Source organism: Pinus tabuliformis, chromosome 7 (assembly GCF_031772625.1).
Source record: "Pinus tabuliformis cultivar Carrire ecotype Pingquan chromosome 7, CPIR1, whole genome shotgun sequence".
NCBI lineage: Eukaryota > Viridiplantae > Streptophyta > Pinopsida > Pinales > Pinaceae > Pinus > Pinus tabuliformis.
Genome location: NC_142293.1, coordinates 850839746 through 850911834, shown reverse-complemented (window position 1 = coordinate 850911834; position 72089 = coordinate 850839746). Strand labels below are relative to the sequence as shown.

The 72089-nt window shown below is 37.4% G+C and overlaps 1 pseudogene; it reads left to right on the top strand.

Annotated features, from left to right (window-relative positions):
- Positions 1-30433: 30433 nt before the first annotated feature.
- LOC149250298 (soluble inorganic pyrophosphatase 6, chloroplastic pseudogene) lies at positions 30434-39745 on the top strand (annotated as a pseudogene).
- The last annotated feature ends 32344 nt before the right edge of the window (positions 39746-72089 follow it).

The following is a 72089-nucleotide window of genomic DNA, read 5'->3' as shown; positions in this document are numbered from 1 at the left end:
TAATGGGTACTCACTAGAAATGGTGGGGGAAAAGTGAAAGTGATCATCTCTTTTATTTTGTAAAGGCATCATGTTGCTCTTGAACATGACACCCATCTGTTGCTCATGTCAGGCTTGGGGCATCCTCACTTAGTCATTTTCCTTCCTGGGGTTGGGAAATCCATTTTGCTTCTCATCTGATTATAGCACTTCGTCATCATGACCTCTGATCCTATGTTGAGTAAAATGTTGCCAAAATCTGGAATCGTGTCACCTATATGTTCAAGATATGTCCTATCTACAGTTATTTACCACTTATACAATGTCTAACTTTATGCCACAGTCCTGGATCACACTTATCTACTCTACTACATCTTTTTATTTCATGTCGATGACGTGGGATTCATTATGGCCTTCCTTCGATGGATTGCTTCCTGTCGACTTCAGCTCATTATCCAGGAAGATGATCTAGAAACTCCCTTCCAATACCTTAGAGCTTACATGCCTCAATGGCAATTTCTTCGTGTTTGACGACAGTTTTACATCATTTACCTTCGATCAGATGATTCCACGGGTGCTCGACTTCAACTTCATTATTCACATTCGTGGATTGTTCTGACTGTACCTTGAGAGCCATTTTCATTATTGGTAGTTTCTCTCATGCCTATTAATGGTTTACATCATTGATCGATAATCAAGTAATTTTCTAACATGTTTGACTTCAACACATCTATTCACATGTTAGAATTCATACATTTATCAGGTCGAGACAGAGCACAAGTTCCTGGATTGTGTCTGATAAAATCCAGTTTGCATGGAGTTATGAGTTATTAATGATTGTACACATGTTTTCCTCTCTATGGATGGCTATGACCATGGGTCCATATATATGATCCTCTTTATTCATATGGATGCAACCATATCGTGGATCCATACACATGATCCCTTCTATTCAGATGGCTAAATCCATACTGTGGATTCATGTATCATTAGATGCCTATTCATGTATCACTAGGCATGTTTATCAGAGATGTCAGATATGTATATGTATATGTATATGTATATGTATATGCTTGATTTGCAGGTCTCTTGATGGTGTTGTTCTAGTCCTTGCCTTGGCTTGTAAAGCTTCTCAACCATCACTCCATGTTTTCCCTTCATGCTTTAGGGGGCATTTGTTACACAATATTTTGTCACATTCCCAACTCTATACCTAAAGTGTCATCCTTTGTGCCACTATCCTCATAAATGTCGTAAAGAAAAAAAAGTTGTGTAAACTCATTCACCATGAATTACATGCTCAACACATCCCTCAAGAGATGGAGAACTAATGTCTTGAAGTAATTCTGGAAAAAAACTTGTGGAAAACCCTAATTTGCAAGACAAGTATTACTTTTAGTAGGCAAATCCGTGTTGGTAACCTTTTGTCTAACTAGTGACTGGCACTGGCAATGCAACTTTTGATAGGAAAATCCATATTGATCCTCTTCAGGCAGTTTCTCTAAAAATGGAGCAAAAGCTTCTCTTACTAGAATCCTCGGTAACGATGATCTGGTAGTTGTTGGATGAAGATATGGTTGAGTACTCCCATTTAGATCCCTTTATCCTACCATTAGGGATCTTACCTTTGCGATAAGGACCTTCTCCCCCCTTTGGTGGATCTCTAACTCCCTCTCCCTCACTATAAATCTGTTCTTCACTTTCCTCAATGAGTTAGTCATTTCTGGTCGCCATTCTTCTGCTCAATTGTGTTTAGATGCTGCCATTTTGGCGAGAGATGAAAGCAAATCTTGTTAAGTTTGGCTTTGATGTGGAACCATCTTGAAGGAGGCCTTTAACATCAAGGCACCAGCTGTATGCTTGCCTCTTTGATTTAATCATTAATACAAAGCATGTTTTACTTCCCATAAACTTGTCTATAATAGTTTGCTTAGTAAATACTCCTTGATCTATTGTATAACTTATATTGGAATGCATATGCTATGATATTCTCTTCTTGTTGTTTTTTGATCTCTCTTGCAGGTATTCAAATGCAATGAATAGTGAGGAGCGAGCTTGGGAGCTAAGGGATCAAGATCATCATCAAAGGTCGAGCACATAGGAGAGAGGTAGGTCATCTCCCTTTCTAATTTGTCATTCTAATCTAGGTTAGGGAAGTTTGCTTGTTTTGTCACGATTGTTACTAGACCCACACATTGGGCTAGAGGGATCCCTTCCATCCGTAGAATGGATTTCCTAGATAACAATGCTTTCTCATAATAATATTATTTATATTTATATAAATTTCACATCTCTTTGTATATATAAATATTCTTATTTTTAATTTTATTAAAAATTTATACACATAATTACATAAATATGTGCTTTAACTTAACTTTTTAAGGTGATACACATAACATTGATTATATATAAAAAGACGTAGCTTAGAAAAAGATTTTATAGTAAGTATTAAGTGTTTATATACTTATTAATTAAATTTAAGTATAAAGTTTATGATTAAAAATATGGATATTTTCATTTATATGGTAAAACAGATCTTAATTTATATATGGTATTCATAATTTTATATATTTAACACACACACACATACATATTAACCTATTTTTTACGATGCTGGACCTACCAAAATCCAGGGTATCTCCCTGATATGAAGCCCCAATTAGACCTCACATCATTTGGTGTAGGAATCCCATCTGGTATACGGATTGGTTGTCAATGCAATGGGTTTTAATTGTTGGGTGTGTGTTATATTCTTTCCACAACTAGTCGATGCATGGGGGGGTCACAGGGGGGTTTTAGGGAGGCGGTAGACCACCTGTATAGGGTCTGGGGTAATGCCCTGGGATTTTTTTTGGACCCTATATTAGGTGGGAAGATCTACCTATGGTTTTGTGCATGGGTTCTGCCCATGGTATTTTGTAGATCCAATCAAGGGAACTAAGGTTATGTTCTAATCCAGAGTTAATGGATTGGGTTTCATGAATGCTTCAACATGTATATATATATGTATTGTAACATTGAAAGGAATATAATGAAAAATCAATCTAGTAGTCCTGGTTTTAGGATCCAAGGGAAAATCTCTGTGTAATTTTTTATTTTTTGTTTCTCGTCATTGTTTATTTTCTCTTTTTAGAATTCATCTGTAGGTAATTTTTTTATAGGGTTAAAACCTACATTAATGATATGCCTTGGTTGCAAGAACACATAGAGTGATGTATAGTGACTCTTGTGAGAACATGTGTGTGACCTTGCGAAGAGTCAATTGTGATGCATGAAGGTTCCTGCCACGCATAAGGGAAAATAAGTGAGCCTCTTAAAAGTCTGTAATAGTGCACATCTTGAAAGGAACTCATGAGCATAATGACATCACATGATAATATGCGAAATAGTTCACAAGTTAATAGTGATGAGTTAATAAAATAACACGCATTCAACAAGATTCATACCAATTCAAATTAAATAGTTAATAAGAATAAGTGTAAGTTAAATAACATACATTGCAAACATAACAAGAGTAGTCCTACTATATTTACAACATATGCATGAAAACATGTTGGCTCTAAGATTTTATTAAGTGAAATTTCCAATCATACATACACCATTGACGGACCACTAACCCCAATAGTGGAATGTGAAGTCAACACCACCTGCTCCTCCAAAGAAATATACTTCCTCTAAGCTATGGAGAAGTCAAGGTTCTCACAAAATCCCAAGCTCCCGACTCTAAGGCTAAGCCTAGCCAAAATCTTGGCTCCCTAAAGCCCTTTTTATGAGTTATCAAGTTATATCTATAACAAGAGGGGGTGACTCTTCAACTCCCCTTTGTGACTTTTGGACTTCCCTCATGACTCTTCGACTTATTTACAAAATAACTCATTACATTACATCATGACTCTTCACATTCCAATATTGAAACTTGGAATTCCACTTAGAAATTTACAATTTACACTCATACTGTTATATACCTAGGGGGGATAATATGGGGTACCAAGGGAGGTACCCAAGGTAATAATGTAATAATGGGATGGGCCATAGTAATAAATAAGGTGGTTAACCCATGTCATGTAAGGGACCACAAGTAATTAATAATAATGTAATGGGCCCATGGTATTAGTCGATGGTATGAGGGAACCATGGTAATGACCCATGGTATTTTATGTATGAGGCCTATATAAAGGCTAGAGACTCCACATGAAGATGAAGAGAAGTATTCTTGTATGAACAGGCATATGGCTTGTGGAGTGTTCTCCTTCCTTAAGGAGTGAATGTATGGTGTTGCCCTACCATAAGGGTTTTGATAATAAAGAAGAATTTCTATCTATTTCTATCTTGTTATTCTTGGGTATATTTATATTTTGGATTAGATCTACAACAAGTGGTATCAGAGCACTTTCTTGGGCACCAAAGTGGAGAATTTTTTTTTAATTTTTTGCAGGGATTTTTGGGCGGCGAATTTGCAGATCAGATCTGTACGTTTTGGTGCCAGATCTGTAGAATCTAATTGCAGATCTGTATTCCTTGTGAAAAAATACCCAAATTCAGAAAAAAAATCAGTTGAATCGGAGTCCGGATGAAGGAGATATCGCTGATTTAAAAATCAGTGGGGTTGCAGACAATTTTCAGGGCAGCGATTTTGCGGCGCAGATCTAGACGTCCTGGTACAAGATCTGCAAAATCTAATTGCAGATCTGGATTCTTTGGGAAAAAATACCCAACTTAAAAAAAAAAAAAAAAAAAAAATCAGTCGAATCGGAGTCCGGATGAGGGAGATATCGCTGATTTAAAATCAGCTCTTTTTGCAGAAATTTTGGGTGACGCCGGGAGAGTAGCAGCGCAGATCTGAAATTTCAGTGTCTAAATCAGGATTTCTATCACATGGGCAGATGCAGAATGGTTGTTCCATTTCTAAAAACAGGTTATAATAGAGATTCTGAGCAATATTGACGAAACTATGACAATTACAAATTTTCTCCAAGTAAGTGAATTTTTTCTTCATGGCGACTCTACATTTTACAGAAAAAGATGATGGTCCTACTATTGAAGAATGCATACAAAGATACAAGTCCACATATGGGATATTTTGGAAGTTTCGAATGTTGTCTAATATGAGAGTCGAGGCTCAAAAATGGAATTTCTCACTTGATAACAAACAGTTGACCGAATTCTCAGATGCAGAATTTGAAAAAGTCCTTTTAGACAAATGGTCTCGTGCTAGAAAAAAGGAGAATGAGCCACGTAAAAGGTTATTTCCTACTGGTATATCTTTATTGCAGGTTCATGGATTGAGTCAGAAAGAGAAAATCATTGTTTCTATCAATCCTAGTTGTAAACATAATTTTATCAGTGTTAATTTGGCAAAAAAATTGCAAGTCCCAACAAAACAAATTGAACATACACAGGTTGATAATGAGGATGTTCAAGTGTACAAGGATTTGAAGATTTCTATGGATAAATATGTGTTGCATGGTGATTTTTATGCTTCAGAGATAGATAATATGGATGTTGTTTTGGGATATCCTTGGATGGAATCCGTGGGTACTATCAATATTAATGTGCAGAAGAAATTCCTAAAGCTATGGTATAAAAAGAAGAAAATTACATTACAGGATATTTCCATCCATAAACAGGTAGAGCACATGGAGGCTGAAGCAGAAGATGTTCAAGGGACTGACATATCAGATGATGAGCCTTTGATGATCGACAATCAAACACAAACAGAGGCTGCAGAAGAAAAGGTTACAGGTGATGATACATCAGAGGAGGGCTCAATGGTTGAAGTCATATTAAAAAAGAAGGCACCACAGCAGGGTGAAGTCAAGCAAAAGCCATCGTGGGTTAAAACTTCAACATATCATCACCCACATCACCCCGCAAGACAACCATCAAGATGGAAACCAAGTAGTCACATGACGGATAGAAAGGAGAGACGATCCACCTACTACACACAGAAGAGCTGCCACAGTCAACTTCCATTTCAAGCGAGCGAGGCACCAGCGAGATCAAGGGTTCACCTTTCTGTTGGATGGCTAGATGCGCGTGCATGGTATCAGTGGACTACTCTTTTGAGTAGATCTTATCATTTGTGTTCTTCCCATGTTTCGGGGACGAAACATGCTTAGGGGGGTGGAATGTTATATACCTAGGGGGGATAATATGGGGTACCAAGGGAGGTACCCAAGGTAATAATGTAATAATGGGATGGGCCATAGTAATAAATAAGGTGGTTAACCCATGTCATGTAAGGGACCACAAGTAGTTAATAATAATGTAATGGGCCCATGGTATTAGTCGATGGTATGAGGGAACCATGGTAATGACCCATGGTATTGTATGTATGAGGCCTATATAGAGGCTAGAGACTCCACATGAAGATGAAGAGAAGTATTCTTGTATGAACAGGCATATGGCTTGTGGATTGTTCTCCTTCCTTAAGGAGTGAATGTATGGTGTTGCCCTACCATAAGGGTTTTGATAATAAAGAAGAATTTCTATCTATTTCTATCTTGTTGTTCTTGGGTATATTTATATTTTGGATTAGATCTACAACAAGTTAACCACCTTATTTATTACTATGGCCCATCCCATTATTACATTATTACCTTGGGTACCTCCCTTGGTACCCCATATTATCCCCCTAGGTATATAACACATACCCATATAAGACAAAATAAGATAGAGCCAACTAAACATCCTAACAAGACAAAACACTATCATGCTTGAGTTTGGGAAGCCTCAAGCTCAACAACTTCCACTTGATGTATCTCGATCATGTATCAATGCGAAGCTTAGTACTGTGCGAGGACATCTCCAAACTGTGTGATGGTATCTGGATGGAAGCGGAATCTAGCCTCCATGGCATCTAGGTACAATGATTCGGAACCAATTTCAACTTGCTTCTAAAGCGTGAGCAACATTATCCTCACTTGGACAGGGCTACTGATGTAGTTCTACATGTTCTATTTGTTCACCTTAAAATATTCCTTAGTGGTAATCTGTCTTAGTTACTCCAAGTATTCTTCTATCTCCTTCCTAGCCTGGTTCATGGGTTTGGCTTCAGTGAGTGATCCAACTCATGGGATCCTCTAGACTTCACCATCCAAACTATTGTATAAACATGCATACGAGGCCCGAACTTTACAAATAAATGAGACGAGTTTCTTGTTGTTCTGGATCAACATTCACACTCTTACTTTCTCCAGATCTACCTGTTGCTTCATTTTCTTGCCCAAGTCAAGAGGTACCCCTTTGTATCGCATTGACCATTCATGCACGACAATGATTGAAACTTGCACATTTCTGAGATTTTTTGAAAAAATATTTACATTGTTGTTGCAAGCCATGCACGTGGACAACTGCCTTATGCAAGGTAACAAGCTCGTCAATACTTCACTAAGTATCGGTGCCATCATTTCCTCTAGATGGACCTATGTGGAAGTTGTGTTCTGAGCTGCTTCGCGGAGCTGTTCAACCTCTTTCTTTGAAGCCTACAATTTCTTTTCCAATTTCTTGCTGACAACCATAAAATACTCAGTGTTCGACTTTTCTACACCTACGAAGGCAAACTTGGCTGCGACAATGGTATAGGGATTATTCTTAGTGCCAGACACAATCACCCTTTCTCTCATAAAAGTAGGAGATGCGAGATAACCCAAAAAATTCTTCATACACACTTGTACAATATTCTTCCAAAATTCATCAAATGACAAATTATATGTGTCCATAAATGGATCATCTTCAAGAGGAACAAATTCCCCTTCCTTTCTTGAAGCTTACTTTTCTACTGGAGGTGATGGAAACTGAATGGTGACTTGTTGGGTGCTAGGTATCAAGTTGACATATGGATTATGCGGCTCTAGTTCATCCTCCATGTCTATAATCTTTATCAATTATTCAACCCATTGAGAAAGCTCCTAGTCATGCACCTGTCCGCTCTCCTCCTCTGCTGGTTGTCAATTTTGTTCTTACTCTTCAACTTGATTCCATGTTGTTTCCTCTGTTATTACACTTTTCGTTTCTTCTTCTTCTTGCTTCCGCTTCTCTTCTTGTTCTTGCTTATGATTTTCTTCCTCCAATCTCCTATGTTCTTCCCTCTTCCTCTGTTTTGCTCTCTGCATCCTCTGTTTCCTATTTTCCTCTACTGATAAATCTTCTTTCATAATAGCTATATCTGCTTTCATCTTACGACTTCGTTCTCCCCATGGACTATAAGAAACCTTTCTATTTATCTTATCATGTGTGGTGTTTCTCCCTTCTACTGGAATTGCTTCCGAAGTAGCTTCCTTCTGTGGAGTCACCTATTAAGTTCCTGCAAAAATGACCATCTCGTGGGACTTAGAGGCATTATAGAAATTCTTCCATGGATCCTTGATCCATGTGGCTCTAGAAAGGCTTAAAAACTGATGTTGGCTCAAGATAGGCTCAAAAATAAAAGGTTTTTTTTATTGTAATGAAACTATAATCAAATCATAGAGCTCAGCTTCCTGATTCCAATGGTACAAATTACACCTCAATCCGAGTTCGTATCCGAAAGTTATGCCCAGTTAAAGTTTCAGTCAAACTAGAAAAAAGTCAAAGTAAAATTCAACATTATGCCACGTGGTGGGTTGTACAGATGACACGTGAAATCAAAGTTAGTAGGCACATTGGGACCCATAGAGCTAATTAGGCAACCCAGTCAGCAAACTAGGTGGACCCACAAGCAAGTGGTGTGGTAGCACCACAAGTCGACATTTGGCATGTAGGTGGCATATGATGTGGACTAATGAGAGCCTACCACATGGCCCAATCACATGGTGCCACATTGCACCTAAAATTTGTTGAAAATAGCAACAAGAAATGCTAAAAAACATAAATGCTATAAATAGCATTTCAGGTACCAGTGTTGAAAATAGCAACAAAAAATGCTAAAAGTAGAAATGCTAAAAATAACATTTCAGGATATACTCCAACTCTCTTGGAAATACCAAAAAATGGAAATGCTAAAAAATAGCATTGCTATAAATAGCATTTCGGGATATATTCCAATTTTGATTTGTCCTTGAATCAAAATTGAGAATTAAAATTCGAATTTAGTCTCACTAGCTGTTTGAAAAATAATTAATTAATTCATCTTGAGTTAATTAGTTGGAGAAAATCAAACATGAAGTCTTTGTGAAGACATGCAACAGTTATCCCTTTGATTGAGGAAGTTATCCCTTAATTAAGGAGATAATGATGAGTTGCATTTGAGTTGTAATTAGTTAGCTCAGTTAACTGAGTTAAGTTCAGTTAAATTAGTTCCAAACAGTTGGAGGAACTAATTGTGAGTTCAGTTAGTTAATGCATGCATGCATGCAACTAGTGTTCTCCAGATAACTGAATATTCTCTCTTAAATAACTCATGCGTGTCAGTTTAGACAGAGACCCAGTTGAGATTAAAGGAAGGGACAATGTACTATCAATTGGAGGAATTTTTCCTATATAGGAAACTCATCCATCCAAAAGGAATCAACCCATTTAGGATTGCGCAGTTATTTTAGAGGTCAGTGTTGTGTGTAAGGTGAGAATCACACAGGTGGTAGCTGGAGGACCCAAGAGAAATTGCGCAAGGAAATAGGAGGCTTGGAGGATTGAAGGAAGGCATATGTGTTGTCTATTCTATCTATGAACAGCAGTAAGGGATTGTACTAAGAGCTGGATAGCTTGTGAGCTAAAGCTTTGTGTAATCCTGAGATATTTCCACTTGTATGATAATACAGATATCGGGGTTTTTAGCTGAGGCTTTCCCCAGAGCATTCTTCTGTGCTTCATGTGTGATTGAATCTTCTTCTCTGTTATATGTGTTCTGGTTGATCTTGCTCAAAATCATTTAAGCTTCCGCAAGTTTGATTGTAGAAGTAGATTAAGTATATTGCTTTAGTTACATTGCATTATCAGTTTAATATACAGGGGAGTTTCTACATGGTATCATAGAAATGGTGATCAAAGTAGAGAATAGTATACAAAGAAAGGAGAAGTTCGAAGGTTGAAGTTCTTGATTATAGAAATCGAATTCTTATCACATCTCAAATTTCACCAATGGCGTTCAATGGTTTGAGACTCAAGTATGCCCTGGATGGCAGCTCATATTATATAGCATGGAAGGATTGCATGGAAGCGGTATTAGAGGACAACAGTTTGAAGGACTTCATTGATCAAGAAGTCCCCAAGCTAGCAGCAGCTAATGCCCAAGAATTAGCGGAATGGAAGAAATGTGTGGCTAGAGCGAGGAGGATTCTTCTGGAGGGAGTTCAAGACCACATTGTCTTGAGTCTCCATGGGAAGGAGACACCATTTTCAATGTGGAAAACATTGAAGGATCTATATCAGAACATCAGTGATTAGAGGAAGTTGGTACTGAAAGACAAGCTTCGGAAAATCAAGTGTAAAAAGGGTGACACGATCTCTACATATCTGAACAAGCTCACCACCTGCAGGGATGAGCTTGGAAGTGTAGGAATCACGACAGCCGATGATGACATGGTGAGTCTTTCTCTCCTCGGTCTTCCTAAGAGTTGGCATAGCTACCAGGACTCAGTGAATGGAAGAGAGAAACTACCAGATTGGGAATGACTGTGGTCAAATCTAATGTAGGAGGAGATCAGGAGAAGCACCAGAGATGGTTCTTCATCCAAGGAGGATGAATAAAATTGCGCCTTAGCAAGTAAGGCAAAGAAAGGGAAGGAGAAGGATTCTCATCCCAAATCGAGTTCTTCTCATGGAGGGAAGAAGATTGACAAATCTAAAGTGATATGCTTTAATTGTCATGAGGTGGGCCATTATGAAACTAATTGTCCATTGAATAAATCCAAGAAGGGATCCTCGGAAGGATCTGAAGGTGAGGCATTGGCCTCTAAGTTCAAATTGGATTTTACCCTCATCGCATGCATGGTTTCATCAATGATGGGTTGTGGTTGGTTTCTTAACAGTGGAGCCTCATTCCACATGACCGGAAATAAGAGTCTGTTCAGTAGCTTGGAGGAGAAATACCTCAAGATACTCATAGAGATGGGTAATGATGAAAAGTATAGTGTTTCAGGTGTGGGTACGGTTTCTTTTCAGAGGGAGCATGGAGCTCGCATTACCTTGACAGATGTGAAGTATGTGCCAGGACTGAAGAAGAACTTGGTATCGCTTGCGATGCTGGAGGATAAAGGCTATGATGTAGTCTTCAGTAAGGGAAAGGTTTTCCTTAGACACATCACCATGAGATAGGTGAAGAAGATCAGTTCACAAGTCAAGAACCTGTATGCTCTTGAGGTTCAAGATGCATGCAAAGCCTTGAGGAGCAAGGCAACTGTTGGAGACTTGGTGGTTGAGAGGGAGAGTACATTACCTCTCAACAACCAGTGCCAGAAGAAGTCTCAGACAATTGTGGAGGAGCCACAATTGTTGACGCATCTTCAGGAGGTTGTGGAGCAACCACAACTGGAGAAGCCGAGAGGAGACTGAGTGGAGGCATCCACTCATGCAGAGACCTCCAATAGGGGGAAATTTCGAGCCAAATGGGCAGAGGGATCACATGCATCCATACCTCCAAGTGGGATGTGGGGCGATGTGGAGTGATAGTCCCAAGAAGGCTAAAATAGGGGTAGGATCCTTGAGGTACCCAGCCTCTTTGATTAGACCTTGCTACGGGAGCCCCAACAAGGAGTAGCAGGACTAGCTGAGTGGGTAGAGACAGATGCAGATGGAGCGGCAGAGGAAGCTTCAGCATCAGAGGATGTTTCTAGCCCAACAGGGAGGTCAGTTGGGAGATCAGTTACTTACTTCTCAGTAACTAAGTTGTAGTGCAACAATGGGCAACATGATGCAACATGATGAGAGGAGGTGCAATGCAAATGCAGTGCTGGGAGACAAGACCAGCAGCAGCACGGATGTAGTAGGAGGAATCAGTGTGATTGATGTAGTCAAAGATCAAAGTGACAGAGGCTAGAGCAGTCAGATACTGAAGAGCACAAAGGTGTAGAGTTTTTCAGTTGATAGAGGTAATAACAGTCAGAGACTTTGATGACAGAGGCATCATTCTTATTCAGGTTGGATATTTTTTTGTTTCTAGAGTTGTTGGAGAAACAACACTAGGGAGAAGTGTTGCATGCAGAACATTCCAAAGGTTCAAGATCGGGTTCAAGTTGAATGCCTTTCTTGTTGAGAGGGAGTGTTGAAAATAGCAACAAGAAATGCTAAAAAAATAGAAATGTTATAAATAGCATTGCTATAAATAGCATTTCAGGTACCAGTGTTGAAAATTGCAACAAAAAATGCTAAAAATAACATTGCTATAAATAGCATTTCAGGATATACCCCAACTCTGTTGGAAATAGCAAAAAATGGAAATGCTAAAAAATAACATTGCTATAAATAGCATTTCGAGATATATTCCAATTTTGATTTGTCCTTGAATCAAAATTGAGAATTAAAATTCGAATTTAGTCTCACTAGCTGTTTGAAAAATAATTAATTAATTCATCTTGAGTTAATTAGTTGGAGAAAATCAAACATGAAGTCTTTGTGAAGACATGCAACAATTATCCCTTTGATTGGGGAACTTATCCCTTAATTAAGGAGATAAGGATGAGTTGTATTTGAGTTGTAATTAGTTAGCTCAGTTAAATTAGTTCCAAACAGTTGGAGGAACTAATTGTGAGTTCAGTCAGTTAATGCATGCATGCATGCAACTAGTGTTCTCTAGATAACTTAATATTCTCTCATAAATAACTCATGCATGTCAGTTCAGATAGAGACCTAGTTGAGATTAAAGGAAGGGACAATGTACTATCAGTTGGAGGAAATTTTCCTATATAGGAAACTCATCCGTGCAGAAGGGATTAACTCCTTCAGGATTGTGCAGTTATTTCAGAGGTCAGTGTTGTGTGTGAGGTGAGAATCACACAGGTGGCAGCTGGAGGACCTAGGAGAAACTGCACAAGGAAATAGGAGGCCTAGATGACTGAAGGAAGGCATGTGTGTTGTCTATTCTGTCTATGAGCAGCAGTAAGGGATTGTACTAAGAGCTGGATAGCTTGTGAGCTAAAGCTTTGTGTAATCCTGAGATATTTCCACTTGTATGATAATACAAATAGTGGGGTTTTTAGCTAAGGCTTTCCCTAGAGTATTCTTCTATGTTTCATGTGTGATTGAATCTTCTTCTCTGTTATATGTGTTCTGGTTGATCTTGCTCAAAATCGATTAAGCTTCCGCAAGTTTGATTGTAGAAGTAGATTAAGTATATTGCTTTAGTTACATTGCATTATCAGTTTAATCTACAAGAGAATTTCTACAAAATTAGGCCCAAGTGGCATTCGCATGGTGCCACCTCCATTTTTGTCTTATTCTCATGGTTTTGAGAGTCATTACAATACGGACATACCATTTCCATATATTATATAGTTTGAAAGTTATATTAAAACCAAAATTGGGCTTTAAAACCATATTAAAGAAAAAGTAGGAGTCCATGGGTTTTGAACCTAAAACCTCCCCAAAAAAAAATAACTTAATATGACTCTGCCAACCATTATGCCAACCACACACTTTATCTTATACCCTCACACTTTGTTATAAAATGCCATTCAAATAGTTCAAAGGGAACGAAGGAGAATGATGGAGAATACATGAGAGATGAGGGTGCAAGTAGGCCAATGAAGTCATGAATCTCAAGAATATTATAGGAATATTGTTAGAGCATATGTTATGGAATATTTCAAAGAATATTCTCTATGAGGAATCTTTAATATTCCCTAGGGGCAGAATTTTGAAGGTGTCAGAACTATGCCGAGTTTATACTCAAATGAACTGGTTTTTCATTATGAGTCTAATGGCGTAGTATATTTATTCACATGAGCAGCACAATTTTCTCCCATATCCAAGAAGAGAACCTTGTGATGAATCTTTGAGATTCTCAAGGAGCCCAGATTTGACCGAGTCAGAAAGGGGTTGAGTTTATAGTCAGATTTCATGATTTTTCGCTAGGAATTCAACCATGCAGTCCTTTACTTCACCAAAGGTGTGCATTTTCAAGTCATCCCCAAAAGTGGAGGTATAATATGCACTGATGACATGTATTCTTTTGATTTTTTCTAATATGATGATTTGATGTTGAGATATTTGTTTGCCATTTTGTTGGAGAATCCTTGTATGCCACTTTATGTGAGAGATTTCTATATTGTCATGCTAAAGGAAAGACTTTATAAGTGAGAGTTATGATAAAAGAGCGTCTCGTGGAGAGACAATCCACTCTAGTTAAGGGATTTATTCCTTTTATTGACAAAGAACACATCATCTATTCATCATCATCTCGCAGTAATTAATGATGCAACCTCCCCACTATTGACACTGGGCTTAGAGACGTAACCCATACTAGGTGACCTTCATTATCAACTTGGGTGTGTTCTTTGATTTGATGGTTTCCTTCATGTTTCCTCTTCTTTAAAGTATGCGCATTTGGTTTTTAATACCCTTTCACATGCAATTCTTCTAACATCATAGAATTAAAAGAACTTGGTTAATTCCAGTAGCTGAGAAAATCCAGATCAAGTTTGGTATCAGAGCGGTCTTCTTGCTGATGTGAATTGTGAGTGTGAATGATAACCAGAGATTGGATGTGCAACAAGAAGGAAAATGGAGGATCACAAAGACATTTACGAGGACCTCCTCGGCATGGCACGTATGTTAGATATAATGTATGTAGATTATGAGGAGAAAATGGAAAAAGAGGAATAGGAGAAAGAGAGAGCAGAGGAAAATGATCCATCTCCATATTTAAGTGAATATTATTCCTCTTCTTCTCATCATTAAAATGAAGATATCAATGAAATCCTTCAAGTAGAGAATGTTTAATTGAAGATACTTCTACAAGAAGAAAAAGAGGAGAAGCAGAGATTGCAGCTTCAATTACAAGCCACGGAAGAGGCCTTGGAAAAGTTGACGTGCGATGAAGGCTTAACGAAGCCATCATCACTTGCTTCAAAATCAACAACTGAGGTAAACAATGTTGATAGTTATTTAGTTTCATTTTCACATGATGTTATTTATGTTGGAAGCCTTGAGGTACCCATTTCAGGATTTGGGTACATTGAAGAAGAATGCTCAAAGGCAACAGAAGAAATGGGTTCTTTAGGAAAAGAATCGAAATCATTATGATTCTAATGTAAACTTGACCAAAAAGTGTGTTATAAACTCTTGGAAAGTGTGGGGTTTGTTTGGGTCATGATAGGTCATGTAATTGAACATGTATTTTGCAAAGATGTACTACAGGTTCGTAGAGGAAATAAGTGTCAGTTCATCACTTATGGCTCCGAAGAACAAAGGTGAAGGAGAAGGAAGTGTGGCCTGGCAGGGCACTTGATGTGCAGACAAGGGAGTACATCATATTTCATATTGTGTTCATTCTTTTGGAGGACCAAAATCTCCTCAGTGGGGAGGAATGATCTAAGTGGCTCTAGAAAGGCTCAGAAACTGAAGTTGGCTCAGGATAGGCTTAAAAATAAAAGTCCTTGGATTATAATTAAATTAGAATAAAAGTGTAGATCTCATCTTCCTGATTCCAACGATGCAAACGACGCCTCAATCCGAGTTCGTATGTGAAGGTTATGCTTAGTCAAAGTTTTAGTCAAACTGGGAAAAGGTCAAAGTCAAAGTCAACATTCTGCCATGTGGTAGGTTGTACATATGACACAAGGAATAAAATTTATCAGGCTTGTTGGGACCCATAGAGCTAATTAGGTAGGCTAGTCAGCAAACTAGGTGGACCCACAAGTAGGTGATGTGGCAACACCACAAGTCAACACATGGCATGTAGATGGCATATGATGTGGACAAATGACAACCTGCCACATGGCTCAATCACATGGTACCACATGGCACCTAAAATTATGCCTAAGTGGCCTTATCATGGTGCAACCTCCACTTTTTTCTTATTCTTATGGTTTTGGGAGTCGTTACAATATGGACATACGATTTCCATATATTATATAGATTGAAAACTATATTAAAACCAAAATTAGGATTTACAACCATATTAAAGAAAAATTAGGAGTCCATGGGTTTTGAACCCAAAACCACCCCAACAATAAGTAACTTAATAAGACTATGCCAACCATTATGCCACCCTCACACTTTGTCTTATTCACCCTCACACTTTGTTATAAAATGCCATTCAAATAGTTCAAAGGGAACCATGGAGAATGATGGAGAATACATGAGAGACGAGGGTGAAGGTAGGCCAATGAAGTCATGAATTTAGGGGAATATTGTTAAAGCATATGTTAGGGGAATATTTCAAAGAATATTCTCTATGAGGAATCTATAAGATTCCTTGGGGGGAAATTTTGAAGGTGTCAAAACTATGCCGAGTTTATACTCAAATGAACCATTTTTTCACTGATTCTAATGGCGTAGTCCATTTCTTCATCTAAGAAGCATATTTTTTCCCTGTGTCCTTGTGAGGAATTTTTGAGATTCCCAGGGAGCCCAAAGTTGACCAAGTCATAAAGAGGTCAAGTTTATAGTCAGATTTCATGATTTTTCACTAGAAATTCAACTGTGCAATCTGTTACTTCAGAAAAGGTGTGAATTTTGGGGACATTTCCAAAAGTGGAGGTATACGATGCACTGATGCCGCATGTATTCTTTTGATTTTTACTGAGATGATGATTTGATGTTGAGATCCTTGTTTTCCATTTTGTTGGAGCATCCTTGTATGCCACTTTATGTGAGAGATTGTTGTCTTGTCATGTTGAAGGAAAGATTTTATGAGTGAGATTTCTTATAGAAGAGCATCTCGTGGAGAGACATGACACTCTAGTTAAGGGATTTCTTCCTTGTATTGACAAAGAACACATCATGTATTCATCATCATCTTGCAGTAATTAATGAAGCGACCTCCCCACTATTGACACTGGGCCTAGAGACGTAGCCCACATTGGGTGAACTCCATTATCAACTTGTGTGTTTTATTTGATTTTATGGTTTCCTTTATGTTTACTCTTCTTTAAAGTATGCACATGTGGTTTTTCACACTCTTTCACATGCAATTCTTCTAACATCATAGAAGTAAAAGATCTTGGTTAATTCTGGTAGCTGAGATAATATGGATCAATCATCCTTTTTCTAGTGAAATGTCTCGCTGAGCCACTGAAAGTGAATTCTCGCACAATGGTCTTTGCAAATACCACAGGGATCATATGGACTAAAGTCTCGAGTACAAAATGCAAACTTCTCTATAGCCTTTCCTTCAGTATCCGTGACCTTCAAGTTCTTTATCTCATACAATCCAATTTGCATAGGAAGAGTTGGCCAAGGTGTTTTTGTCTTCCTGTGCAAACTTTCTGATAACCCTGTGGAGAGATGATATGAAACTTCGTGCATGACAAGCTTGCTAGTGGCATACCTTGGTAAAATATGCGGCGAATTCTAACCGCCTAACACTCTAAGGAAGGTGTCATCCAGTGAGGCAATCCAATCTAAAATCTATGATACTGCTTCCATCTCCCCATGTGATATGCGAAGTGGTTCTTCCTCAAAGATCATCTTGTATAGTGGAATGAGGAAGTGCTCAGTTATATTTTCCATTACTCCTCAATGGATGCAATCGAGAGTAGTTTGGAGCGGATGTACACGATATGATCTCGAGGTATCCATCAGGGGAATTTTGAAGTTGAAAATGGGCCTCCTAAGAAAAAAGTACTACCAAAATAAAATTTATAAGAACCAATAGGATTCAAGATGATGATGTCAACCATGGGAGATGATTCATCATTTTTGGAGTGAAAAAGTAAAAAAGTAAAAAAATAATAAAATAATAAAACTACTTTTTCAACTCGTATTTTCAACTTATCTCCCTAAGGTATTACTCAAATTTAGAGCAGGAGTACTCATTCGATGAAAAACTTAATTCATCTTCTAATGGCTACCAATGTTGCATACTTTTGATGGACCTTGCTACATGAAAAATGAGAAATACATGAAAAGCGTGATTGCAATCACATTTTTCATGTAGCAAGGTCCACCAAAAGTATGAAACAGGGTACTCCTTGGATGAGGAACCAAATTCTGCATCTAACGAGTGTTTCCACTCGAAATTTTAGTAACCGATAAGGAGATAAGCTGAAAATACGAGTTGAAAAAATAGTCTTTTTTTTCCCTCTAAAATTTGATGATGTAATCTAATATTATTTTATCATTTCCACTATCATTTTATAATTTCCTTAGGAGTCCCATTTTAGACCTAAAAATTCCCCTAATTCAAGCTTAGTTCATGCTAGGGAATGCATTATGTGTGTAGATTGCATCCAATAAATATGCATACATATAAAATCTTTCTTGCCTACCCTTGAGAGGATTTAGGGCGTTACCTACATGGATATTGAACTGTCAAGCCAAAAAGTTTGACTAGTTGAATGACTTCCCCTTGTTCACATCCTAGTTCAATAAGATTTCCCATCCTTTAAGAAAGGTTTGTGTGCTCTACTGATTGTAGATTCTGCAAGCTAAGATGATCAACAACTGATAGGACCTCCTGAGAGACTTTGTCTTATATGTATTTGTGGGTGTCTGTCAAAACTTTGATGGCTCTTTCACCCAAATTTTAACAACATATTTCATCCCCACATAGGTTTTAGTGGCATAGAAGTATGAATCCATGTGTTTTTATGGCTTGGGAAAATGGTACATATGACGGTAATTTGCTACCATAAAAGTAGCAAGCTTTCATTTGCTGGCACTGCTGAAAGTCACAGTGTTGACATCAATATGTGAAAAAATCCAGCTGATAACATCTGCACATGGGAAGGCTGGATATCTACATGCAACCCTCTGTAGCCTTGATTTTTGGACATTAATATATACATGTTGGTCCTCTAGATCTTCTTCGAAGCTCTTTGCTAAAAAAGCTTCGTTCACTTTATGCCATGTAAAATCTAATTCCTTTTCCACATACAATTGGGTTTCTGAATATATTGGAAAGTTTGTTGGCGTACTCTCAACTAATTGCATGGTATAGCTTTCTGTGGTATATTTTGAGGCAGCTCTTTTGGGTTCCATGATAACAGTGACTATTGGACAAAAGTGCTCAACAACTGTGGTATTTGCGGGAGAGAAAAAGCACTCATGGAAAGAATAAATTAGCTTTTGAAAATCCACTTTCAAAGACAGATTAGGAAGAAAACCAGTGCACTGATGAGAGAGATTATGCACTTTTTATGAGCAAGGGAGGGAGACTAGTTGAGGGAATTACGCATTGTGCAGTCTCAGTATCAAGTGATGCAACCTGAGGTTTGAGACTACGCATGCACAGTTCAGCCTGGGAAGTGACAGGGAGAGACTACACATTGTGTAGTCTCAGTGGCCAAGGTAGCTGGAATGAGCCCTGGGACTGTGAAATGTGTAGTTGGGCCAATGTGTACTATCAATTGTTTAGTCTCATAGGTCAAGCTCTTAGCTTGAGCCTTGGACTTGCGCAATGCCCAGCTGGGAGAGGCAATGCATGGCCAAGTGAAGTGTAGATCTACCTGGTGAGGATGTAGGAAAAATGCATATCTAAGTTATAGTGTAAGTTAAAGTAAGGATCTAACTAAGTATGGATAGATCAATGTGAATCAAGTGCTAAAACTCAACAAATGGAAGGAAAAACAAATATGCAAGGAGAGACGTCGAAACAACGATCACTAGTGTGAAAAACAAGAAAATTGTTGAGACACTTAAGAAAGGTGAACGAAAAACTGAATCAACACTTCAACAAGCTAATATAATTTAAAAATCCAAAAACCATGAAGAGAAACAAGAAAAACAACACTCATAGAAGTGAAATGACAAAAAGTGACTAGAAAAAGCAGCAAAAGACGACAAAAGCAAAACTCACCCAGAAAAGCGATGCAAACTCCACTGAAGGCTCCTTAATTTCATTGGTAATGCTAGAACGCTAAGATATAATGTACAAATGAGCTCTAGAGGCATCAATTAAATGGATTTGGGGATATTAGGGTTTATGACGCGCATGCCTAAAATCAAGGAAAAAGCGACACCTGTCAAAAATTTCTAAAAATAGGGACTGTACCACCTTTGGGAAACTAATGATGAATCCCTATTTTATAGGGATTTATTTTTTTCTTTTTTTTATTTTTTGCTTTTTTTTCTTTCCTTTTCAGGAAACTTGCCATGCACATTGCCAAGGAAGATTGTGCAATTATGGAGAATTGGGCAACTTCCCGACTCAATGCATTGTGCAATTTCTGAGCACAAGGGATGGATTGCACATTTTATGAGCTTAGTGTTGGGTTGCCATCCATGACTACACAATTCTCAAGGTCAAGGCTGAGTTACCAAGAAGGATTGCATAGTTTCCATCATTAGGGTTGGCTTGCCTTCCAAGATTGTGCAGTTTTTGGAGGCAATTAGCCCAGGACTTTTGCAAGGTCATGTCGGAAGGTTGGATAGGGACTCAAAAATATCAGATAAGTATGAAAACAAGAAAACACAAGCACATATGAAAAGGATAAGTCTTAATCAAGTCATGGATACTTCATGACAATTAAAGATAATCTCATGTAAACAGAAGGGAGGGCTCCAAAATTGAAGCATAGGAAAGATTTTGGAGGGTGTTTGTAGCAGCTACAACACCAACCTAGATCCATCTTAACTTTGGATCATGTTGAGAGGGATCAAATCTCTCAAGATGAAAACCTATTTTTTGATTGAAAACTTGAGGAAAGGTTTGCACCTCGAGGGATCTCAAAGCTTGATAGATCCATAGTTAAGATGGATCTAGGTTGGTTTGATATATATATATATATATATATATATATATATATATATATATATATATATATATATATATATATATATATATATATATATATATATATATATATATATATATATATATATATATATATATACACACACACTTCACACCTTAAATAGGTTATATTCCATAAGAAGACCATTGACAAAACCATAGCTCGTAAATTTTAATGATTAATAATTATTTTATTTTATTTATTTTTATTTTTATGTAATTTGACCGAGGCAATAAAAAGGACGTTACAAATCTCTTCCATACTTGTTGAGAAGTGTAGAAAGAAAAGCTCAATTTGACTTAACCTTCGCCAAATTGAATAAATTTGAAATTTCCACATCAACAGATAACTTGGAGGCAGTTAATTGAGGTGATATGACTCTTGTCACTCAGTTAGCTCAGTAAATTTGAGTTAGAGGGCTTGGAGTTCAGTTATGCATGTGTGATTGCTAATTTGTAGCAATCCAATTCAGTTATTTCCAATTGTATTAAGTTAAACTAGTTCTAATTGTTGATAGAACTAGTTGGAGGTCAGTTGTGTAGCAGGACAACAGTCTAACTCAATGATCATCCATTTAACTAATCAATCAACAAAAAATAGCTCATGCATGCAAGGAATTCGAATTTCTTAGTCGTGGTGGAGATTCCAAAGCAGTGTAACATCAATTGTAGACTACACTTGAGTGTATAGCTGTTTCATGCAAGCAATGATCAATCCTTGCGAATTGCACAATCATTTTGGAGGAAATTCATAAATAATATGGGCCAATTTCCTTAGGATTTGCACAATCATTTTGGAGGAAATTCATAAATAATATGGGCCAATTTCTTTAGGATTTGTGCAAGGAAATAGGAGCTCAAGTGGAGGCAGAAATTGGCTAAGTCTGGGTCAAAGATTTTCATTGAGAAGAGAGAACAATTATTCACTTACAGGTTAAGCTCAAAGTGAGCAAGGAATTGTAATACATTCTTTACTCATTTGATTAATGCAAGTAGGCTTAAGGGGTTTTTATCAGTTGGTTTCCCCTAGGTAAATCTACGTACTTGTGTATGTGATTGATGCATGTTTGCGAATGCTGTTCTAAATTCTGAATTAATTTCTGCAGAGTAGTAGAGTAGAATTGTCTCTTGATTTAGATTAAATTTATTGAGAAATTGTAATTCTATAACCATATTTATACATGGTATCAGAGTAGGATTCACACTAGAAAAATAATATTGAAGTTGTTCATTAGGAGGTTCAAATTTGCAGCTTCAGTGTAGCAAGATTTCCTTAGAATTGAGAGAATCGCCTTCAATGGACTGAGATTAGAGTATGTCTTGGAAGATAGCTCAAATTTCATTGCTTGGAAGGATCACATGGAGGAAATGCTTCATGACAATGGATTGCTAGAATATGTCAAGACAAACATTCCAAAACCAGGATCAACTGATCCCTAGAACCTAGCCCAATGGAAGAAACCAAGGCGAGGAGAATAATCCTGAAGGGAGTGAGAGACCACATTGTCTCAAATATACATGGGAAAGAAACTCCTTTCACAATGTGGAAGGCACTGATTGAGCTATTCGATAATAATAGTGACCATAGAAAATTAAACCTCAAAGACAAACTTCAAAACATTAATATGTAGAAGAATGATACTATTCTACAGTATCTTACCAGACTTACACAAGTTTGGTATGAGATTGGATGGGTTGGTGTGAATGTTGTAGAAGATAACCTGGTGAGCCGAGCTCTTCTAGGCCTTCCCTAAAGCTAGCATAACTACTAGGACTCAGTGAATAACAAGGATAAATTACCAAATTGGGAACACTTATGGTATGATTTGGCACAAGAAGAAATTAGGCGAAATACTAGAGATGGAGATTCATCTAAGGGACAGGATGGAGAAAATTTTAAATTGGTTGGAAAGGAAAGAAGGGAAAGTTAAGAAATCTCAAACTAAACCAAAATCCAGCTAAGGGTGCAAGAAGAAAGATTTGTCCAAAATAAAATTCTTCAATTGTTTGGGCACTATGCTACAAAGTGTCCATACAAAAATTCTAGAAAGAAGAACTCAGGACGAGCAACAAGTGAAACATTGGCTTCAAATTTCGAGTTAGACTTCACCTTGATCACATGTATGGCCATCATTGTAATGGGGAATATGTGGTACTTAGACTCAGGTGCCTAGTTCCACATGATATGGTATATGGATTTTTTGAGTGATCTAGAGGACAAAGATCTCCAGATGCATATTGAGCTTGGGGATGATGGAAGGTACAGTGCTACTGGGACTAGTACAGTAACCTTTAAGAGGGAGTTGGGATCCCCTCTTGACCTCAAAGATGTCATGTTTGTACTAGGCCTGAAGAAGAACCTTATCTTTGTAGAAGTTTTGGAAGATTGTGGTTATGATGTTATTTTCAGTAAAGGGAAAGCCTTTTTGAGACACATAGCTATTGGGCAGGTGGAGAACATCAGGGTTCGTCTGAAGAATCTATAGAAACTTGATGTGGAATATTATGTTTCATTAAGAATTAGGGCAGAGAAAGTGCAGAGTTGCAATGTTGGTGAACTCTGGCACAGGAGTTTAGCCCATTTTCATCATGACGCCTTAAAAATTATTCAACAAATAACCACTAGCCTCCCTAAAGGATTACTTTAATAGTAGGATGTCAGTAAGGGTTGTACCTTGGGGGAGTATGTAAAATCCACATTCCATGATCAGGACAACAAAGCACATGTAACCTTGGAGAGTGTCCACTCTAATTTTTGTGGATCCTTCTTGACAACCTCCATTGCCAAACATAAGTACTATGTTATTTTTATTGATGATTTCTTAAGAAAGTGTTGGATCTTCTTCATGCGGAAGAAGGATGAGACATTCTCAAAATTTGTAGAATTCAAGGCACTAGTTGAGAAAGAGACCGACAAGAAGGTGAAGGCTCTCAGGAGTGACAATGTAGGTGAGTATGTTTTAAATGACTTTAAGGACTATTTTGGCAAAGAAATAATTCGATGAGAACTGACAGCTCCCCACAACCCACAACAGAATGGGGTAGCTAAGAGGAAGAACTAGATAATTGTGGAAGCTATGAGAGTTATGCTACATGACCAAGGCCTGCCACTATATTTGTGGGAAGAGGCATGTAACAAAACAATTTACTTGCAGAACCAGAGTCCTCATCAGATTCTTGGTATGATTACACTGGAGGAGGCTTTCTCGAGGAGAAAGATGGATGTGTCTCATTTTAGAATATTTGGAGCCTTTATTTACTAATATGTCTCCAAAGATTTGAGGAAGAAACTTGAGCCTGCAACAGAGTTGGAAGTTTTTGTGGGTTACACCGAAACTCCACACAATTACTAGGTGCACATGCCTTCCCTTAGAATGACAGTTGTCCAAAGGGATGTAAATTTTAATGAGGAGAAAGAAATGAGATGATATCTTGAGAGGGAGCTTCAAATCCCACCAGAAGAGGAAATTTTAGCTCCAAAAGAGGATCCTATTAAGGAGGGGCCTTATGAAGTTGTGGAGCAGACACAAATGGAGGAGAAAAGAGGAGGCAAAGTGGAGACATCCACTCAAGCAGAACCATCTAGAGAAGGTAGAAAGAGAACTAGGGAAGCTGATAGATTGGTGCAGGGTGCAAGGAAGAATGTGGGAGCTCCTTCAAATTTGTGTAAGAAAAGGAGGTTTCCTAAGAGGTACACTAGCTACATGGCTCTAATAACTAAGCTTGTAGAGACTGAGCCATCCTATTTTGAGGAAGCAGCTGAGAAACCAGTTTGGGTTGATGCAATGTTGGAAGAAAACAAATCCATCATGAAGAACAATGTTTGGGAAGTGGTCCCAAGACCAATAGATAAATCAATTGTGTGTTCGAGATGGATCTTCAAAGTTAAGAATGCAGCAAACGAAAGCATAGAGAAGTACAAGGCTAGATTTGTGGCCCAAGGATTCAAGTTGAGGGAACCAACTATGAGGAAACATTTTCTCCCATAGCAAGGTATTAATCCATTAGATCAATTCTTACACTAGTTGCGTAGATGGGGTGGAAGATCCACCAAGTGGATGTAAAAATAACATTTCTCAATGGTGTTATTGAGGAGGAAGTGTACATCAAGCAAGCAGAGTAATTTGAGACATTTGATCGGGAGTCTCATGTGTGCAGAGTTAGGCGAGAATTATACAGTCTCAAACATGCACCTTAAGCTTGGTACACTCAAATTAATAGTTATCTCACTAAATTGGGCTTCACCAAAAGTGATGCAGATGTGAATCTTTATCATATTTTGGTAGAAGGTAAATTTCTTATTATTGTTTTATATGTTGATGATTTAATATTGACAGATGATGAGAAACTTATCAACTCTTACAAGGAGGACCTTGCAAGGGGATTTGAGATGAAAGACATAGGTCTCATGCACTACTTCCTCAGGCTGGAAGTATGGAAAGGTGATGGGGAATTGTTTGTCTCAGGGAAAGTATGCCACCGAGATACTGCACAGATTTAGCATGGAGAGTTGTAAGCCCATGGAGACACCTCTAACGACCAACTGGAGAAAGGAAAATGCCACTTCATGTGAAGAGGTTGATGCTACCATTTACTGACAACTAGTGGGTTCACTAATGTATCTTATGAACACACGACCAGATATGTGCTATGCAATCAACCAGTTGAGCCAAGCTATGGTTAGGGAAACCAAATTGTATTGGAAGGAAACATAGCATGTCTTACGATACCTCAGAGGCACTAACCAATATGGATTATGGTATAAATAGACAAAGGGAGTGAAGTTGTGTGGCTTCACAAATGTAGATTGGGCAGGGTGTCCATTCGACTAAAAGAGTACATCAGGTGGAATTTTCAATGTTGGTTTAGCACCAATTTCTTGGTACAACATGAAGTAGAGGTTTGTGGTGCTGAACTTAGTAGAAGTTGAATACATGACTATAATTCAAGCAACTTGTGAGGTAATCTGGTTGAGAAGATACTTATAGGATTGTTTTGTTAGGAGATGGATCCAACTGTGATCTATTGTGATAATCAGAGTTGCATTAAGCTATTTGAGAATCCAATATTTCACGATCAGTCCAAGCATATATATATCAAGTATCACCATTTACGTTATTATGTGCAAAGGAGGATAATGTTACTACAATACATTCCGACAGAGGAATAAGATGCTGACATCTTGACAAAGGCCTTGTCAAGAGGGAAGTTCGAATTCCACAGGTGTGGGATAGGGGTGGTTGATAATCCCTTTCTTGCTAAGAGGGAGTGTTGAGAAGTGTAGCAAGAAAGACTCAATTTGACTTAGCCTTCATCAAATTGAGTAAATTCAAAATTTCCACATCAACAGACAACTTGGAGGCATATAACTTAGGTGACATGGCTCTTGTCACTTAGTTAGCTCAGTAAATTCAATTTATAGGGATTAGAGTTCAATTATGCATGTGTGATTGCTAATTTGTAGCAATCCAATACATTTATTTTCAATTGTATTCAGTTAAACTAGTTCTAATTGTTGATAGAACTAGTTGGAGGTCAGTTCTGCAGTGGGACAATAGTCTAACTCCGTGATCATCCAATTAACTAATCAATCAACAAAAAACAACTCATGCATGCAAAGAATTCGAATTGCTCGACTGTGGTGGAGATTCCAAGGCAGTGTAACATCAATTGTATACTAGTCTTGAGTTTACAGGTGTTTCATGCAATCAATGATCAATCCTTGGGAATTGCACAATCCTTTCGGAGGAAATTCCTAAATAATAGTGGCCAATTTCCCCAGGATTTGCGCAAGGAAATAGGAGATCGGGTGGAGGCAGAAATTGGCTAAGTTTGGGTCAGAGCTTTTCATTGAGCAAAGAGAATAATTATTCACTTGCAGTTTGAGCTTAGAGTAAGCAAACAATTGTAATACATTCTCTATTCCTCTGATTAATGTTTACAGAAACTCATAATCAAGTATTTCTCCAATTTAATCTTGTACAACCACGAATCTAGTTATTAACTTTCTCCGCAAGAAACTAGTCCGACAGAATCAGCATAGGTCGACCAGAAGCTGGCCCGACAAAGTCAGCACATGAGAGCATTGTTTAGGCTGGTGATTAGTTGTTCTTGAAATTTGGTTGTATTAGTGATTGTTTTTTATATTGATGGGAAAATTTATCATAATTCAATTGTCAAATTAGCAGTGAGGATAATCATTTTTGGATGTTATTCTCTGATGCAAGCTAAATCATCACCTTTATTGAAAGAAACCCATGCTATCTGGAATAAGAGGTTGGTGGCCCTGCCAGATGACTATGGGTCTTGGACTGTTAACCTATTTCTTTAAATCTAAGGAAAACCAACTCTTAATCAAGCAAAAACAATTTTAAAACAGACTCCAAACCCATACTAGTAATTTTTTTGTTTTTGTTTTTGTTTTTTTCTTCTTTTTTTTTTCATTTTTAAAATCTTGATTAGAATTCTTGATTAAAAAAATATTAATGGAGCACCTTGAATGCGCAGCTCTAACTCAGATGCGTGTGCAGCAAAAGCAGGGTGAGACATAGGTGAAGATTGAACTGGGGTAGGTTAGTAGTCACACGGAAGAAGGGACACCACAGAGGCATGCATGAATTTTCAGACTGTCCCTAGGTGCAGGCCTTGGCAGAGGTAGCTGAAAAGCAGAGAATTAGAGTGTGCAGGCCGCAAGAGATTTATGTTCTTGTGTTTTTGGCACTGATAGTTGCAAGTAAGCAGAGTAAGATATCTGACTCTATGGGCATCATCTTTTGGCCTTAGTTTAAACGGTCTATTTTTTTGTTTTGAAAATTAGAGAAATTTTGATAAGATTTAATAGAATTTGGTAGGGATTTTTGAAAATCCAGGTTATAGTCTGGCAAGATTTTGATAGAATTTCGCAGGGATTTTTGTAAATCCAGGTTATAGTGGTTAAACTTCAAAATTTTGGGTGCCCCAGAGGTTTTTGATGGCGTTGAATCTATTTCCATCATCAAAAACATGATTCAAACTCTACTTCTGCAAGATTTTTTGAATTTTATTTTTCCTGGATTCAGGCCACTTTTGACCATTCAGAGAATTCCTCCACCCCTGTATCCTTCTTCAATGTTTTGTGTTTGTTTAAATGTTTTGGAAGTTGGTTTTTTTTTTTTTAATTGAAGCTTGAGTAGTTTTTAGGTCCCATAGTTTTCCATAAGACTTGTGGTCATACTGTTTTGTGTTGTTTAAATGTTTTGGAAGTTAGTATTTTTTTCCACTAAAGAAATAGTATTTGGAGCAGATCTCAGGTTTACATAGTCTTGTTCCAGATTGGACCATGAAACTTGTAGAGACTAAACCTCCATACTATTGGACCATAAAATTTGTGAAGACCAAACCTCCACTAACAATTAAACCATAATATATATTCTACTTAAATTTATTTAAAAGTTTTTAAAAATTAATTTAAACGTTAACTTTTTACAAATTTTTTTGAAACAGCCCATTTATATTAAAATAATTTTTCATTAATAAAAAAATACGATCTAACCTAAGGTCATTTCACCAGCCAAAATCTCCAAAAACTTAAATGATTAAACAACGCCATAACAAACAACCAAAGTTACAATCTTTCCTGATCCATTCTGGCCAAATTTGATAGAGGTTAGGATGTTTGTGATAGCTCCATGCCAAAGTTCTCGCTGGCTCAGAAGTTCATATGATATTTTTAATTGTTCAGGAAGCCCCAAAGATCTTAAATAATTGGTTGGTATCTATGATAAATTTTGAAAATATATTAAAAGTTTTGAAAATAAATTTTTAATTTTATTTTTTATTTATTTTATTAAAAATATTAAAATCTAGATTTTTATTTTATTATAATTTTTTGAAAATTTAGTTAAGTAAAGATAATTATTAAGTATTTTATTTAAAGGTCAACATAAATTTATTTTTATTTTAGATTTATTAGGTTTGAAATATTTTAAAATGTAATTTATTTTTAAGTGTAAAATTTAAAAAGAATTATATAGGAAGAGATTTATATTTTTTATCATTTCATAAATCTATGCTGATTTTTTATAATACTATTTATATTTATATAAATTTCACATTTCTATACATAAAATATTTAACATACATATACATGATAATTTTTAGTTTATATATGTATCTATGAGATTTTTTATAATACTATTTATATTTATATAAATTTCACATTTCTATACATATTTCAACATACATACCTATGGCATTTTTTAGTTTATAGGTGTGTGAGAGAAATTTTTTATAATACTATTTATATTCATATTCCCATCTCTATACATAAAATATTCAACATTCATATGCATGACATTGTTTTAAATATTCAACATTCATATTCATGGTATTGTTTTAGTTTATATATTTGAGAGCATTCTTAAAAACCTTTTGTTATAAATATTAAGTTTTTATAGGTTTATTATATAGTTTTGAAATATCATGGTTATGAATATTTTTCTATGTTGTTCATTGTGACTGGCTACATCTACTACGTTGAGGCTAACCACTTGAGTGCCAAAAGAATTGATTATAGTTATTAATATGAACCATTGTTGTTTTAATTTATATCATTATGAATATGAATCATTATTATTTTAATTTATATAATAAGATAATTCACTAATTCCATATCTGTTTCTTTTTGGAATGTAAAATATTATTAACTAGTGCAACCATATAAATTAAATGATTGGTAATATGCATCAAAAAACACACACTAAATTATAACTCGGTTTTCAATTATTATTCTTGATTCCTACTCCCCACTTTACCATGGAGATTCCAATATCATAGCTTATCATTACAAAACCATAACGCACTTCTTATGACATTTTTTAAAATTAGTAAATTTAATTAAAATAGCTAAAAGGACATTACTCCTTTGGAGATAATTTCAACCTTTTATTTTAGTATATCACTAAGAATATTTTGTGGAGGTTAAATCCTTACCATCCATTTAATAATTATTAATAATGAATATTCTAGAATATTCAGTGGAGGTTAAATTCTTACCATCCACCTGATAATTATTGATAATTAAATTAAAATTCTAGAAACTCTATTATTAAATTAGTTAATAATTTATTATAAGTAATAAATTAAATTATCTATAATAATTTATAATAATACTATTAAATTAATAGATATATTAATTGATTATAATAAATTAAATAATATTTTATATTTTTTTATTTATGTTATTAATAACATTAACCATTATTTATTATTTTAATTTATAATGATAATGTAATAACATGATTAAGAGATATATATATATATATATATATATATATATATATATATATATATAAAATAGCTAAATAAGAAAATAAATTATTAAAAATTAAATAATTATTTCAAATTTTATTTTGATAATCTAAAATATAATGATTAAAAATTAAATACTCATTTGAAATTTTATTTTCATAATTTAAAATAATTAAATCTTTATTTTAAATAGTAATTGTAGAATATGCCTCTTAAGGCAAAAAATAAAACAACAATATAACATACTGAATTGAGTTACTTATTGTTTTTATTTTTATTTTTTACTTTTTATTATTTTTTTAATTGAATTGACATATTTTTTTTTTCTCGGTAAATCTATTCTATTCTATTATATACATGAAAACATTACAGTCATGGAGTCAGGTTGCCCAAGGCCGACTGTGGCTCTTTGGGTTAGCATTTCTCAGCACAATACCAGCCCTCGCAGGGGCAGCACGTCCAAACAGAACTGTTTCCATATCACAACATAACATAACAGTGTATCCAGACCATACAAAATCATCCCGCACAGGGGCACCGGAGCAAAAAAATTCATCCCTCGCAGGGGCATCAAAAGACTTATAACAACATCCATTATGGATCCTACAAACGTAACCAAAGCAGACATAGACATATACATAAACCAGAGAGACATAGACAAAGACGTATGACCTATACCGGACCTGAACAATTATGGAGGACGACAGAGTGTGCCAATGGAGGCTATTCCTCCAGCTTCTCCTCGAGAATTCTGCACCACCCGTAGTGTTCTGGGAGGGCGTCCCAATCTTCAGCCATGTTCTTCTTGGAAGTCGACACCTCCTGCTCCTGAGGGCGGTTAGGAGTTTGCTCGGGTGCCCCCGCTGGTTTATCCTCGTCGTTTTCCAAGCTTTCACCTGGGAGCTCCTCCTTACTGCTCGAACCACCTTCACTTTCCTGAGTTTCCTCAATGAATAAAACCGAAATGTGTGCATTAATGCGAGATTTGTCCCTCGAGCTGCCGAGAGTGAAGATGGCAGAGCCGAACGCTGGAAGAGGGTTCGGTCTAGAATTGGGATTGCTCGCGTCCATGAATTGGCTCGCCTGGATAGTATTGGCCCCTGCCCTTCTGTGGCAGTAGCAGCAACAACAGTGGTGATGGGGCTCTGCGGCTGGATGGCGAGAAGAACCTCCTCGAGCAGAACCTCGTCGACTGAGCAGCCTTTGCCGGGGTCTAACCATCTTTGCAGGAATGCCGGTGGCTTGAAGCAGAGCAGCAATTGAAGGCCTTCCCGGCTTGAGACGTCCCCCAACAGAATTGAATCCGCTCCCAGCAGTCCTGGGACGATACTCAACAGAACAGAGACAGCGACCAACAGAATTTCCGAGCTTGAGACTTCCCTCAGCTCCTTGAATGCCGGCCTTAACAGCAAGAGCTGAAGCCTGGATGATAAAATTGCCAACAGAAACCTGAACTGCGTGATCCCAGCTCTGAGCATAAACCTGCTCCATTCCCTCATCCTTCTTAAACTTCTCAACATTCCCTCGAGACCTGTTCTCCATAACTGCACTCTGCAGTCTCCCCATTTCACCTGACGCTGCATTGAATTCCCTGCGATCTCACCTTAGCCCTTAACTCCTCGGCGGCGAGAGGCATTGAATTCTCCGTTCATACTCGAGGCAGCACATGTCTGGCATGTGGCTCCTCACTGCCACTCGTCGTATCACCCGCATCCGGGTTAATTGAATTGACATTATGTTTTAACAAATTTTTTTATTATTTAACACTTTATTACAATATCTCATCTAACACTTCAGTGTAATGCCCTCTTTTACCTTAGCTATGAGACATATTCTCCCATCTTATTTAGAATTTTAAGACAAACTCTATAGCTTCTACTTATTTTTTGAGGACATTAGGGTTAATGATCCGATGATTATTATTACTAGCCTAGATCCATCTTAACCCTAGATCTATCAATTGCCGAGAGGGATCAAATATCTCGAGGTGAAAATATATTTTTCTTATTGTAAAACTTGAGGAAATGTTTTCACCTCGAGAGATTTGATCCCCCTCGACACTTGATAGATCCGAGGTTAAGATGGATCTAGGTTTGTTATATAATACTATATAATATCTATATTTATATCTATGTGTCTCTTTCTTATTCCCTCTCTCTATCTCACCCACCAAAAATACACACACTCTCTCCATATCTATCTATCTCTCTCTCCCTCCCTCTTCCTCTCCCTCTCTCTCTCTTCCCCTTCTCTCCCTCTCTCTCCCCCCTTCTCTCTCTCTTCCCTCCTGCTCTCCTCTCTCCCTCACTCTCTTTCCATCTCTCCCTTGTCACTCCCTCTCTCTCTCTCCACCTTTCTCTCTCAATGTATTTCTTCTTCCCTCCCTCTCTCTCCCCCTCCAAGTCCGTCTCTCTCTCTCTCTCCTCTCTCTTGAGTCCTCTTTCTCTTCCTTCCACTTTCTCCCTTTCTCTCCCACCTCCCTATGTCCCTCCCCCCCAACACACACACTCTCTCTCTTCTCTCCAAATCTATCACTATCACCCTCCCTTTCTCGTTGTCTCTCTCCCCTCCATCTATGTGTCTCCCTCTTTCTCTCTTTCCCTTCTCTCCCTATCTCTCTCCTCTCCCCTTCTCTCTCTTCCCTCCTCTCTCTCTCCATCTCTACCTTGTCACTCCCTCTCCCTCTCCACCTCTATCTCTTTATGTCTTTGTTCTTTCCTCCCTCTCCAACTCTATCTTTCTCTCTCCCTCTCTCCTTCTCTCTCTCCCTTCCTCTCTCTTCATTCCTCTCTCTCCCACCTCCCTCTCTCTCTCTGCCCTTCAGATTTGTCACTATCTCCCTCCCTATTAAATTTGATCCCATTATATTGTGTTTAAGAAATTACCTACATTAAAAAAACTCAATTAGTTGTAAATTATTAAACCTATATTTTGAATCAATCATGTCAAAGAAAATACAATTATGAAAAACTTAAAAGAAGCTCGCACTATCTTTCCTCTATTATTAATAGTCACTTTGCTTTCTTTCATGGCTTGGATCCCTAGTTAAGATAGATCTATGCTGGTTCTTAATAATATTATTTATATTATATAAATTTCACATCTTTATATATATAAGTATTTTGTTTTTTAGTTTTATTAAAGCCTTGATTTAATTTCTATGAGAATATTTTTAGTAGCTATGAGGATAGATGTTTTAGATATATATCAAAATTAATTATAACATTTTACCTCTTAGATTTAATTAAAAAAGATTAAAAAATAAAATAAAATAAAATATTTATAACATATTTTGATTATGAAATAAGTCCATGGTGCTATAACAAAGCCTATTTACAATTCAATAATATCCATGATAAAGTGGGGGTGAATATCCATGGTTAAGAATTTTGTCATATTGTTATAAAATATTTTGATTGTGAAATAAGTTGTGATTTTTGGGCATGGGTATTGATAAGCCATGGTATTGGCCGATGGTATTGTAACAAATTCTATCCACAAGTTCATAATATCAATGACAAAGTGGGGGTGAATATCCATGGTTAAAATTTTTGTCATATTGTTATAAAATATTTTGATTGTGAAATATGTTATGTCTTTTGAGCATGTGGTATTGATAAGGCATGGTATTATAAGAAACCTATTTACAAGTTAATAATATCCATTGTAAAGTGGGGGGAATCTTCATGGTTAAGAATCTTGTCATATTGTTATAAATTATTTTGATTGTGAAATAAGTTATGTTTTTGGGGCATGTGGTATTGATAAGCCATGGTATTGTAACAAATCATATTTAAAAGTCAATAACAAAATCAAAATATAGCAAATTGAATTTTAATTTTTTTATTACTTAACTTTTTATTATGAATTGAGCCACTTTTAAATGTTTACACTCGTCCTAGGTTGATATTACTTTTAACTTTTTGTGTATTACTTTTAACTTTTTATTATCAATTGAGCCAACATTTTTTTTTTCTAAATAAGATTAATCTATTAACATAAAGGGAGTAAAATTACAACGTGACCGTAGTAAAAAACACTGCCTTGAAGAAAGGCATAGTTTTCAAGATAAGCATAGAAGGAGACTGCCCAATGTCAGGGAACTCAGTCTTGAACCAGTTATCAAAACCCACCTAGGGGGACAAGTTATAATCTTCTTGATATTACAGATTTTACAAAAATTCAAAAATAAACAAAAATTCCACATATCAGTTTGAACATAAACTTGCCCAATTGTATGGGCCACAAGGCACGATAGCAAGGCAACAGTGAGCAAACTAATCATCTGGAGGCTCTTCAACTATACGGCACCAACCGGTATCAGGCATATCCCTTGCAATAGCAGCTTTAGAATCGGAAGGACTAGGATCAGCCGGCGCCATCACCACCACCTGAGTGCTACGAGCTTGAGCATCTGGAACCTGAAAAGACGTGCTGCCAATCCCCATCTGGAGGTTCGAAGTCGGGACAGTCACAGAACTAGGGCCCTCTTGATGAGAGCTAGACTCCCCCTCCTGGGCTTCCTCATGGAAGACCACCGAAATGTGACCGGTAATCCTTGGGCGGTTCAGAGAGCAGTTGAAGGTGAAGAGTGTGGAGCTAGACGAGGGAGAAGGCACAGGATAGTGGCTGGAAGCAAGAAGATGCCCTCTCCCACTATGGGTGCGAGGGTAGTGGCTGACAGAGAAATCACTGGAAAGGGAAGGTGAATCGAAGGAAGGGTTGGAAGGCACGCGCCGAGGATGGCCCCTGCGAGACCGCATTCTATGGCACCGACGAGGAATTGGGGAGACAGAAGTAGCGGGAGAAAAGCGAAGCGAGGTAGCAGCAATGACAGGGCTAGAGCAAATCAGAAGAACATCAGTGCGAAGGCCAAAGGCCCAAGAGAAAAACCAAGGGATTAACGGAGGTGGCTCCGCAGAAGGACCAGAGCAAAGCTTTAGAGCAGCCTCCGCTTTCAAGCTACGAGAGGCATCAGAGATGATGGAGCCAACATCATACAAACAGAAACCATAGCTGAGGCCAGAAGTGAGATAGAAATGCGAATGAATCAATGAAAGCGGCTCCACAGCAAGCTCATAGCTGAGCCTTAAATTATCTTCCCCCTTCACGCATCGAGAAGCACCCTCCATTACTGCTGCATTGAATAGAGCCGAGGTCTGAGGCGAGCCGGAGCGTGCGAAGGCATTAACCAAAGCGTCAAACAGGATGGGAGATCCAGAGCCGCTTGACATAAAACAAATGAACACTACGTTTTTCGAATGCTAAGAGCCTCCGTTCATAAACCGTTTATCTATTATGTACTGGGTAGGTAGGTGTCGTCCCACCTCGTTCCACCCCTATCCCATTAGAATTGAATCCTGTCTATACACCTGCATCCAGGGAATTGAGCCAACATTTAAATGTTTACACTCATCCAGAATATATTTTTAACTTTTTATTATTTTTTAATTGAGTTTACATTTATAATTGTTTACATTACACCTACACATCTACATTTTAACTTTTTATTATTTTTTAATTGAGTTGGCATTTATAATTGTTTACATTACACCTACACATCTACATTGTACTGGGTTGTAGAGTCCCTGTCGGCCCAATAATTCCATGTGATGTTAATTAACGATGTATTTATTTCAAGTTCAATCTGAATTAAATTAATGCTTATGTTACATGTCGCTATCGATGAATTCAATGATGTTCTATCATGTTAATATACTTGGATGATTATCTTTGGGGCTATATATTATTGATAGTTGTTTGAGAGTGGCACGCGACCACCATCAAAAACATACATGTGACAAATCAATTTTTTTTGGTTTGGTCATTTGAGTATAGTTAATGCTAGAATTTGATTTTCAAATGATATGTTGTTATGATTATTGATGACATATTAGTGGTTTCAGGCACATGCCAGGTTCTTGGTTGAATGACTTGCACATGGGTGATGGAGTTTTAGAGGACATTGAATGAAATTTCATGGGAGGGGTGGGACAATATTCCTAAGTCTACACATTAGCACTCCCTTTATGACTTGGGCTAGAAGGTATTGGAGTGCCTCTACCTTATAGCTTACAATGCTATGAGGACAAACATCAGATAGGGTTGCTTGCGAGGATTTACTAAGGGGTACAAATCAAGACATATTCCTTGATCCTCATCACCATCCATCTCACAATAAAGGGAGACATAAGAGATGAAAATGATCTCCATCACCGTTCCCATGTTCCCCTCTTTAGTCATGGATGCATGAAGGGAAAGCGTTGTGGCACCTTGGAACTTTAAGAGGAATTTCTTGAAGGATGCGACTGACTTGGAACCCTTGGCATCATGAAAATTTGGAAGGTAAATGAGGGTTTAAGCTCATGAATTTATAAACACGAAAATACACAATATAAATAAAAAAATTCTAAGGAAAATTTAATTTATAAGTTAAAATATTTGGAAAGGGAATAATAGGTGTAGATATAAAATTTCAATCTAATAAATCATCATAACAATCATTTTCGCATTTGGAAAAACTTAAAAAGAGTAAATAACTCCTAAGTATCTAAATTTTCCTAATACCAAAGGAATAGGGTGACATAAATTCAAAATAGAAACATTAATTCAATGACAATTTACTCTTAAACATAAATATAAAATTAGGGAAAATGAATTTCATAAGAGAACCACCATGTGGCTAAAAACATAACACCAAATATCCACCTTAGATTTTAACTTTAGAAAAATTACGGGGTAGCTAGGGGATAAAAAATTGGAACCTACTTATTGACTTAAGTTAATGAACACAAAATGGGGAGTCTAAATTAGGATCAAGGGACAACTAGGAGAAGAACTAGGGAAACATTTCTGGGTGAGGAAAATAGTTTTTTAAAAAGAAATTAAGAAAATAATTTCATGATATATCTGGTGAGGGATTGACAATGAATAATCAAAATATTGGAATAAAGAAAATAATTATTTTTCACAAGGTGCCAAGTTTCATTATTGAAACTTTCTATAAAAAAGAAGCAAGTTATGAGAAAGAGACTTTTTGAGCACACTATTGTTGCATGAGTGTCCTAGTTATAATTTGCATTTTGAGTGACTATTCAATTTTGTGGCGAGTTCGGTGAAAGTGGAGGCCTTGTGAGTGGTAGCCCCTTGAGATTGAAAGTTCTCCTCCACTTGCTAGTGCACTCGTCTTACATACATCCCCATCGTAGCTCAAGGATCCATAGGGAAGAATAGTACCCATGGAGATGGAAAGGAGACTCATCGTTGAGTTAGAGAGGTTGGGAAAATTGTGGAAATTTAAGAGAGACAAAGATTTCTGAATGATTGAAGTCAACTATTATAGTCACATGGAGAGTTGAATTTCAAAATCAAGGCACCATAATGGGCAACTATATTCTTTTCTTTTTTTGAAAGCAAGCGTTTCTATATTATTTTAGCTGAAAAAAGTTTACAAAGTGTACAATCATGTAGAAAATAAGTTGTAGATTTGCAATTTCTCGTGAAGTTTTAATCTAAATCACAATACACAAATATAAACTACAGCTATGTGGACATTAATTCACAATTTAGAACAAAAAAATTAGACATGCAAGAAGGAATAACACACATTCAACAAGGCTTTTTATTTGGAGAAAACAATATGCTAAAAACCCCAATGCCTCTTGCATTAATCAAATGAAATATAGATGTATTACAATTTCTTTGCTCAACTAAGCTCACCCTGCAAGTGCACAACCTATCTCTCTGCTCACTGAAGGCCTCTGACCCAGACTTAGTCAAATTTATCCCTGGCTTGAGCTCACATTTCCTTGCATTGTTCCTTGAGGAATTAGCCCTTGTTATTTAGTAAATTCACTCAATTGAATTGCGCAATTCCTTTAATCTAATCATCTAATTGCATATTGTTGGAAATAATACTGAGAAGGGGGTGGATCAGTATTATCAAGTCAATTATTTTTCATTTCATAATTAGATTTTCATACGCTACTTCAGTTAGTGAAAATGGCGTATATACGCAACTACAATTAAGGAAACTTGTGTATAACTCGTAGACTTATAATTTAATTTATTCTTTAGATGTTGATCATTAATCTATGTGTCAAAACTGTATAAACAGTAACCAGGAACAGTAAAATAGAACAGAAAATCACATACAAGAACACAAGATATAAGGTGGAAACCCAATGTGGGTGAAAACCACCTGTTGCAATTCGTCTCTATCTTCTTTCAATTAGAAACTTCTTTTTACAATGGATCTGTACTAGTGCAGTCTTATACCAATACGTAGGCTTCTACTTGCATAAGGCTACAACCTTCTCTCGTTTTCCAGCTTCTCCTGGAAGGGAGGTACAACACCCTTAGCTCTTGTACTAGCTGATGTACTAGTATGTAGGTGCTAACCTATAGAAGGCTACAACCTTCTCTTTTCTTCTAGGGACCACGTTTCATAAATTTTCAGACTAGATCCTGTTAGATTCGGTCTGTTCAGCCCTCCGTCAGAGATCAAAAACTCTTTTTACATTTCATCTTTAAGTGTCTCATCCATTCTAAGTCCGGTTGCATTCAATTAGAAATCATAGATTATCTATTGGAAGGGTCTTGTCTTTCTTTTCCCTCATGTCATGTACCTGCTGGTGTGTGTCTGACCATTAAAGTGCATCAAAACTCATCGAAGTCAATGTTTCAGTCATTCATAGTCATGGATGGTTGTTTGGTCAGCAAAGAGTCTTTTAGAGTTTTTGGGTTTTGTCGATTTAGTTTTCAAATTTCCAAATAATACCAACACCCGCATAAGAGGTTCCAAATCAGTTTCCATTGTAAAATTTCATCATCCATAATGCTCGAGAGTGATTCTTCTTCAAAACCCTGGTTTTGAAGAAGAAATCATCAAATGTGTTTTTGTAATAAATATGTCAAAATGTTTCAAGTTCTACAGCTCTTCAATGGTAGCCCTGTTTCGGTTTCAGCAGCTCTATACCCTGTAAGACAAACAGAAATCCATCATTCAGTTAATCAGAAAAACGATGATATAAAATGCCCAAAGCAGAGTTGAGAGAATAAGCCACAAACTCTGGATTACAGAGTTTTCTTCTTTTGAGAACACTGGGAAGAAGATATCACCTTGGCATGATATTTCATTGCAATTAGGAGATGGGGTTATCAATTTTGTGGCTAAAATACCAAAGGAAACAGGTGCAAAAATAGAAATTGCAACTGAAGACACATTTTATTAAAAAAAGGGAAAACTTCGATATTACCCATATAACATGAATTAGAACTATGGATTGCTTCCACGAACATGGGAAGATTCATCTCTTGCAAATGCAAAAGTTAAAGGAGCATTTGATGACAATGATCTAGTTAATGTAGTGAAGATTGGGGAAAGGCAGGCTAAAATTGGAAGAGTACCCAAAGTGAAGCCATTAGCTGCTTTAGCAATGGTTGATGAAGGTGTATTGGATTGGAAAATTGGTGCTATTTCTGTTGATGATCCAAGGGCACCACTTGTCAATTATGTCAACAACGTTGAGAAGCACTTTCCAGGCACATTCACTACAATTCGAAATTGGTTTAGGGATTACAACAGATGGAAAACCAGGACTCTGTTTAGAAGTCTGCGTGGTGCATTGGGAGCAGGCACGACACGACGCATTGGGCGTTTTCCCATAGTGTATTTTTCCTTTGGCGCGGTACACAGAATCAATGCAGCGCACTGGACGTGCACGCAGTGCACAGAGTCCACAGGCAGATTTTATCATTACCTTAACAAAATTCCAAATTTCGTGACCACTCTGCTCTAAGTAAATCAAATCATCTTAAGTTTCCATTGATCGATGTTTGGTGCGGAGAATGTCGGGAATCTCGGTAAGTTTATTGATGAAAGCAAATGGATATGGATCACTGGCATTGAAAGAGATATTATTTAGATGGGACCGTGAACTGGGATCATTATAAGAACTGCGACTGCACAGATGAAATGTTGGCACTCTTATGCAATCCAATTCATGTCGCTGGTGGGCGCTCTGGTCACCAAGTATCTTACAAACTGTTGAAAGCGGAGAACTGTTGACAAACAAATTTTTGTTGTATTTTTCCTTCACTAAAGGCTAAGGCTTCGGTCAAAGGCATTTGTGTTAAAAAAAATTGTGTTTTTATTCAAACAGGCAAGACAAATGAAGGAATCCTTGAAAATGAGTCTGGAAGAAAGACTTCTGGTCAGAAAGCAATTCCACCTTCTGAAGTGATCACGGAACGTTGTTAAAATGAGTTCCAGGATATTACTAAAGCAGGAAACTTTGCAGATCTTTGTACCTTGATTCATGATATGCAATAGATTTGGAAGAGAGTGCGAGATATCGGTCAGGAGATGATTAACCTTGCAGAAAGTCTTACACAGTATTCACAAGCCTCTTATAAGAAACAGGTGTCTCGTTTTCTTGAGGGAGAAGCTGAAGGAAATTGCAACATCACTCATATAGACATTACTACGAGAGCAAGTATCAGTGAAGCATTTCTTGATCGCGATGTTCTGGATCAACAGCCTCAGGAAAACATTGATTGTTGCCACAACAGTAAACAGACTGACAAAATGATGCGAAACTTCAAGAGCAGAAGAGGGCTGCGACCCATGCATATCTTTGAGTAATGTGCAAGCAGATGCTCATAGTAAGGAGGTTGCTAGTTGTATGGAAACTGCTGAGTTACAAGGAATTCAAGAGTATGGTAGTGTGTCAAAATTAGAAAAGTTTGTTAAACAGGTCAAATATTATCCAATGACAAGAAGGATGGACTATAAAAGCCATTTTCATTTAAAAATTAAGTTTTTATTCAAATGGAAAATGTAAAATAGGAAAGCACGCCTAAATTTAAAACAAAGACATCCACCAGGGCAGAGAAATAGGATTCGATTTCCTATTTATGACTTCAGTTGCATTTCAAAGGGTCTATGCTCCAGATTTGGTCTTTTAGTTGGTCATCAGAGAATTTCAAGGGGAACGTTGTTCTCTTTTCTATCTTTATCAGTCCAGTTGAAACAAACCCTTGTTTTTGGTCGATCTGTTTTCTCATAGCAGAGTCTATTTATTGTATTGTAAAGCATTTGTAAAGGGTTGGAATTTCTGGGAACAGTGGGAGGAAAAACTCAGCTATTCATTGTACAGTTTGGCCAAGAGATTAATAAAAATGATGTAGCTCTGATTCATGAGATCCCCGTGGTGTGAGTTTAGCAAATGTGTTTTTTCTCTGTTTCATATGTATCCTGTTATGTTTACATTTCATTCATGATCATTTCTAGTTGAATGTTTTTAAGTAATAAAGGTAGAATCCATTTTATTGCTCTGCCTTGGAAAAGCATTCAACCTCTGTGTGACTTCTTTTGTTTGAAAAGGATTCACCAGTTATGCCCTTTTCAACCTCTCAACAGTCTTTCCACTCCATATTACTTCAATCTGATTGCTAAACTTCCTGTCTATCTTGCCACATGAAGCAATCTATGTCTTTGATTTAATTTCTCAACTCATGTTGTCCTTTGGTCCCTGCATACAGCCCAGAAAATTCAGTCATTCAATAAATCTCCTCTTTCATATCTATTTGCTAGCCTAAAATCAGTATTCATTTTGAGTCATCTCAGACCATATTGTGTATTTTTATTGAGTTGACCCAGAGAGAGCCTTCTCCTGTCCTCGTAGGGATAGCTACGAGGCTGAGCATGGTTTGATGTGGACCTAGAACCTTGCCTTTTCAGCCTGAGGCAAATCTAGGCTCTAACAGATCCATCAATGACAATAATCAAATATCAAATACATCTGCATCAACCAATCTCCTTTGCTTCAATCAAAACTGAATCAAACAATTACTTCTCTGAATGTTGTAACCAGAATACATTGACAGTAACCAGAAACCAATCCTAAACCCAGAACACTACAACAATAAACAGAAGTAGCTAAAGCATATTTCATGAGATGTACGCTACTTCAATATGTATAACCTACGTACATAAGCTTTTGTATTAAGACCAACCAGCGTATACGCTGCTTTGACTTACTGAACCGACGTGTATATGCACCTCTGTTGTGCCGAACATGTGTACAGATCTATAAAAGATAATTTACCCTTTTCACTTATTTAGACATGAGTTATCCCTAGATTATCAGATTTATAGATCAAGTCATGCGCCAAATATAACATATCAAAATCACACAAAGATACTACTATTCAAGCCTTAAGATCTTGACCCAACAATAGAACTTATCCTTCTTCTAGCGCTCAGGTTAGTCCTTGGTTTAGATCCAACTATGCACCATATCCCAATTCTAGATCTTGCTCTTCATAAGATATTCAATACTTGAGTGAATGCCTTTGCCTAATGATCTCCTTCCCTTTTATAGTCTTAGGCCTTACTCAATACCACTGTCCAAAACCATAAAGAATCAATACCATGGACCAAATACCTGGGTTCAACACTTCGGATGAGATACCATGGTCCAAAACCCTAGGTCCAAATACCAAGGACTAAATACCATGGACCAAAAAATAAGTTTTCCCACATGTACGTGCTTTTCCTTGGATGAAAGTGCGTGCATACGTATACGCGCCTTTTGATCTACGATCCCACGAGTATACGTGACTTGGTTAAGAGGAACCTACGTATATCTCTTTTTCCTTCATTCTGAGAGCCTGAACTGTGATCTGTCATATGAGTGAGTTGCCATCAAGGAAAACACCTGTGTCATAGCATCAAACCAGTGTCATAGTGCCAACAATCTCCCCCTTTGGACTTGATGGCAACCCCAAGTCACTCAAATTCATTCTCCCCCTTTGTCATCAGGGGCAAAGGGTTATGCTCCCCCTGAGTACATGCTGAAATTTCTCCTCTGCTGTGCTATCTATGATCCCCCTGACTGTAGGCAAGGTCTGCAAAAATATGTTCTACAAGAAGAAACATGACTTTATACATCATAAATGACCTTCCTATCACCAAAGACTCATACATACATCCAACTCCCAACCAAGTGGGGATATACCAATATTGACTCATCCACCCAACCAAGTGGGGATATACCAATATTGACTCATCCACCCAACCATGTGGGGATACACCAAAAGTTTACACATAATAAAACAAGAACATTACATCATTCATCCCAGGCATAGTGGGGAAACCAACATAGGTCGTTACATGACCTTGATAATAAAAGAAGTACATGACATAGAGACTAAGTATTTAAGACAAGACTATGATAATCATCAACAACTAACATCAGCAACATCTGTCAATCATCATCAAGACCAGCAACCATGATCTCCTTCTGCACCTGTTCCACATGAAAGAAAATAAACCAAAAATATTCTAAGATAATGTTAACAATGCATTATTAGAAGTATATGCTCCCCCCGAACCTGTGCCAGATGGTCTCTGTCAGACACATATCAGACTCTTTTCATCCTGAGTCTGGCCCCACTATTTGTCTTCAAACGAACATATATGCGACTGTACCCACAGAAACCGGCATATGTAGCGGATACGCTTCATGAAACTCGCGTACAACCACTTTTCTCTTAAATAAATAATATCAACAGCAAGATGATGCATCATCTACTCCCAACTTCTATCTATGGTTCAAATGTCTCCCTGGGCAGCAGTTTGGTGAATATATCAGCAATCTATTCCTTTGAGGGAACATACTCCAATTTGACTTTTTGTTCAAGCACCTGTTCCCGGAGAAAATGATATTTTATAGGTATGTGCTTGGTCTTAGAATGCATGATTGGATTCTCTAAAATACTAATTTCACTTGTATTATCACAAAAAATGGATATAGGTGGAGTGCAAGTGATTTGAATGTCTTGCAATGTTTGTGTCATCCAAAGGAGTTGTGTGCAACAAGATGCAACAACCACATATTCTGGTTCAGTTGTAGATAATGCAATTGAGCTTTGTTTCTTGCTGAACCAAGATACTAATCTAGAACCCATAAAGAATGCACCACCACTAGTGCTTTCCCTATCATCCACACTTTCTGCCCAATCTACATCTGTATATGCATGAAGTGTGAGATCTATATTTCTAGGATACCATAAGCCATAATTTTGCGTTCCTTGAAGATATTTGAAGATCCTTTTGACTACCTGAAGATTAGTTTCCTTTGGATTTTCCTGAAATCTTCCGACTATTCCAACTGCATGCATGATGTCTAGTTAGGTACCTGTTAGATAGAGCAGACTTCCAATCATTGATCTATAGGTTGGTTGATGCACTGTTGTTGATTCATCATTTGTGCTGAGGCTGCATCCTGTTACCATAGGGGTACATACTGGTTTCGAATCCTCCATCCCATATTTCTTCAAGATCTGCTTGAGGTACTTGGTTTGTGATAGAAAGATACTGTCTTTGTTTTGCTGGACTTGTAAACAAATAAAATATGTGAGCTCACAAAGTAAGGACATTTCAAATTCTTTCTGCATCACCAAAGTGAAGTTTTGACTCATGGCTTCTTCATTGCTACTAAAGATGATATCATCAACATACACAACAAGTATTAGCTATTTATCATTATCAATTTTTATATATAGATTACTATCTGTTGATCCTTTTGAAAAACCTTGTTGATGGAGGTACTTATCCAAATGATAATACGAAGCCCTTAGAGCTTGTTTAAGGCCATAGAGAGCCTTTTCGAGTCTGCATACAAGTTTTGGATCATTCTTGAGGATGAATCCATCTGGTTGTTCAATGTACACTTCTTCTTCTAAGTCTCCATTTAGAAAGGCAGATTTCACATCCATTTGATATACTTTGAACTCCTAAAAGCTAGAAAGAGCAAGGAACAGTCTTATGGCATCAAGTCTAGAAACTGGTGGAAAAGTTTCTTCAAAGTCTATACCTTCTTGTTGAGCATACCCTTTGCAAACAAGTCTGGCCTTGTTTCTAATAACATCTCCATTCTCATTCAACTTGTTTTGAATATCCATTTTGTCCCTATGACATTCTTATCATTTGGTCTAGGAACTAACTCCCAAGTGTTATTCTTTTCAATCTACTCAAGTTCTTCATTCATGGCCTTGACCTAGCATTCATCTTTTCATGCTTCACTTACATTTCGTGGTTCAGTGGAGGAGAGAAATGCTAGATAGCTTGAAGCTTCTGAAATAGTTCTTCTTGTTTTTACACCTGCCTCTTTCTGCCCCAAAATTTGAGTTTCTGGATGATTCTTCTAGACATACCTGGATGGAGTCTTTTCTTCTACCCTTATATGTTCTTCTGGTTCCTCATAGGTGTCTTCTTCATCATTAGTCTGATTTGATGTTGAATGATAGTCCTCATCATCTTCGAAATCTTTGGATTTTACCTGCCTTGGAATGTTTCCTTCTTCATCAACCACTACATCAATACTTTCAACAATTTTTCTAAGTCTTTTATTGTAACACTTATATCCTTTGCTTTGGGGAGAGTAACCAAGGAGAATGCCTTCATCTACTCTAGGTTCAAACTTGCCAAGGTTTTCATCAGTCCTCTTGATGTAACATTTGCTTCCAAAAACTTTGAAGTATTTTACTGTAGGAGTCTTACCATACTAGAGTTCATGAGGAGTTTGAGTGTTGTTCACCCGGACGTTTTTCTTGTTGAGAATAGTAACGACAGTAAATGCAGCTTCACCCCAGAAGGTTGCAGGAGTTCCAGACTCATCAAGTATAGAACGAGCTATTTGTTGAACCGTTCTATTCATCCTTTCAAGTACTCCATTTTGTTGAGGAGTCCTTGGAGTAGAGAATTCCCTTCTTATTCCATGTTCTTCACAAAAATTGAAAAATTCATCAGAGGTAAATTCCCCTCCTCGATTAGACTTGAGGCATTTGATTTTGTGATCTGATTCATTTTCAACCAAGGCTTTGAATGCTTTGAACTTTTTGAAAGCTTCATCTTTATGCTTCAGAAGTCCTATCCAACACATCCTAGAAAATTCGTCAATGAACAATATGAAGTATTCTTCTCCTCGAGGTGACCTTTTCCTGGATGGACCACATACATTTGTATGGACGAGTTCAAGTGGCTTACTTGCTGATCCTTCCTTCTTAGGGAAATTAGTTCTCGTTTGCTTACCAAACTGACATGATTTGCATATTGTATTGTCTGGAATTTTGATGTCAGGGAGATCATGAACTGCCTGATATTTGCATTATTTCCTTATCTGAGAGAAGCTTAGATGCCCCAATGTTCTGTGCCATAGCTAGTGTTCATCATTCTTGCTTAGATAGCATTGTTGTTGTCCTCCCTTGAGTATGCATAAATTATTTGGATTTCTTATGCCTTTGATCACTATTTCTCCTGTATCAAGCTCACGAACAATACATCAATTTGATCGGAATATTACCTCATTTCCTTGATCACACATTTGACTGACACTCAATAGATTATGTTTTAAGCCATCAACATACATAACATTTCCAGCTTTGACTTTTTCTTTCAAAATAACAGAACCTTTACCTTTTATGAATGCAAGGGTGTCATTTCCATGTGAGGCCTTCCTTTCCTTTTCTAAGGCACTATATGACTGAAGTTTTCCTTTATCATCTGTCATATGTTTCGAGCATCCACTGTCGATGTACTGCTAATTTTCCTATCCTTCTGCATATAAGGCTATACCACATCTTTCTGGTTGCGGTTCTTTCTTTCTCCATGTTTTGGGACTCAATGAAGCTTGCTCCTTCTGAGTTGTTTGCCAAAACCTACTCCTGCATTCAGAATCTTCATGACTGAAGTTGTTACAAAATAGAACATTCTGTTTCATGAGGAGTTTGAGTGTTGTTCACTCGGACATTTTTCTTGTTGAGAATAGTAACGACAGTAAATGCAGCTTCACCCCAGAAGGTTGCAGGAGTTCCAGACTCATCAAGTATAGAACGAGCTATTTGTTGAACCGTTCTATTCATCCTTCCAAGTACTCCATTTTGTTGAGGAGTCCTTGGAGTAGAGAATTCCCTTCTTATTCCATGTTCTTCACAAAAATTGAAAAATTCATCAGAGGTAAATTCCCCTCCTCGATTAGACCTGAGGCATTTGATTTTGTGATCTGATTCATTTTCAACCAAGGCTTTGAATGCTTTGAACTTTTTGAAAGCTTCATCTTTATGCTTCAGAAGTCCTATCCAACACATCCTAGAAAATTCGTCAATGAACAATATGAAGTATTCTTCTCCTCGAGGTGACCTTTTCCTGGATGGACCACATACATTTGTATGGACGAGTTCAAGTGGCTTACTTGCTGATCCTTCCTTCTTAGGGAAATTAGTTCTCGTTTTCTTACCAAACTTACATGATTTGCATATTGTATTGTCTGGAATTTTGATGTCAGGGAGATCATGAACTGCCTGATATTTGCATTATTTCCTTATCTGAGAGAAGCTTAGATGCCCCAATGTTCTGTGCCATAGCCAGTGTTCATCATTCTTGCTTAGATAGCATTGTTGTTGTCCTCCCTTGAGTATGCATAAATTATTTGGATTTCTTATGCCTTTGATCACTATTTCTCCTGTATCAAGCTCACGAACAATACATCCATTTGATCGGAATATTACCTCATTTCCTTGATCACGCATTTGACTGACACTCAATAGATTATGTTTTAAGCCATCAACATACATAACATTTCTAGCTTTGACTTTTTCTTTCAAAATAACAGAACCTTTACCTTTTATGAATGCAAGGGTGTCATTTCCATGTGAGGCCTTCCTTTCCTTTTCTAAGGCACTATATGACTGAAGTTTTCCTTTATCATCTGTCATATGTTTCGAGCATCCACTGTCGATGTACTGTTGATTTTCCTATCCTTCTGCATATAAGGCTATACCACATCTTTCTGGTTGCGGTTCTTTCTTTCTCCATGTTTTGGGACTCAATGAAGCTTGCTCCTTCTGAGTTGTTTGCCAAAACCTACTCTTGCATTCAGAATCTTCATGACTGAAGTTGTTACAAAATAGAACATTTTGTTTCATTTTCAAGAGCAGAAAATTTATTGTAGGTTCTTTTCATGATTCCAACCACACTCCTTTGATTTTGTGCTTCTCTAGTCATGATGGTATTGTAGGAAACACATTGAGCTTCTTTTTGTCCAAATTCATGACAAGAGAAACATTGGCCATTGAAGAAATTCCTGCGATTATCAAAACTTCCGTCCAGGTGATTGTAGTTTCCATAGAAATTCATTCTTGAGGCAAATTGAGAATGATTTACCTGCGGTTGATTGTATATTCTGTTCATCCTTGAATTAGATTGTCCCTGATGTACTTGGTGATCTTTGTTCATCCTTGAGGTATATTGACCCTGATTTACCTAGTGATCTGCTTTATGCCTTTTCTGTCAATTGTCAACTTGTTCACTTCTCCTTGCTGCATCAAGATAACATTTGGAGGTGGATGGCTTCTGTGCTTGAGATGATTCTTCAGTATATCCAAGACCTGTCTTGATTAGTGGAGAATGCTGCACTTTGATAATCTCATATACCATAACATTTGGTATCAGAGCTTTGGATTCTAGGGTTTCGCTGCTCCAAACAGGTCATCGTGGAATTTTCGCTATAACTTTTTTTCAGGGATGTTTCAGAAGTTGCAGCAAAAACCCATTTGAGAAGAGATCACGTTGAACCTCAGGTCCGAATTTCAGAGCTTTTCGCACTATAGTTTCGGAGATATGATCCGAGGAAGTTGGTCTTTTTGCCGACTCCAGAATTACATTCCAAAAAGGTGACCTGGGGAAATCGTCATAACTTTCTCTCTGGGGATCGGATTGAAATTTCATAAGAAGGTACAGAAAGAGGACGGACTGTAGTTTTTTGTATATAGTTTTTAGATCCAGATGTCGAAACAGTGACACGTGGCACTTCATACAAGTTCGCTCTTCTAGAAAGGTCTATAATCAGGTCATCTTGGGAGATTGTGCATAACGTTTTCTTAGAGAATCCAATTTGGATCAGACTAGTGGCATTTGAAAGAGGACATAGAGGGCTACTGTAGCTCACAATTTCAGAACTTAAAGATCCAAAAGTACAGAATTATAGTCGTTTCAAGGTCGAGCTCCTAAAAGCAATAAAAAACAAGATGAGGAAGTTTGATGGCAAGGATCCAGTAAATTGGATACTTAAGATGGAGCAATATTTTGATCTACATGGTGTACAACTATTAAAAAGGTATGTATTGCATCTTCTTATCTAGAACCAGATCAATTTTTATGGTACGAAGGGCTTTGTTCTCGTAAACAACTTGTTGCATGGTCAATTTTCATGGAGGAAATGATAGCACATTATGAGGATACAAAGAGCAACACCTTCTTTAGAGCAACACCACAACAATTGGAAAGAGTAAAAGGGCTTTGTGACATAGTGGAAAGCAAAACTATGGAAACCAGGAAGCGTACCCCTCACAACTATAAATATGGAAGTGTTGTTTCTCCTAGCCTTCCACAACCTATAAGGGTTACACCGCAACAATTGGAAGAGAAAAGAGAAAAAGGGCTTTGTTACAATTGTGATAGCAAATGCACTAAAGGTCATAAGTGTGCTGAGAAGAAATTATTTTACATAGAATATGGAGAGGAGGAAGAAAAGGATCAAGAAACATCAAAAGAAGAAGATATACGCCAGGACCCCACCCCAGAGAAAGAAGAAATGAATTAGACCATATCTTGTAAAGCATTGGCAAGAATTACCACTCCTAAAACTCTCAAGATAGAAGGACATATCAAGAAGAAAAAGGTGCAAGAAGTGAAAGATCACATCGAGAAAGAAGAAATGAATCCAACCATATCTTGTAATTCATTGTTCGAAATTACAACTCCTCAAACTATCAAGATAGAAGGACATATCAAGAAGAAAAATTTTCAAGAAGTGAAAGATCACATCGAGCATCAAGAAATGAATCCTACCATATCTTGTAAAGGATTGGAAGAAATTACCACTCCTGAAACTCTAGAGATAGAACGACATATCAAGAAGAAAAAGGTTCAAGTAGTGAAAGATCACATCGAGCATCAACAACAAGTTCTCCAACTTTTAAAGGATAACGTCACTTCGATGCAAAATCAAATGAAACAACAGGTAGATCAACATCGTAGTGAAAAATGTTTTGATGTAGATGATTGGGTACTTTTACTACTACATCTCAAGCAAGCTATTTATGAGAAGGAAATGTTGGAAATACTACATGCACTTAAAAAATGGCGACCTTACTGAATGGGAAGACTCTTCAAGGATGAGGATGTGGAAGCATTGTTATGTGCTATTTATATTATCCAACCAGATTGGATAAACGAAGCAAGAGGTCAATGGAAGAAGGACGAAGAAGTATGGACACTTATTCAAAAGTTGCAAAAGATCCCAATTCAAACAATATTGCCAGAAATTGAAGAGGAAGGAAAAATCATATTAGGACCTGGAGCAGTCATAGAAACAAGAACCCGACAGCTACGAAATTGATCAATTTTAGAGTATCTCATCAAGTGGAAGAACTTACCCGCTGACGATTCCACATGGGAGGACAAGAATGTTATACAGAATCATCAAGAACTACTCAAGCGTTGAGGACAACCCTTTTTGAAGGAGAGGGGCATGTTAGGCCCCTATACTACTAGTGTAACCCCTTATTGTTATTAGTATAACCCACTTATTATATTGATGTACCCATGTAGTGCCCATATTGCTACTATTGTGCCCCATAGAAGCCCACTATTGTTATTATTGTGCCCTTACATTATTATTGTTATGTCGACTCTGATTATGTTATGACCCCTTAGACTCCTATATATAGAAAGGAGGTCTTTTCATTTATAACATCCAAGAATTGTTAATTTATGTAATGTAAAGGAGGTTTCCCCCTCGAAGAGGCTAAATTCTAAGGCGTTGATCTATCTTTTCTATCTTTTCTTGAGCTGGTTTCATAACAGATTTCTTATGCCTTTGATCACTATTTCTCCTATATCAAGCTCACGAACAATACATCCATTTAATCGGAATATTACCTCATTTCCTTGATCACACATTTCACTGACACTCAATAGATTATGTTTTAAGCCATCAACATACATAACATTTCCTACTTTGACTTTTTCTTTCAAAATAACAGAACCTTTACCTTTTATGAATGCAAGGGTGTCATTTCCAAGTGAGACCTTCCTTTCCTTTTCTAAGGCACTATATGACTGAATTTTTCCTTTATCATCTATCATATGTTTTGAGCATCCACTGTCGATGTACAGCTAATTTTCCTATCCTTCCGCATATAAGGCTATACCACATATTTCTGGTTGCGGTTCTTTCTTTCTCCATGTTTTGGGACTCAATGAAGCTTGCTCCTTCTGAGTTGTTTTCCAAAACCTACTCCTGCATTCAGAATCTTCATGACTGAAGTTGTTACAAAATAGAACATTCTATTTCATTTTCAAGAGCAGAAAAGTTATTGTAGGTTCTTTTCATGATTCCAACCACACTCCTTTGATTTTGTGCTTCTCTGGTCATGATGGTCTTGTAGGAAACACATTGAGCTACTTTGTGTCCAAAGTTATGACAAGAGAAACATTGGCCATTGAAGAAATTCCTGCGATTATCAAACCTTCCGTCCAGGTGATTGTAGTTTCCATAGACATTCATTCTTGAGGAAAATTGAGAATGATTTACCTGTGGTTGGTTGTAGCTTCTGTTCATCCTTGAAGTAGATTGTCCCTGATGTACTTGGTGATCTCTGTTCATCCTTGAGGTAGATTGACCCTGATTTACCTAGTGATCTGCTTTATGCCTTTTCTGTCGATTGTCAACTTGTTCACTTCTCCTTGCTGCATCAAGATAACTTTTGGAGGTGGATGGCTTCTGTGCTTGAGATGCTTCTTCAGTATATCCAAGACCTGTCTTGATTAGTGGAGAATGCTGCACTTTGATAATCTTATCTAAAGTTTCTGATCCTTTAGCAAATCTAAGATTAAGAGCTTTTGTTTTCTCATTATCTTTTCTAAGTCCCACAATTTCACATTCTAACTTTTCATTGTGTTTTTCCCTTTCAGCAAGTTGGAATGTCAGAGTATCTATGATCATACTCTTTTCTTCTAAATAGATTTTAAGTTTAGAAATCTCTTCATAGAGATCATTTTCATCCATATCATCCAATAAATCATCATCTTCAAAAGCCATCAAAAGTCTATAATCATTACATTGTTCATCTTCATCACTAATTGAAAATCCATCACTATCTTCATGTGTATAATAGCTCTTCTTACCTACATTCTATTTTCTGTTCCATCTAACTGGTTCCTTACCTTTATCAAGCTTATCTTTATGAGGACACTTGGCTACATAGTGACCGACTCTTCCACAAGAAAAGCATTTGAAAGGTAGCTTACCTCTGAATCTTCCAGAACCTCGTTGAAGGTTCTTGACAAAGTTTGATTCTTCCTCTCCTTCTAACATATGTCCTGACTCATTGTAATCTCCTTTTCGTGAAGCTTTGTATGCGGCTTCTCTCCTGTCAGATAGTCCCCCTTTTCTCATTTCGAAAGTAGTTAGGATTCCGTGTAGCTGTGACATGGTAATACTGTGTAGATCCTGTTTTTCTTCTATGGCAGATACTTTTGATTCGAACTTAGAAGACAAAGATCTTAGAACCTTTTCAACCAAAGTAACTTCTTTTATTTCTTCACCCAAGTTTTTCATACGATTAACAATCTCATCTATACGTAAGAAATAATTAGCCACATTTTCATCATTGTACATTCTGAGATTTTCATATTGAATTCTGAGAGTTTGTAGTTTTTCACATTTTACCTGATCCTCTCCTTCATAGCTCAGAACGATATCGTCCCATATTTCTTTTGTGGTTTTGAGCTTCATAACCTTGACAAATTCTAATTGAGATAAACTCCCTAATAAAGTATTGACAGCCTTTGCATTTGTTTCATACTGCTTCTTACTAGCCGTATCTGTAGGAGTTCTTGATGGAAATGTGTATCCTACTTCCATGATATCCAAAACTTTTGTACCAAGAGATTGAAGATAGGTTGTGATTCTTACCTTCCAATAGACGAATTTTCTCCCATCAAAGATTGGTGGCCTCATCGATGCCTCTTTTTCGTAGTTACTCATGATGATAGATCTTCCTTCAAGCGATCAAGCTTCTTCTGAAGGACTTGCTCTGATACCAATTGTTGGAAATAATACTGAGAGGGGGGCTGAATCAGTATTATCAAGTCAATTATTTTTCATTTCATAATCATATTTGTATACGCTACTTCAGTTAGTGAAAATGGGATATATACGCAACTACAGTTAAGGAAACTCGCGTATAACTTGTAGACTTATAATTTAATTTATTCTTCAAATGTTGATCATTAATCTGTGTGTCGGAACCATATAAACAGTAACCTGGAACAGTAAAACAGAACAGATAGTCACACACAAGAACACAAGATATAAGGTGGAAACCCAATGTGGGTGAAAACCACCTGCTGCAATTCGTCTCTATCTTCTTTCAGTTAGAAACTTCTTTTAACAATGGATCTATACTAGTGCAGTCTTATAATAGTACGCATGCTTCTAGCTACAAAAGGCTACAACCTTCTCTATTTTTCCAACTTTTCCTCGAATGGAGCTACAACCTTCTCTCGTTTTCCAACTTGTCCTGGAATGGAGCTACAACCCCCTTAGCTCTTGTACTAACTGATGTACTAGTACGTAGGTGCTAACCTACAGAAGGCTAAAACATTCTCTTTTCTTCCAGGGACCATGTTTCATATATTTTCAGACTGGATCTATCAATGACAATAATCAAATATCAAATACATCTGCGTCAACCAATCTCATTTGCTTCAATCAAAACTGAATCAAACAATTACTTCTCTGAATGTTGTAACCAGAATACATTGACAGTAACCAAAAACCAATCCTAAACCCAGAACACTGTAGCAATAAACAGAAGTAGCTAAAACATATTTCATGAGACGTACGCTACTTCAATATGTATAACCTACATACATAACTTTTGTATTAAGACCAACCAACATATACGCTGCTTTGACTTACTGAACCAGCGTGTATATGCGCCTCTGCTGTGCCGAACCTGCGTACAGATCTATAAAAGATAATTTACCCTTTTCACTTATTCAGACATGAGTTATACCCATATTATCAGATTTATAGATCAAGTCATGCACCAAATATAACAGATCAAAATCACACAAAGATACTACTATTCAAGCCTTAAGATCTTGACCCAACAATAGAACTTATCCTTCTTCTAGCACTCAGGTTCCTCCTTGGTTCAGATCCAGCTATGCACCATATCCTAATTCTAGATCTTGCTCTTCATAAGATATTCAATACTTGAGTGAATGCCTTTGCCTAATGATCTCCTTCCCTTTTATAGTATTAGGACTTACTCAATACCACGATCCAAAACCATAAAGAATCAATACCATGGACCAAATACCTGGGTTCAACGCTTCGGATGAGATACCATGGTCCAAAACCATAGGTCCAAATACTGAGGACTAAATACCATGGACCAAAAAATAAGTTTTCCCACATGTACGCGATTTTCCTTGCATGAAAGTATGTGCATACGTATACGCGCCTTTTGATCTGCGATCCCGTGAGTATATGCGACTTGGTTAAGAGGAACCTACGTATATCTCTTTTTCCTTCATTCTGAGAGCCTGAACTATGAGTTGTCATCTAAGTGAGTTTCCATCAAGGACAACACCTGTGTCATAGCGTCAAACCAGTGTCATAATGCCAACAATCAACACCTACACACTCAATATTAGTCTACAACTGATGTTACACTGCCTTGGAATCTCCACCTCAACTGGGTAAATTGAATTCTCTGCATGCACTAGAGATTTTGGGTTGATTGATGAGTTAACTAGATGATCACTGAGTTTACTGAAGTCCCACTTGTTATAGACATATTTGGGCACTGCAACCCCAAACACATATTTCCGTAAAACCAAGGGCTTCTAAGTCCCTAAAAGTGTTGTTTCATATCCTAAAGGAGCAAGGACATCATCTCCCAGAAGTTCTCCATGAAAAGCTACTCAAAACTGGTCAAAACTAGACCATATAGACTGCTCAGTGCTAAGGGTGTGATTCATCTCACCTGCCACATGCAAAAAGTGCGATGCATACTGGAAAGCCCTTTTGTAGGGTGCCATGACAAAGATTTGACAAATGGCAAAAGCAATTTGCTAGGTGGAAACCCAGAGAATCTGCTAGAAGCTGCTCATTCGACACTTGCCTCTCTGAATTCTCCCAGGGATGAGTAAGAGATCATGAAATCTCCAAGTGGAACCAAGAACTATCAGAGAGATGACACTAATCAAAATCCTAAAAGTTGACTCACCCCCTTGCAAACATTTATATATGGATCCCTCATCCTAGAGATCCAGAGGCTAGAATCTTGTATTTTGTAAGGAAGTGTTGTTGGTTTCTCTGTGCAACACTGTATTGTTGGGTGATCTAATCTTTTCATGAGTTGAAGAGGGCTTTCATGCTGGGAGGATGGCGCTGGGTCAGACCAATGGGTTGTAATCCTCTCTTTTACTACTTCTATCAATAAAGCTATTTGAGTTTTCCTCCATATTCTTGTATATCTCTGAATCTTGTATTGATATATGCATTTTTATGGTTAATATACATCTGATCCTATATTGTTTATGGTTATAGATCTCTATGCTTTGATGGTATTATGCTGCTTTGACTCTACAGGTGTTCTTTGAAGTGGGACAAGTAAGGAAGGAGTGGCGAAGTTCTGTCAAAGGGGAAAGGAAACAAGAAAAGAGCCAAGCAAAAGATTGAGTTTGGTACTCTCTGCTTCTTTCTCATCTATCTCTCATAAAGGAAAACATAAGTGACTTTAGTTTTTTTGTTTCTAAGATAGCTACCCGTCTTAGTGGGACTAGCAGCTCTAAATGGACACTAGTTTTCCTGATAGCAAAATGGCGACTCCACTGGGGAGAGAATAGTTTGATTGCTTGTTTATATTTGTTTGCTTTATAAACTACAGATGGAGCCTAAAGTTAAGCCAGCTAGCCTTCGAACTGCATTTGCTATGCAAGTGCAAAGTAGATCAACGCTGCTTCAGTCTATCTCATGGTTTTGTTTATAAACTAAACAACTGACTTGCAAACATCCTAAGTGGCCTAGTAGTAGCTCAACCAACCTCATTAGATCAGCCCCTATACTTTGTGTTTACTGCCTATCATTAGCTCAACCTAAATCCCTGAACTAAGCTGCAAACTGTGACCAAAGAACAAGTGAAAGTCTCATCCCTAGATCATCGCACTGTCTCCTTTTGACATTCTGGATGCATCGCACCTCCCATGTGCAATAGGTGGGATGCATCCCTGTTTCCCTGTGTTACGGGTGCGATGATCAGATAAGACTGTTTCTGCCTCCAGATTTTGGTTTTTCCTTCATTGTCTTTAGCTTTTTAGGAGTTTTGCTATCTATGATCAGTATACCACTGTTGAAACTCCCTTCCTTTGCATTATTCAGCCTCCATTGTACAAAGAATTATGAATGTTTTTATGTATTTTTCTCCATTTACAGTTCTCTTTAGCAAATAGTAGCTTAATTGAACTGTCGTCTTTCGATTTGAAAGTGTCGCAAGTGTTGTTTTTAGTCAAAGAAAAGAATCCTACTCTTTTTGATGGTCGATTACACTATTACTCTTGTATTTGATTTGAATTAATAGTATTTCAAGTGTCAAAAGCAGTTTTTAAATTGAAGTTGAAAGTGTCGTCTTAGCCTTCCTTTCGTTTTTTGAATTTGAAATCGCAAAGTATTGTCTAAGTCCTCCTTTCGTTTTTTGAATTTAAAATCACAAAGTGTCGTCTTTGATTTCCTTTTGTCTTTTGAAGAGAAAATTGTTAGTACTGTCGCTTTGAAAGAAAATATAGTTCAGATTTGTACTTAGCATTCTTTTTGTCATTCACACATTAAGAAAGCGGAAAATAAATACATGCATGTGCATTTGCATTTAGATTGCTTGTTGATTTTGATTTAGGACAGTGCATCTAGTGTGTGCTCTCTGCTCTATGTTGAAATAATTTCACTTCTCTTTCCTTAGTAGCTAGGATTTTCATTGCACAATGAAAAGTAAACGACTATTTATCATCTTAGATTGCATACTTAGGAATTGTATATCTACATCATGCAGTGAACCTTAAAGGAAAACTTCTTAATAAAGATCAACTGTAAAATAAATTCAATGAACATAAAAACACTTTGGAACCTAACGCACAACATTTAGAAGTCTAGGCTAGAGACATATTCTGGTGTCGTAAAGCCTGGTAACAATCGTTTTCATCGTAGGTTGGCTGATTCCTCCTCTTTGAGACGACAAGTGCCAGTACAGACTTGTGCTCCCATGTACCATCGAGTATATAATGGGAGACCACAATAGGCTATATCCTTTATCCTTAGGAAGCCATGTCTGCCGCCCTATCGATTGCAATGCACTGAACACAGCATTTGGGAAGATTGACTGCCGTACCCTAAAAAGTATTCTGCAGTTTTGCGATTGGTTTGGTAATCCCTCTGTCTAGATTTCCAGAGTAGTCACTTTCGTTCCTTTTCAGACTCCTTACAAGAAAAGTTCCATCTGAGCACTTGTCACTTCAAGCTCATTAAAAATCTAAGGCAACTAGAGTCATATTTATCTTTTTCTCGACTCTCAAAAATTGAAAAGGCAAGTTGTGTCAAAGCATCATAAAATTTATTTTAAAATTGAAATAATGTCACTTTTCCCTCGTTGATCTTAGGTTGAGAAAATAGAGTCCACCAACCAAGGATTTCCCCTTCGGGTAAATCCTAGTCCTTTCTCCTCTTGGGGAGGTGTTGGTGCACCTCATATGGCCACATTGTCCCTTCTAGGATTGACAATTGGCCTGCCAGTATGGTTCTTCTCGACCTCTGTCATTCAAAGCACTGTGATTCCTAAGCAATCAAATCAGCAACCAGGTGATACTAAAGTTACCCCCCAACCTTCTACTTTGTTTGTTTCTCCCTCTCCTTCTTCCTCTTCGCTTGGTGAAGCTAGTAAAACTAAAAACCAAGTAACTGAGAAGAAGAAGAAAGGGAAGGAGAAGAAGAAGAAGGATCGAATGAAAAAAGGGGAAACCATACATTGTCTAGCGAAAATCGACAAATTGCATCGTCCAAACCTAAATCTCCATGTGTCATCGGCAAAGGGGACCACTATCATAGAGATTGTCCTTGCATCCCACGGATCTTAAGGGACTGGTCTCCCCACTTGCACAATCTGGTGTCGTCAACCTCTGATGTTCATGTTGAGAGTACATTGTCAACTAGTGAAAACGAAGTCAATGGACAGAAAGGAAGATTTAAATTTCCTTGCAAATTGTGTGAAGGCGATCATGCCCTCCATCATTGTCCCTTCCTGGACGAAGCTAAAAGAGTCCTAGATAACCGTCCTTCATCACCGCAGCGACTTCCTCCTGGATACAAGAAACTCTTGCCGAATCCATCGCTAGTTGAAAATCCAACTGACACACCTTTATTGCCGATCGAAGCACGTATCATTGAAGATAAACCCTTTAAGTCCACATCAAACCAAAGTCAACAGGTCGAGATGGCAGTCAACCCCATCTTGTCTTCAGAGGATCCAGTTTCAGATGATACCATCACCAAAGAGAATGAGAACGACACCATTCAAATTCTTTTTGTAAACACAGACTCCGATGAACATGGGGGCAATCTACGCGTTTCTTTACCGCAGGAAGGAAGTTCATCAAAGATTTATTCAGCCATTTATTCAGTCCCACCTCCAAGCAACCTAGTCATTTCCTTCGATTGGAATCTACTAGGCAGACCTCGTCTACCATCTAATGTACCATTCCGAATCATAGTACAAGCTTACAAAATGATCATGGTCGGTACTATCATAGATGAAGGGGCTTCTGTGAGTATCCTTTCCTCAATTGCTTGGAAAGCGCTTGGTTCGCCATCGCTTCTGCCTGAGATGCGAAATCTGATAGGCTTTAACAAAGGAACCAGTCGACCGTTAGGGATCCTTCCAAATTTGCCTATAACTTTGAGAAGGAAAACCATTCATCTAAATGTGATGGTAGTCCAAGGACCTTTAGATTACAATCTACTTCTTCGGCATGACTACATTTATAGCATGGGAGCTATTGTTTCCTCACTCTTTCGAGTGATGTGTTTTCCACATGAAGGAAGAATGGTCCAGCTTGTAGACCAACTTTCATTCCCCGGTTCACACATAGCTAATAGTCAAGTGCCATCCCTAACTAGTATTTTTTCACAAAGAATGTCTCATCAATCTCTAGTCAATCCACCTGATAAATGTGAGTGATTCGGTGAATGTGACTAAACCCAGGGGGCATGCACCTTGGTCTGCCTCAGCAAAAAAACTTTGGGTATAGGGTAGGTTTCCGCGGAGGATATATGACTAGTCTGACACACCCATCCATTTAGGAAAATGGGATTAGACCAGAATAAGATTCCCTCGTCAAGGTTAGGTGATTCGAGCTAGAATCACCTTCGTCCGTTTCGATGGACTAAGCCAAGGAAGTTTTTCTGTCTGCTGCACGGATGGAACCATCTTGTGGATGCAAGAACTTTTGTATGGTAGCCTAGAAACTCTACTTCGTTATACCTGGGGGCATGCAAACCTTTTTTCATGCAAGTGAAAAGCGACCATTTATTTTCTTAGTTTGTAGGTTCTTAACCCTTTAAACTTGTAGGATTGGTTGTTCCTAGCTTACATAATGAAAGGATCTGGAGCAATGTTTTGAATGGGGCAAGCTCCCTAAAAAATGACCCTATCGATGAGACATCCTTATTATATGACTGGCACGAGCAATTTTACGCGAAGTTCAAGCTCGTTAAAAAATAAACCTAGAAATGAGCATATGTTCCACCAGAGTTTAAGCTCATTAAAAAATGAACCCACCTCCAGTAAATAACCATTGTGATCTCATTATTATCAGCCTTTGAGCCTTGTTCATGTTCTTACCATCATATCCACTCTTTTTTAGCTAATCATACTCCTCCATTTGATTGTTTACCCCTTTTGAGGAACAGCTGCAATGAGTGATCCTATTAGCCACCTTCTTTAAACTGCCATGATTGAAAAAGTTCCAAACATTACCCGAAACCAGCTGCTATCCAAAAACATCACTCATTCCTTAAGAAAAGAGTCTCCTTTAAGCTCTTTTGATCTGACCCGTAAAATATGAAAATATTGCTGAGTAATTGGCCTCTCCAGCTCGTTAAAGTGATTGGAAGTGCTATCCCTCCAATAGATTTTAATCTTTTTGGACCTGAGGGATCATTACACAAAAAGATCGAGCGATTGTCTTGTTCGGCTCGTTAAAACTATCGAAAATCCATCCCTTTCGCATTGTTTTATACTTTTTTGGACTTAAGTGATTATATTAAGAAAAAGGAACATTGGAGTTTCCTATCCGTCTCTTTTAAGATTCTCTAAAATTGAAAAGAACTGAGTTATCATTGTCGTTAAACTCGTTAAAACAATAGCAACAAACTTGTCCATGTAGACAAGAGCGAGTCTCACTGTCGCTAGGCTTGTTAAAACATAGCGACAGGTTTTCTCGAAGGGAAAATTATAGAACAAGCATATGTTATCCTCCTCAAGCTTGACAAAAATAAAGAGGTACTGGTCAGAAATGACTGGGGAAAATTGGGAAGAAAACTTGAAGAAACTTTATTGTAGTAGGTCGCTCTTAAACATGACATTTTCACTCCATCACCATGATTGAGTCGGGTTGGGTTATTCCGTTCACTGGTCATATTACTATTGGTCCACCATACAATCCATTTTTGGGGTTAATGCTACCAATTCATTTCAGTGTCACCGATATGTTCAAGAGAAGTTGCTCAGAGAATTCACCAACCCAGCTTGTGTCTCATCCACTGCAATACCTTCACGCTTCATTCTTTCATGACCGCCACCCTGAACCTTGTATCATCAGATCGTTTTCACTTCCACAAAATCATTTTCTCCGTTCCGTGTCATAGATGTGGGATTCATTAATGCCCTCCTACGACGGGTCACTTCTTGTCGACATCACCTCATTATCCAAGAAGTCGACCTAGGAACAACCCTTTCAGTAGTTTGAAGCTTGCATGCCTCAATGGCAAGTTTCTCACTTCTGGCGATAGGTTTATATTAATGGTCTTCGACCGAAAGATTTTGAATGGTGTTCGACATCGACTCATGTATTCACACAACGTGAATTGTACTGCAGTACCTTGAGGGTCATTATCATTATCAGTGATTCCTATCACGCCTGTTAACAACTTACATCATTAGCCAGTAATCAGGCGATGTCTTTCCATGTTCGACGCCAGAACATCTTTTCACATGGACCGACTTGTACTTTGGGCGAAGATTGAACGAGTTTTGAAGACCCGGGATGCAGTTTCATCCATCCGAGCTGCGATATATTCAGGAAAATAAAGACATCAAATGTACATCATTGCTGCACAATTAATCATCCAAACCTAAGGATGATGGCTCTACCAAAATCATCAGTCTGCTACACAGACGGTTGTCTGTCCTATGTACATGAAAATGAATTTATAAAGCTGAGCATGGGAATGCCCACCTCAGCTAGATCATGAAAGTATTATGAAGATAATGTATTGTATTGTATCTTATTACAGGTCACCTTCCAGTTCGAAAAACCTTGGATCCTCAGATAAAGCATTTCACCCAACATCAAAAATATTGACCTCATGCTTTAGGGGCAGCTGTTATAGACATATTTGGGCACTACAACCCCAAACACATATTTCCATAAAACCAAGGGCTCCCAAGTCCCTAAAAGTGTTGTTTCATACCCTAAAGGAGCAAGTTCAGCTGATTACATCATCTCCCAAAAGTTCTCCATGAAAAACTACTCAGAACTGGTCAAAATTGGACCATACAGATTGCTCAGTGCTAAGGGTACGATGCATTTCACCTGCCACATGCAAAAAGTGTGATGCATACTAGAAATCCATTTTGTAGGGTGCGATGGGTGAGAGCAGACAAATGGCAAAAGCAGTTTGCTAGGTGGAAACCCAAAGAATCTTCTAGAAGTTGCTCATTCGACACTGGCCTCTCTGAATTCACCCAGGGATGAGTAAGAGATCATGAAATCTCCAAGTGGAACCAAGAACTATCAGAGAGATGACACTAATCAAAATCTTAGAAGCTGACTCACCCCTCTGCAAACATCTATATATGGATCCCTCATCCTAGAGATCCAGAGGCTGGAATCTTGTATTTTGTAAGGAAGTGTTGTTGGTTTCTCTATGCAACACTGTATTGTTGGGTGATCTAAGCTTTTCATGAGGTGAAGAGGGCTTTCATACCGGGAGTATGGCACTAGGTCAGACCAATGGGTTGTAATCCTCTCTTCTACTACTTCTATCAATAAAGCTATTTGAGTTTTCCTCCATATTCTTGTATATCTCTGAATCTTGTATTGATATATGCATTTGTATGGTTAATATACATCTGATCCTATATTGTTTATGGTTATAGATCTCTATGCTTTGATGGTATTATGTTGCTTTGACTCTACTGGTGTTCTTTGAAGCGGGATAAGTAAGGAAGGAGTGGCAAAGATCTGTCAAAGGGGAAAGGAAACAAGCAAAGAGCCAAGCGAAAGACTGAGGTTGGTACTCTCTGCTTCTTTCTCATCTATCTCTCATAAAGGAAAACACAAGTGACTTTAGTTTGTTTGTTTCTAAGATAGCTACCTGTCTTAGTGGGACTAGCAGCTCTAAATGGACACTAGTTTTCCCCATAACACCACTACTTAACTGACCTTCCACTAGTTCCTCCAAAAGTTGGAACTAGTTTAACTTAAAACAACTTGAGATAATTGATCTTGATTACTACAAATTAGCAATCACATATGCAGAATTGAAATCTAACTCCCCAACCTCGAATTACTGAGTAAAGTAGGTGACAGAATCCATGTAACACAAGTTAACATCATCCACGTTGTCTGTTGATGTGGAAATTTTATTTTTCTTAATTTAATCAAGGAAAAATCAAATTGAGAATTTCTTGCTGCATTTTTCAACACTCTCTCTCAGTAAGAAAGGGATTATCAAACACCCCTATCCCACACCTGTGGAACTCAAACTTACCTCTTGACAAGGCTATTTTCAAAATATCAGCATCTTGTTCCTCTTTCAGAATGTGTTGCAACAAGATTATCCACCTTTGCACACCATCCTGTAAATGGTGATACTAGATATCTATATGCTTGGATCGATTATGAAAAACGAGATTTTCAGAGAGCTTGATGCAATTATGATTATCACAGTAAATCACAGTTAGGTCCATCATCTAAACAAACAATCCAACAAGTATCTTTCTAATCCAGATCACCTCACATTTTGCTTGACAAGCAACCATGTATTCTGCCTCTGCCGACCTGAGTGCCAAAGATCTTTTCTTCTTGTTGTGCCAACAAACCACTGGAGACCCAACACTAAAAATTCCACCTGATGTACGCTTCCAGGTTGATGGAATCCCTACCTAAACTGTATCTGTGAAACCACACATCTTCACTCCCTTTGTCCGTCAGTACCATAGTCCAAACTGGGTAGTGCCTCTGAGGTATCGTATAGCATGCTTAGTTTCCCTCCAAAATAATTTGGTTATCCTAAACATAACTTGGCTAAGTTGGTTGACTGCAAAACACATATCTGGTCGTGTGTTCACAAGATACATTAGTGAACCAACCAACTGTTGGTAAACAGTAGCATCCACTTTTTCACATGAAGTGGCATCCTCTTTTCTCCAGTTGGTTGCTAGAGGTGTCTCTGTGGTTTTGCAACTATCCATGTGGAACCTCTGAAGTATCTTGTTGGCATAATTTCGCTGGGAGGAATATTATTCTCCATCACCTTGCCATACTTCCAATCCGAGGAAGTAGTGCATGCAAGCCATGTTCTTTATTTCAAACTTTCTTACAAGGTCCTCGTTGCAAGATCTGATCAATGACTCATCACTAGTTAAAATCAAGTCATCAACATATAAGACAATCATAAAAAGTTTACCTTCTACCAAGATATGATAGAGGTTTCCATTCACTTCACTTTTGGTGCAATCCAAACTGGTGAGATACCAATCGATCTTGGTGTACCAAGCACAGGGTGCTTGCTTGAGATCGTACAATGCTCGCTTGAGTCTGCACACATGCGACTCTTGATCAAAAGTCTCGAAGCTTTTTGGTTGCTTGATATACACCTCCTCCTCAACAACTCCATTGAGGAATGTTGTTTTAACATCCACCTAGTGGAACTTCCACCCCATCTGTGTAGCCAAAGTAATAATTGATCTGATAGATGAGTACCTTGCTACAGGAGCAAAAGTCTCCTCATAGTCAATCCCCTCAACTTGAGAATAGAGTTTGGCTACAAATATGGCCTTGTACTTTTCTAAGCTTTTGTTTGTTGCATGCTTTACCTTGAAGATCCATCTTGAACCCACAACTGATTTGTCTGCTGGTCTTGGGACCACTTCCCAAATGTTGTTCTTTGCAATGGATTTGTATTCCTACACCATTGCATCAACCCACACATTTTCTCTACTGCTTCCTCGAAAGAGGATGGATCAGTGTCTACAAGCTCAATCATTAGAACCATGTAGCCAGTGTACCAATCTGGTGACATTCACTGCCTGCACTAATTTGAAAGAGCACCCACATTCTCCCTCACATCCTACACAAGTATATCAGCTTCCCTAGTCATTTTCCTCCCTTCTCTGGATGGTTCTGCTTGAGTGGCTGTCTCCACGCTCTGCTCCTGAACTTGTGGCTGCTCCATAATTTCTTGAAGTTCTTCCTTTGGAGCTAAAATCTCATCTTCTAGTGGGAACTAAAGCTCCTGTAGAAATTCCTTGTAGATTAAAACTCCTTATGTAATTTGGTAAAACAAAAGAATTAAATCTAATATACTCATCAATGGAAATAATTAATCGATCGAGAAATCACAACATAAACATGAGACAAGATTCAATCACATATGCTCATAAATTTATCTAAGGGGAAAGAAACTGCTCAAAAACCCTTCTTATTTGTATTGCATTAGTTAGAAAATAGAGGAGAAATACAATGTTTTTTCAAGCCTGAATAATCTTTGCAAAAGTATAATCTATCTCACTGCCTCACAAGTTGACTTTGGCTAATACTTAGCCAATTATGCTGCCTGAAAAGCTCTTATTTCCTTGCGTTGTTTCTATAGGTTTTAACCCCGTAGAAAAATTACCTGCAAACAAATTCTTAAAAGCAAAAAATAATCAATGGTGAGAGATAAAAAATAAAACATATATACATAGATATTTTCCCCTAGATCCCAAAATCGGGACTACCAGATTGATTTTTCATTATGTTCATTTTAGTGTTACAATACATATATATACATGCCAAAGCATCCATAAACTCCAATCCATTAACCCTGGATTAGAACATAACCGTAGTTCCCTTGACCGGATCTAAAAAATACCATGGACCGAAAACCATCGTGCCGAAAACCATGTGCGAAATCCATGCACAAAACCATAGGCAGATCCACCCACCTAATGTAGCGTCCAAAAAAAATTTCTCGACGCTCTGCTCCAGACCCCATGCAAGGGCACTACTACACCCCTGCATACCCCCAAAAATGGGGGTAGTCACCCCAGCCATGACCCCCCCGGCAGCACCCGATGCAATGTGCAAGGGGGTGTTCTACCCCCCCTATTACCCCCGTGCATGGGGTACTCGTGGAAAGAATATAACACAACCTAACATTCTCCAACTTGTTGTTTTCTTTCCACAGGAGAGCTTAGTCATTGATCCAACCTTGTAATTCCCATTGTTTCTCTACACCAAAAGAACTTCTCAATGCTCACAGACTTTGTTAATGCATCTGCAATATTCTTCAAAGTGTCCACCTTTACCAGCAACACCTTTTTGTCCTCAACCATATACCTCAGAAAGTGATACTGAACATCAATGTGCTTTGGCTTTGAATGATAAGCAGGGTTCTTTGCCAAGAAAATTTCACTTTGGCTATAATAGTTTATCCTTATAGCTCACTATACTAACCCCATACTTGAACACAATCTATGCAACCAAAATGCTTCCTTGTTTGCATGAGTGGCTGCCATGTATTTTTCCTCTGTAGTTGAAAGAACCACTACATATTTTCTTTTACTTATCCAACTAACTGCATCTCCAAATAGGTTAAACACATACCCACTTGTAGATCTTCTCTGATCCATATCTTCAGTCCAGTCTGCATCAACAAAGCCACAAATGTCCAAAACTCTATCCAACCCTAGTCTTCCTTGGTAGCACAAACCATAATCACTAGTGCCACGAAAATACCTGAAAACCGACTTCACTATTGTCCAATGCTCCTTCTCTGGTTTTGACATAAACCTACTCAATACTCCCACTATATGTGCAATGTTTGGTCTAGTACAAACCATTGCATACATCAAGCTACTGACAAAACTTGCATATGGAACACGAGACATGTCCTCTTCCTCTTCTTGTGTCTTGGGAAACTATTTAGCAGATAACTTTGCACCTACAGGAATAGGAACCTTCATTGGTTTAATATCCTACATATTAAACCTTTGCAGTATTGTCTCGATATACTTCCTCTAGTTTAACTAGAGCTTCCTCTTTGCCTGATCTCATTTAATTTCCATGCCCAAAATATAGTTTGCATCACCAAGATCTTTCATGTCGAATTTGGAGGACAATTGGGTCTTCAAATCCTGGATAATTTCTTTGTCATTTCCAACCAACAACATATCATCCACATACAAGACTAGGTAAATTACACAGTCACCAATTAATTTAAAATACACATGATGATCTGCTTTGCTTCTTGTGAAGCCAAGTCCCCGTACTATAACAAAACCTATTTACAAGTTAATAATATCCATCATAAAGTGGGGGTGAATATCCATGGTTAATAATTTTGTCATATTGTTATAAAATATTTTGATTGTGAAATAAGTTATGACTTTTGGGCATGGTTATTGATAAGCCATGGTATTGGCCCATGGTATTGTAAGAAATTATATCCACAAGTTCATAATATCAATGGCAAAGTGGGGGTGAATATCCATGGTTAAGAATCTTGTCATATTGTTATAAAATATTTTGAGTGTGAAATATGTTATGTTTTTTGAGCATGTGGTATTGATAAGCCATGGTATTATAAGAAACCTATTTACAAGGTAATAATATCCATTGTAAAGTTGGGGAGGGGGGGTGGGGTTATCCATGGTTAAGAATCTTGTCATATTGTAATTATAAACTATTTTGATTGTGAAATAGTTATGTTTTTGGGCATGTGGTATTGATAACCCATGGTATTGTAACAAAGCTTATTTACAAGTCAATAACAAAATCAAAATAAAACAAATTGAATTTAAATTTTATTATTACTTAACCTTTTATTATGAATTGAACCAACTTTTAAATGTTTACACTCGTCCTAGGTTGATATTACTTTTAACTTTTTATTTATTACTTCTAACTTTTTGTTTATTACTTTTAACTTTTTATTATCAATTGAGCCAACATTTAAATGTTTACACTCATCCCCGATATATTTTTAAATTTTTATTATTTTTTAATTGGGTTGACATTTATAATTGTTTACATTACATCTACACATCTACATTATACTGGGTTGTAGAGTGCCTCTCAGCCCAATAATTCCATGTGATGTTAATTAGCGATGTATTTATTTCAAGTTCAATTTGGATTAAATTAATGCTTATGTTACATATGGCTATCAATGAATTCAATGATGTTATATCATGTTTATATACTTGGATGATTATCTTTGGGACTACATATTATTGATAGTTGTTTGAGAGTGGCACGAGACTACCATAAAAAACATATACGTGATGAATCGAATTTTGTTTGGTTTGGTCATTTGAGTATAATTAATGCTAGAATTTGATTTGCAAATTATATGTTGTTATGATTATTGACGACATATTAGTGGTTTCAGGCACATGCCAGGTTCTTGGTTGAATGACTCGCACATGGGTGATGGAATTTTAGAGGACAAATGAAATTTCATGCGAGGGGTGGGACAATATCCCTAAGTCTACCCATTAGCACTCCCTTTGTGACTTGGGCCAGAAGGTATTGGAATTCCTCCACCTTATAGCTTACGATGCTATGAGGACAAACCTTGGATTGGGTTGCTCGCAAGGATTTACTAAGGGGTACACATCAAGTCATATTCCTTATCCTCATCACCATCTGTCTCACAATAAAGGGTGACATAAGAGATGAAAATGGTGTCCATCATCGTGCCCATGTTCCCGTCTTTAGTCATGGATGCATGAAGGGAAAGCTTCGTGGCACCTTGGAACTTCAAGAGTAAGTTCTTGAAGGATGTGACTGACTTGGAACCCTTGGCATCATGAAAATTTGGAAGGTAAATAATGGTTCAATCTCATGAATTTATAAACATGAAAATACACAATATAAATAAAAAAGTTCTGAGGAAAATTCAATTTATAAGTTAAAAGCTTTGGAAAGGGAATAATAGGTGTAGATATAAAACTTAAATCTAATAAATCATCATAACAATCATCTTCGCACTTGGAAAAACTAGAAAAGAGTAAATAACTCCTAAGTATCTAAATTTTTCTAATACCAAAGGAATAGGGTGACATAAATTAAAAATAGAAACATTAATTTTATGACAATTTACTCTTTAAAAAAAAATATAAAATTAGGGAAAACTAGTTTCATAAGAGAACGACCATGTGGCGAAAAACATAACACAAAATATCCAACTAAGATTTTAACTTTAGAAAAATTAGGGGGTAGCAAGGGGATAAAAAATTGGAACCTACTTATTGTATTAAGTTAATGAACACAAAATGGGGAGTCTAAATTAGGATCAAGGGACAACTAGGAGAAGAAAGAGGGAAATATGTGTGGGTGAGGAAAATAGTCTTTTGAAAATAAATTAAGAAAATAATTTCATGAGATATCTGGTGAGGGATTGACACTGAATAATCAAAATATTGGAATAAAGAAAATAATTATTTTTCACAAGGTGCCAAGTTTCACTATTGAAACTTTCTATAAAAAAAAAACCAAGTTATGAGAAAGAGACTTTTTGAGCACCCTATTGTTGGATGAGTGTCCTAATTATAATTTTCATTTTGAGTGACTATTCAAATTTGTGGTGAGTTTGGTGAAAGTGGAGGCCTTGTGAGTGGGAGCCCCTTGAGCTGGAAATCTCTCCTCCACTTGCTAGTGCCCTCGACTTACATATATCCCCATCATAGCTAAAGGATCCACACAGAAGAATAGTACCCAAGGAGATGGAAAGGAGATTCATCGTTGAGTTAGAAAGGTTGGGCAAATTGTGGAGATTTAGGAGAGACAAATATTTCTCAATGATTGAAGTCAATGTTATAGTCACATGGAGAATTGGATTTGGACATCAAGGCACCATAATGGATAACTATATTCTAATTTTTTTTTGTAAGCAAGAGTTTCTATATTATTTTAGTTGAAAAAACTTTACATAGTGTACAATCATGTAGAAAATAAGTTGTATATTTGCAACTGCTCATGAATTTTTAATCTAAATCACAAGACACAAATATACACTACTAATATGCAGACATTAATTCACAATTTACAACAAAAAATTCAGACATCCAAGAAGGAATAACACAAATGCAACAAGTATTTTTATCTGGGGAAAGCAATATGCTAAAAACCCCAATGCCTCTTGCATTAATCAAATGAAATATAGATGTATTACAATTTATTTGCTCAACTGAGCTCACCCTGCAAGTGCACAACCTATCTCTCTGCTCACTGAAGACCTCTGACCTAGACTTAGTCAAGTTTATCCTTGGCTTGAGCTCATATTTCCTTTCATTGTTCCTTGAGGAATTAGCCCTTCTTATTTAGGAAATTCCCTCAATTGAATTGAGAAACTCCTTTAAGCTAATCATCTGATTGCATACAACACCTACACAATCAAGATTAGTCTACAAATGATGCTACACTACCTTGGAATCTCCGCCTCAACTAGGTAACTTGAATTCTTTACATGCATTAGAGATTTTGGGTCGACTGATTAGTTAACTAGATGATCATTGTGTTTGACTAAAGTCCCTTGCTTAACTAACCTTCCACTAGTTCCACCAAAAGTTGGAATTAATTTAACATAAAACAACTTGATATAACTGATCTTGATTACTATAAATTAGCAATCACATATGCAGAATTGAACTCTAATTGTGACACAAGCCATGTATCACAAGTTAGCATCATCCAAGTTGTCTATTGATGTGGTAATTTGAATTTTCTCAATTTAATCTAGGCAAAATCAAATTGAGTATTTCTTACTGCATTTTTCAACACTCCCTATCAGTAAGAAAGGGATTATCAACCACCCCTATCCTACACCTGTTGAACTCAAACTTCCCTCTTGACAAGGCCTTTTTCAAAATATCAACATCTTGTTCCTCTTTCAGAATGTGCTACAACAAGATTATCCACCTTTGCACACAATCATATAAATGGTGATACTAGATATCTATATGCTTGGATTGATTGGGAAAAAAGGGATTTTCAGAGAGCTTGATGCAATTTTGATTATCACAGTACATCACAGTTGGATCCATCATCTAGAAATACAACCCAAAAAGTATCTTTCTAATCCAGATCGCCTCACATTTTGCTTGACAAGAAACCATGTATTCTGCTTCTGCCGAGCTGAGTGCCACAGATCTTTGCTTCCTATTGTACCAAGAAACCATTGTAGACCCAACACTGAAAATTCCACCTGATCTAGTATTTCAGTTTGATGGACTCCCCACCTAATATGTATCTATGAAACCACACATCTTCACTCCCTTTGTCCATCTGTACCATATTCCAAACTAGGTAGTGCCTCTGAGGTATGATAGAACATGCTTAGTTGCCCTCCAAAATAATTTGGTTAGGCTAACCATAACTTGGCTAAGTTGGTTGACTACAAAACACATATCTGGTTGTGTGTTCACAAGATATGTTAGTGAACCAACCAACTATTGGTAAATAGTAGCATCCACTTCTTCACATGAAGTGGCATCATCTTTCCTCTAGCTGGTCGCTAGAGTTGTCTCCGTGGTCTTGCAACTATCCATGTGGAACCTCTGAAGTATCTTGTTGGCATAATTTACCTGAGAGACAAATAATTCCCCATAACCTTGCCATACTTCCAATCCGAGGAAGTAGTGCATGCAAGCCATGTCCTTCATTTAAAACTCTCTTACAAGGTCCTCCTTGCAAGTTCATTCCAAGATCTAATCAATGACTTAAAATCAATTCATCAACATATAATCCAATAATCAAAAATTTACCTTCTACCAATATATGATAGAGGTTTCCATTCGCTTCACTTTTGATGAAGCCCAAACTGGTGAGATAACTATTGATACTAGTGTAGCAAGCATGAGGTGCTTGCTTGAGACTATACAATGCTCGCTTGAGTCTGCACACATGGGACTCTTGACCAAAAATATCGAAGCATTTTGGTTGCTTGATATACACCTACTCCTCAATAACTCCATTGAGGAATGTTTTTTGTACACCCACCTGGTGGATCTTCCACCCCATCTATGCAGCGAAAGTAATAAGTGATCTAATGGATGAGTACCCTTCTATAGGAGAAAAGGTATCCACATAGTTAATCCCCTCAACTTGAGAGTAGCTTTTGGATACAAATATGGCCTTGTACTTTTCTAAGATTTTGTTTGCTGCATGCTTTACCTTGAAGATCCATCTCAAACCCACAACTAATTTGCCTACTATTCTTGGCACCACTTACCAAATGTTGTTCTTTGTAATGGATTTGTATTCCTACACCATTGCATCAACCCACGTAGGTTTATCTACTGCTTCCTCAAAAGAGGATGGATCAGTCTCTACAAG